Source organism: Papaver somniferum, chromosome 2, assembly GCF_003573695.1.
Source record: "Papaver somniferum cultivar HN1 chromosome 2, ASM357369v1, whole genome shotgun sequence".
NCBI classification, from domain to species: Eukaryota; Viridiplantae; Streptophyta; class Magnoliopsida; order Ranunculales; family Papaveraceae; genus Papaver; species Papaver somniferum.
In genome coordinates, this window is record NC_039359.1 from 119,668,587 (window position 1) to 119,740,675 (window position 72,089).

Consider the following 72,089-nt stretch of genomic DNA (forward strand, 5'->3'; position numbering starts at 1 on the left):
TGTTCGGTTGTTTAGGTTAGTTGGAAAATTTTGTCCCCTAACCGAACTCTTGTATATAACAATAAATGCTGAGTTCGGTTGGTTAGCAAACTAAATTTTTCTAACCGAACCTGTGACGGACCGGAAAATTACGCCTGGCGTGCAGGCCATAACTTCCACGATGCGCCTATTATCCTGCTTACCGGGCCTTAACACTATGCAAATGCACGTCCATTTTTCCTTACAAGCATGCTCTTGGAGCATGATGCCGCTAACTTAGCTTCCACACCGTTCAAATTTACCATAGGACAAGGGTATAAATCCTTGCCTCAACGTAGGAAATTCATCATTGAATTTCCTATCTAGTTGAATAACTACCATACCGCCTCATCAAGTTCGGCCACAATAATCACTTTCATCGAGCTACCAAGCCATATTGATATGAGAGGCCAGTATGCCGCAATGATCTAGAAATTAGATGATATGAACGACAAAGTATTGGACCAGGAATGCTGCAACTCATTGCGGCTGCCTACGTACCCTTCCCTACTCTAAAGGGATCAAGCATAGACCGTAGTTCATCCTCGAAGGGACAAACAACTTAGGAAAACTTATTTGCAAGGTCGTGGCCTAGCAATAATAGTAATGACTTAGTCCGTATAGGACGTTCCGTCAAAATGCACAAAGGTTGCGCATTATCAGGTCCACGACATGGCATAGTGATGCCTAAGCATAAAATGCTTTATTTGCAAGGTTATGTAGCTATAAATGAGGCTTACGCATTATTTATACACTTTCGGCTAAGCTATGAAGTTTACTTGGTGCATAGTTCACATATGCACCTTCAACCAACTACCCCTCCATATATATGTTAACTTAGCATTTCTACACTTTAGAAAAGAGAGCGGATTGACATGCCTGCTTCACTATTCATGTCCATTTCCATGTATTCCTGAATGGCCGTCAATGATTGTAGGGTTTACTTCAGTGTTGCACAATCACTCCTGTGTACTACATAATGATTGTGCAATATTCACTTGGACAGCCTGCTCTGGCCTGATGCACAATGATTGTGCAATATTGGCCCTAGGCCAATCGTCCGCATAATGCGTGATGTTTGCGCTGCATCGTCCAAGGCCATATACCCAACTAGCCTAATGCATCATGATGATGCAACATTGGCCCCTGGCCAAGTGCCAAACATAATGCGCCATTTTGGCACGATATTGGCCTTAAGCCAATCTACCTCTTACCAAGTAACAAAAGATTTGGATGAAGCTTCATCTCAGGCCATGGCGCATCCTTTAGCATGCACCATGCTAAAAACACGGGGTATTACATTGTTCAACCCTTTAAAGGATTTCGTCCCCGAAATTCAAAACAAAAACTATTGTGGACAAGCTCTTCGGTTTGGATTCTTGAGAAAAAATCTCATACCAGGTGCTCAGAAATCGCGCAAGGTTTCTTCAGTTCGTTATGGAACATCAATTAAGACTTGAGCAAACATCCCATACCTCATACTCATGAATCCAAAAAGAGTCCACAAAGTTACTAAGAATCTCAATTGGCCAGTTGCCAAAATGATATCTCAAGCAGGTATCCTAAGGGGTATCCCATACCACCAATCAGGAATCCCTAAAGTTCACAAGTTGAAAGATGTTATCCAAATGACCAGCAACATCTTAACGCAACACTTTAAGGACCCAACTCTAACGCCAGAGCAGTGAGATGCAAGCCACCATCCCAAACGGATTTCCATTCACCCATCGTCCCGGACGGGTGGGGGATGATCAATTCCTATGCCAGTGGTAGTAGGATACCAACCAACTGTCCTAAACGAATTTCCTGGAAAACTCACAACGGTTAAACAATCTCAACTTGATTCACAAAGTAACTCGCATAACACCTACAAACTCTTTCCGCGCAAAAGTTGGCTTACTCTCCAACTTTATTTCCTTTTGAAAGAAAATTATTTATTGACGTGTCTACTATGTACAGTCCCTAGAGTTATCTCGGAACTTGCTCTGATACCAACTGTGATAGACCGGAAAATTACGTCTGGCACGCAGGCCATAACTTCCCCGATGAGCCATTATATGCTGCTTACCGGGCCTTAACATTAGGCAAATGAACGGTTATTTTCCCTTGCAAGCATGCTCGTGGAGCATGATGCAGCTAACTTAGCTTCCACATCGTTCCAGTAACAAGGGTATAAAGCCTTGCCTCAACTGATCCTACCTAGCTGAGTAGCCATCATACCACGTCATCAAGTTCGGTCACAATCATATCTTGCATCGAGCTACCGAGCTAGATGATATGAGAGGCCAGTATGCCGCAATCATCTCACAATTAGATGACATGAGTGACAAAGTGCTGGACCGGCAATGTTGCAACTCATTGCGGCTGCCTACGTACCCTTTCCTACTCTAAAGGGATCAAGCATAGACCGTAGTTCATCCTCGAAGGGGAAAGAAAGTTAGGAAAACTCATTTTCAAGGCCGTGGCCTAGCAATAATAGTAATGGCCTAGTCCGTATAGGCCGTTCCGTCAAAATGTACAAAGGTTACGCATTGTCGGGTCCACGACATGGCATAGTGATGCCTAAGCATAAAATGCTTTATTTGCGAGGCTACGCAACTATAAATGAGGCATACACATCATTTATACTCTTTCGGCTACGCTATGAAGCTTACTTGGTACATAGTCCGCATATGCACCTTCAACCAACTACCTCTCCCTATATATGTTAACTTAGCATTTTTACACTTTAGAAAAAGGGAATGTATTGACATGCCTGCTTCACTATTCATGGTCGTTGCCATGTATTCCCGAATGACCGACAATGACTGTAGGGTTTACTTCATTTTGCAACATTCCCTCTGGCGTTCTACACAATTATTGCGCAACACTCGTTCTACCTATTGCAAAATGGTTGCGCAACATTTACTCCGGCGTATTGTACAATATTCACTTGGACAACTCAGCTACCCAACTGGCCTACTGCATCATGAAGATGCGAAATTGGCCCTTGACCAAATGCCAAACATAATGCGTCATTTTGGCGCGATATTGGTCTTAAGCCAATCTACCTCTTACCAAGAAACAAAAGCTTTGGATGAAGCTTCATCTAAGTCCATGACGCATCATTTAGCATGCACCATGCTAAAACACGGGGTGTTACAGAACCTTTCTCTGAAAATCAATATGTTGAGTTTGGTTGGTTAGGTTAGTTGGAAAATTTCCCCCCTTAACCGAACTCTACTTTGCAAACACATATGTTGAGTTCGGTTTATTCGAGATTTTTTTCTCCTAACCAAACTTCACTTTGAGAATTCTTGTGTGGAGCTTGGTTTGGTCGAAAATTTATGTTGGAAACCGAACACCACTTAGTATAATCTAAAATAAAAGTTCGGCTATTTGTCTCGAAATCCGATAGCCGAGCAAAGCAAAAACTCCATTAAAGCAATATTTTGCTACATGCGTCTTCGGAAACGTTAGTGGAACTGCATTTCCAGATAAGTTCGGCTACATGTTTTTCAAATATTGTAGCCGAACTTGTTTGACTAAGCCGAAATCTGGGTTGCACAGACGCGGACGCGTAGTCGCGGACACGACACGACGCGGACGCGGACATGTATATACATATTTTATTTATATATACAATTATGTATTTATACAGCAAAGTCAAAGTGTTTTGATCCTAAAAATTAGAAAATAATGCTACATGTGTATAAATTTCAAAAGAAAAGGAGAGATCGTTTGTTTATACACGCCGAAGGTCAAGCAATCAATCACTATTAAACACATGGCACAATCAAAATGCATTCTTAGAACAACACATGCCCAACCAAGGGTATATGGGATATCATTTCCAATTAGAAAACCCTAATAAAGACTTAAATTATTGATCTAAATGTTTGTCTTTGTTTATTTAGTTAATAATAGTAAAAATAAAGGAAGAAGTTTAAATGAAAATGAAAAAAAAACTTTAAACCCGAGTCATCGCTGCCTCCAAACAAGACGCGCATGGGACGCACATATTGGTGCGTCGGACACGCGTCGTGTCAGCGTCAAACGCGCGTCCTGTGTCCGACGTGAGTCGGACGCGGACACGACTCAAAAAACGAAGCGTCCGTGCAACCCAGTCCGAAATCTACTTAATTTCTTTTCAAATTTAGGAAAGTTTTGGCCAATCCAACCAATATTAAAGAATACTCTAGGTTTAGGAGAGATGAAGGTTCTGATTCAGAGGAGTTATCATCACTCGAAGTCTCGAATCACTCAACTCATTTTTACCCATCTCAGAAAAAAAGTCTTTTTTCCATCTTCTCATTCTTCTTATAAAAAACCAATTTATTAATTTAACCTCCCTAATCACTAATTAATTTAACTTAATCATTCAACTAATTATTATACAAAATTAATCAAAAAGGGTACGTAAATATTTGGATAAAGAGTGATTAAAATTTAAATCATAATGTCTTATCTAAAGTCGTGTGGAAGCTCAGCTTGTTGTTAGGATTCTGACCAATTTCTTACCAAAAAATCAAAAACAGTCTTTCCAAGTTGTAAACTTTTTAGTTAAAAATAAATAAAATAAAAATGTCAGCAGTTTTATGCAGGAAAAAAAAAATCCCAAAAAAAGCGTTCTTTTAAAAGATGGCACCCATAAAGACATGTAGTCCCGTTTAATGTGCAATAAGACGGTGAAGTGTTACATCAGCTAACTTTGCTGTCCAGTGAGTCTCTCTTTTTCTCTCTCCTGCCTTGTTTGAAGGTTCATCTCTGTTTCAATGACTTTTCAATCTTTTACTTTCCTCCTCAACTATGCTCCACCTGGTCAGCCGCCACTAACCGGGAAGAAATTTGCTATTCCCCTTCTTCTCATTAGGGTTCCATTTTTTTTTCTGTCTAATGGATTTTAGCCCCGAATTTTACACTGAGAAATGATTTGGTTCTGCTGTATGTGTGATTTATTGGGATAGAATAGAATTTAGTCAAGTTTGAGATGGAAATGGCCGGCTACTGTATTTCTTGTAATGATTGAAGCAGATAAACCTTAAAATTGGGATTTTTTTCAGATGGGTGTAGTTGTATTGGTCTTTCTCTGTGTTTTAGTTATTCAGTTATTATTGAATCCTTTTGTAAATGGGTGGACAAAAGATTGCATTGCTAGTAAATTTACATATTCGAGGTCTTCAGACCAAGAAGACGTGTTTTACATTAATGGGAACAAAGTAGGAAAGGAGTCTTTCTGCAAAGCTCTTGAATACTGCTATCAAACTGTGATTTTATTTGATAGCATCTCCGGGGAAGAACCGGGAGGAGGAGGAGCTGGAAGGAAGCATTGTGACTTCAAAATTCCATCAGGTATATATTTCTATTGGTTTTTTTGAGTATTTGAGTGTGATTGTTCTAAGGTTGCTATGAATATGAAGTACAATATTTTAGTGTTTTGTAATGTGTATTAGATGACTAGTTGAGTTAGAATTACAGTGTCGATTTCATTAATTCATTGTTTTGGATTTTATAGTTGCATCATTTTTTGAGGTGGTAATCTGGTTGATCATATAGTGAATGTATCTTTGTGTCTGTGTTGGCAGGAGGTCTGCCTCAAAAGGGTAGGAGAAAGTTCTTGTTGGAATCAACAAGAGACATAGCCGCAGCTAATCAGGCCGATCAAAAGAAAACATCAGCCGAAGAAAAGCATAGTGGAAATACTTTGTTGACCACCAAAACAGTAGGGATGGCAGTAGCTGGGATGTTCCTTCTGTGTTGCAGTTTTATTTGTCCATGCTTTCGCTCAAGAAAGAAGGACATATCTGAAGTCGGCCTAACCAAAGACCATAGTACCAGTGAGTCGAAATTGCTAATTTTCCCCCTTTACAGTATTGCTTTTGTGTTGTATGCAGTATTGGTTTTACTGTCCGATAGAACATAGGGAGTACGTAAGTTGTTATATAATACTGTTTGACTCTGGAGCTGATTCACCTTATAGTAGGACATTGTATAGGCACATTACTTTCATCAGGAAATGAGCTTTCTACCAGGATATGATAACAAAAATTAATGTCAGTAGTCTTATTTCTTATTTCTGTATTAGCCAAGAACGCATCTGATATTTTACTGGAGTGGCTTCTGAAGCTAATGGATATATTTTTAGTGTAAACACTGATGGCAAAACTTTCAGTGTTTGGGTTGGTTTTGTTTAGAAATTAATTGTGAAAATGTTTTTTTTGGAGTTTTTCTTTTGACTGTTTAAAAGACGTAAATCTATTTGGAACAAATCTCATTTTTGTGTCTCCCTCTTTATTATTGTCAGCTACACTCTCTGCATAAATCTCAGATGTTTTCATGTTCGAAATTCCATTGCATCTTTTTATATGATCTTTAACCACTACTAGGTTACACTTCTTTTGCATATTTTGGTTGGTTTCATGCGATTCAACTCAACTTACACCAATTCAGATTCTTCTGTTCTCTAATGTAATTCTTCTTTTTTATCTGATGTGGCACTAGATTCAACATCCTCACTGGAAGGAAGTACTTCTTCTGAAAAACTACCAGGAAGCCCAGTTCGCATGCCAGCCAGCCCATTTAAAGTGCCACCTAGTCCTTCTCGATTCTCAATGTCACCCAAATCGAGTGAAATTGGATCTGTACACCTAAGCATGAGTCAGATAATAAAAGCTACACAAAACTTTTCCCCATCTCTACTGGTAGGTGAAGGAGGATTTGGAACTGTCTATAGGGCTCAGTTACAAGATGGTCCAGTTGTTGCTGTTAAACGTGCAAAGAAGGTATTTACCTGTTACATGATAAGTGCTTGTTGTCTTCCTCTTTATTGCTAGATTTTGGTATTCTTAAGTTTTCTGTATCTAGTGGAAACCGCTGCTAGTTTAACATAAGATAATGTTTGATATGCTAGACCTTCAAATCTCCAACCGTTTTAAGAGTAGGTTTAACAAAATCAATATATGGATTGAAAGTTCTTTAAACCAGCAGTGCAGTCAATACACACATGTCAACTTGAAATGTGACATTTTTCATAACCATCTTTTCTGATGCCGAAAATGTTAAGAAACAATCACACTTCTTATTAATCCCCCTTGCATTAAAACTGGTAAAAGCTAAAAAGGCATCGTTAAGGATATCAAGGAAGAAGTACTACACGTAGTAGGAGGTTGGGACATGTGAAAAAATTTCGAAATATTGTGTGCTAGAGTAAGTTGGTAGAAGAGCTGTCATAGTTTTAATCCTTTTCCTTTTTTACTGGAAATAGAGATAGGATTCTTAGATGGTCAAGATTTGCCAAAACCTGGAGCAGGTGCCAGTTCCCCCCCTTTTTTTTTGGTAAATCCAAATTGCATTAAAAGATAACTATAGAAAACTTTCTCCCTCTTTCTAGTTTACGCTTCGGTTTTCTAGCTGGAAAATTTCTAGGGTGCAACTGCACTCGTAGTATAAAGGATGGAAGCGCCGACATTACGATGTATCTTAAGAATGCTTACCATGTTCCCTTATTAGCTTGAATTCATGTTATAGTATTGCATATCAGACTCCATACTTAGTGGCGTAGAGTAAAGGACACCTCCTTGAATTTGAATGCATCCTCAATAAATCACAGTACAGGATGGGTGCTGTGGCAGTGGTCAGTTTTTCTGTAAAACAGGAACGAAATTTCCTTTGGCATTTTCTTCTCTGATTGTTCAGAGATATTCTACTACAGGACTATAGAATCTAAGCAACTTCGGCTTGGTGACTGTCACACATTCAGCAAGCCACAAGTCTGGCCTTGTATTCTGTTGTACTTGCAGGTTATCAATTGACCTTATTATTCCCTTCTGATCCTACTGCATTAGTAAATAGCTGAAAGGATCTAAGTGATGAAAGTCCTGGTACCATTTTGGACAAGATTTTATGTTAACATTTGTTTATTAAGAAATCCTCAATACTTTAGCAACCAAAACATATTATTTCTTATTTCACAGTCATGATAGCATGGAAGGATTTGTTGTTTGGAATGGAGATGTGTCCTTGTAGAGAGGGCAAAATTGATAAATTTGAAGTGCCAGATGTAGGCGACTTACTCATTTGAGCTTCAGGGGTATTGATGGAGAAGTAGTATGATGCATCTTTCTCCTATTTATCTATGTTGAAGAAATTAATAATACCAAAATGAGGTCTTTTTTGCTAGATCAGAAAGACAATTTTAGTGGTAGGAACGTGGACCATAGTGGTAATTGGTACTTAGTGATGTCAGTAGTGGGCAGAAGAACAGACAGCCTAGTAGATGGATCATCTAAGAAAAAGGCCCGACTGTTCTCTGTTTATATCAGCTCCACTGTTGTAAATTTTTGAAGGAACCACTTGTTTCGATTTAAGTAGAGAATTTGTCCAAAGAATCAGGTTCCTTCTTAAATAGTAATACCTATATAATTGTGAACTGGAACTTACTGTAGGAAGAGTTAAATGTGAAGTTAAGCAGCTCATTCTTTCCTATACTTCGTAAAGTCAATGTATTTATATGCAACCATAGTGTGCTGAAGAATCATGGTTCTAATGTTCTCTTCTAAGTTAAGGGCTGAAATAGTATCTTATTGTTTTTTGACCTGATCTTTCTCAGAACTTCGATTTCAAGTTTCAACTAATATTATATGACCTGATTCATGTTGAAACAGGAAAACCTTAACAGTTTACAAGCTGAATTCAGCAGTGAAGTTGAATTGCTATCGAAAATTGAACATCGAAATTTAGTTAGGTTACTTGGCTACATAGACAAAGGGAATGAGCGCATTATAATTACTGAGTTTGTCCCTAACGGTACTCTTAGGGAGCATCTGGATGGTGAGTTCTGTTCATCTGTAGGAATAAATACATTTTGAATTTTGATAGTCATGATTCAACATAGTTTACCATCTATGCTTTGCAGGTCAGCGTGGGAAAATACTAGATTTTTATCAGCGCCTAGAAATATCCATAGATATTGCTCATGCACTGGCCTATCTTCATCTTTATGCAGGTAATTTTGTTATCATATCTAATGAAAATATCATGGTAATAATGAGTCCTGTTTCCGAAAACAGTCAACTCAAAAAGGTGTCAAATATGGTCTATAGGAACTCATGTAGAGAGACTCTAGAGGAATTATTTGATAGATGTTGAAAGTCACTGATTCTTATGATAATCTTTGATGGTGAACTCTACACTAAAACTTCTGATATGATCTATTGGGGATATAAATAGTTATATCTCTAAGTGAAAGTAGTTCATGTCGTGTCCATTATGTTCTTTCAATTACTATTGCTTTGATGGGAAGAGCAATGTTACGCCAGAAGGTCAAACTTCTTATTGTAAAATTTGTTGAATTTTTAATGGGTTAGCAGTAATGCACAGTTAAGTTAAGGTAAACAGCACTAATAAGAGTCCTAGCTTAAGTTTGATTGAAGTTTTAGGTCATGTATCATAAGTGGCTTATGCTACAGCAAGCCCAAATTAGCTTAAGAATACCATGAAAGGGCATAATAAGTCTAGTGCAGGGTGTCTGTCCAACTTCTGTTTGTAAGATTGAAGGACACAAATCTAGTGAAGCATGACTCAAATCTCTTCTAGCCTTTTTCTTAAATTTTTGTTCGTCTACCAATCAAGTTTGAGGACATAGAATTAGAAGTTTTAAGGTCACGCATATTGATAGAATTATCTTTCTATATCTATACACAATTATATCTATCTGTATGATCTAATTTGTACCATTATGCATGAAGTTTAAAGTGAAGTTGTAATACATGTTAGTTCAGTTTCTTATATAGTTCAACAAGATCACCATTTTGCACAATAAAACCATAATCATGTTGAAGTCTAAGGGAATCATGATAAATAGCTGAACTGCGTACAAGATTGACCTCCTTCAAGTAGATAAATTTGGGGTATTTCTTTTAATTTTATATTATTTTGATGGAATTTTTAATTTTAATATTAGGGAGCATTATCTAATTTTTTTTGCATAACTTTCTCTACAAAAAAATAAAAAGTAGATATCATTTTAACTGTTTAAGTATTTTTTATGTCGATGTTCTTCTCATTCAGCTCAGTTTTATTTTGTAAAAACTTAACATTGTACCTTATTGTGCTATCTCAACAGAAAAGGAAATAATCCATCGAGACGTGAAGTCATCCAACATCTTGCTGACAGAAAACTTGAAGGCTAAGGTGGCTGATTTTGGCTTTGCAAGAGCTGGGCCACAAGAGGTTGAGAAAACACATATATCAACAAAAGTGAAAGGGACAGCAGGCTACCTCGACCCTGAGTACCTGAGGACCTATCAACTCACCACCAAGAGCGATGTATTTTCATTTGGAGTTTTGCTCATAGAAATTCTTACTGGACGTAGACCAGTTGAGATGAGAAGGGCTGCTGATGAAAGGATCACAATTAGATGGGTAAGCATTTTCTTCCTTATGTTGCCTAAGTAAACTTTTGTAAAATGTTATGCTTCCCTTTGTCCTAGATAAGGGGATATCTGAAATCATCGACACAGTTAGGGGAGAGAATATGACTGTGGATTGGCGTATGTACTGCGTACAGTTCAGATGATATCTTTGCCTCTCCATAGAGCTAACTTGAAGATGATCACTGGCAGAAATTTCATGAGGAATATCATACTCAATTTGTTCGTTGAAGTTCACTAGAAGTTAGCTCATTCTAAAATTAAATTTGTAACCTTGTCGTCTAATGATTAGATGTGAAAGAACTCATTGATTCAAAGGATGGAGGGTTGGGTCTTTTAGGATGAATTATCTTTTTGGGGATCATCTACACTATGAGTAGAACATTTCCAAACAAAAATTAGCTCTTATTGCGGTTCCTAGAGGTCCAACGTCCTAAAACAACAACTCAGATATTCAGCCCTTATTGCGTATCTAGTCAAAGGTCAGATAGGTAAATGAAATCTAGCCAGATGATGATCATGAATAAGTTTCCAATGCACAAGTGTTTAGCTTGCTGGACCTTGTACCCTATCTTGCATTGTGTTCTCTGATTGCATGAACCTTCTCTATGCATGGTTACATCAGTGAATAATTTATACCCATACAAATTTAGTTGGAACTGCTCGTCTCCTGAAAGTACTAGTGTACTACCGACATAGCTGAGATGGTTCCATTTGTATTTTTATTTTTTAAAATGTGTATCCATACATAATGAAGTAGGTAGGTTATAGTCCAGTGATTGATGCCAAAGTGGCTAATATGTGCAGGCTTTCAAAAACTACAAAGCTGGAAAACTGGTGGAGATGTTGGATCCCTCAATGACTGAAGCTGTACACGTTGAGATTTTGTCGAAAATGTTTTCTCTGGCTTTCCAGTGTGCAGCACCTACACGGAGAGACCGGCCTAATATGAAAGAAGCTGGAGAGCAATTATGGGAAATCAGGATGAACTACCTGAAGAGTGGTAAGAGAGGAGGGTGATTTTGTACTTAAGGTGGTCAATTTGTCAGCTTGACCATTTTCAGTTCTACAACGGCTGAAACAAAATTATAGAAACCAACTAAAAAAGAAAGCAGAATTTTTGTTTAAACTTTGATTGTTTGTACCATGGTCATCTAACCTCTCTGGATGAGCTACATTGTAATATAGTACACCTTCACACCTCCTTTCTATGGGTCATGGCTTATAGGTGTTTTTTTTTTCTTTTCATTTTTTAACCCAACTGACTCGTCTAAATGCATTTGATTCAAAAATATCTAATAGTAAAGTTACGGAAAACTTTTGAATCCAGTTAGATATATGCCCAACTGGAATCCGCATGAGAATTTACTGTGCGAAAGATTGGCTGAAGTATTCAGTGGTCATTGTTAGAGGTTTACCACTCACGCACTAAGCAGCTGGTACAGCAAAATTAGCAGGGAAATGCAAAGGTGCCAAAACGTCTGCAGAACATATATTATACGAGTGACTCCCATAGTTGACACAACCCATAACTTGAAGATTGTTATAGGGCCTTGGATTTATGCCTATGCGGCCCATCTATATGTAACTAGGGATTACTTCCAAGCCTATAAATAGAGATTTAAATTTATGTGTGTTTTCTCTTTGCTAGGAAAAATAATCCAATGAAGGAATAGAAAATGGGGAAATTAGGGGGAGACCCCCACAAAAAAAATAATTTATTGTCAGGTCCACAATTAATTTTGGATACCATGACACCCATAAATATTTCTGTGACACCCATAATTATCCGAAATTATTCAAACCTGTCTGCATGACGGTTTATGCATCCACATGACGTGTTATGCATACTGTTTTTTCAGGGATAACTCGTTATGCATCCTAAATTTTCAGGGGTATAATTGGCAACGCAACTTGGATATAACATATCTAAAAATCCGCGCCTTGGAATTTTACAAATTTTATATCGTTGAAAATCTTTTAAAGAGAGCTACGCAACGAGTACAAACAACAATATCAAATTTTTGTTTTTCACGAAAAAATCGGAGGTGGTCATCGTTTTAGTGAAAATTTTCGAAAACTGACTGCATATTCATTATGCAGCCTCCAAAAAGATGCATAACGAATTATGCAACCATTTTTTCGACTGCATAACAAGTTATGTATCTGCATAACAAAGCTATGCATTTATAACAAGTTATGTAGCCATTGTTTTGGTTGATTTTAGTTCGTATAGAAAAAATTGATGCATAATGCGTTATGCATCCATATTTAAATGATGCATATCAGGTTATGCATCCATTTTCTCGATGCATAAAAGATTATGCAACAATTTTCTCGATGCATAATGCATTATGCAGTCATATTTCCGGATGCATAACAGGTTATGCATCCACTTTCATGACTGTATAACATGTTATGCAGATATTATTATAGGTGCATAACAAGTTATGCAACCTTGTTTTTTTTGTTGGTTTCAATACTAAGAAAAAGTTATCTGCATAACGTAGATATTATTTCCTTCATCAAACCACTCATCTCTACTCATTTAATAGTTTGTAAACATTCATCCTTAAAAGTGCGTGGCAACCATTTACAGTCCGTGCAAAATTTAACACCAAATTCAATAAACAAGTACTACACTGTAAAAAAAAGGGTCTCCTGCTGCTTACGTTTGATGATGAAATCGCGTTGCATATAGCGATAGATAATGAACGGTGGAGTTTTGCACAAGAGCTTGTGAAACTCATGACCCCTGAAACCCAGGAAATGAAGGATAACGCAAATTGTACAGAACTTCATGGAGCTGCCTTATATGGAAATGTCAAAACTGCCGAGGCAATAGTAAGAAAGAATCCAAAACTTATCCAGATGGGCGATGATAAAGACCTAATACCACTCCAAACTGCTATTATATATATTTCAACTGGACAAAAAGAGACGTTAAGTATCTTTAATATGTGACTAAGCCTGAACACCCAAGTCCATTATCTGATACATATGGTGTTGAGATGTTGTGAAAGTGCAATCGAATACGGATTCTACGGTGTGTTGGAAAAACTAATAGTCAAAAAAACCTGCAGACCAACAATCTCTCACTGCATCCATAACTAGCAGACTCCATTTGAGCACCACAATCAGTTCATTCTTCCCCTAACTCCAACAACATCTCAGCACAAACACTACCAAATCTACAATTTAAAATCAAAGAAAACCCATCTATTCATTTCTCAATTACCTGCAACAAAAACCCCATTCCTTGTTCAATTTCAGATTCTCCAAAACCTCCATCAATCTCTCGAATCTTCTCATATAACGTCGAATCAGAACTAAGCCATCTTTGTAACATATCCAATGATCTTTACAAGCTACAATTTGAACTCGTAGAGAAACCCACTCTTTCTGCAATATCAAATCCTCTTTCTTCCATCTCAAATTCAGTAGCAGCACCAGTTTCGTTATTCACTCATCATCAACAACTGATAATCATCTTCCTGTTCTTCTCGGAAAATTGCAAATCCAACCACTGATTTCTCGAATTGAACCATAACCCAACTTCCTGGATCTCTCTAGCCTCACAATAATCCTCTTAACCTCTTCCATCTTCTCCTTCATGGCATCAGATTACTCTCTCAATCGAGTTGAATCTTGTCCGATAAATTTAGACCTAGCTTTCAGAAATGGAGTACAAATATCGTCTAGGTTAAATTTCTTCCTAATCTTCTCTGATTTCACTCAATAATCCATGAAACGGACTCCATATTTGATCAACAAAAACCTTTCCTTGATTAAAAGAGAAGACGAAGGAGAGGAAGCCACGGGAAAAAAGAAAAAAAAAGAAGAAGGGGAGAAATAGTTTTCAAAAATATATGGTGTGAGAAAAAGTTAACCCCTGAAAATGGGTGCGCGCCTGAAGAATTCCTCCTATGGGTTTCACAGTGTCCAAAATCTGAAAATGGGTGTGGTAGTAGTTTTCACGTATAAAATTACATTCAAACATTAAGAAGGCTTGGTGGTACATTTAGCCATTCACCTAAGTTTTTAACAATTCTAATGTATTTAGCTGCAACATGAGATACAATAGTAAAATTCCTTTTAAGAAATTCAACCTTAGCTTAACTGAATCCATTAAATAAATGATGACATTCATCTAAAATGGTACCATTAAACCAACAAAGCTAGTTATTATTAAAGTTTAAATAATCTACTAGTGGCTTTGCATCACTGATGAGACAGACTCTATGTTTGTTCAGAGATTGCGCCCATTTTCCAGCTTCAAGTAAAGCATGACTCTTGGCCTCCTCAGCGTTCCTCGCTATTCCATGAATGAGTTTGCACCCAATAAAGGTACCTGAAAAGTCATACATCACAAGTCCAACACCAGACGGATTACGAAAATGTTGTACATCTCCTACTTCCTTCCCCCACTATTTTCCCCGCCTATGTGTCAAACATTTGTTGGTTAAATACAATAATAATGAGACCCCTTTCTAACCTCAATCCAGGGATCAAGGGTTAAGAATGAGGACATCTAATGGGGGAAGGGAGCGGGGGAAATGTAGCACTTCCGGAAAGATTAGTATCTTTGTCATGGGAAGCCATCACAATCGACTAAGACACATTTAGTAGGTAGTAGATCCCTTAAAATATCATTGAAGTTCCTATTCACAAGTTGATTATTCACATTATTAATAGATGAGATTATAGGATTAAGAAATTCAGCGGAGTTTACAACTAGCTTAAAAGCATTTTCTCCGTGCTAAGATATTTAAAGGACTCTATTGTTGGGACTTTAGGGGAGAGAGAATTTGGGGGCTTAAAATACTAAGTGAAACCCAAATGTTATAGGGGGAGATCAGATGTATGTAAAAGTTTAAAAATACCCTCTATAATTTTAATTTATCCCCATTCTACCCTCTCATTAACTTCCTAATCTAATTAAAAAAAAAAAACTGAAAAACGGAAAAATCATTAAAAGAAAAAACCGTAGCCCCCATTCCTTCTTATTCTCCCCCTCCTCCTTCTTCTTCTTCTTCTTCTCATATTCTTTTTTCATTTTTCTTCTTTTCTTCTTCCATTCTTCGTTTTCCAACGATTAATCGTCGATTCAAAAAAAATTCTTCGTCGATTAAACTCATTCTATAAAACCATGAAACCTAAGGAACATTTAGTCCAATCTTCGTCGAATCAACCACCCACTGAAGCAGAGAAACCAACTTCATCAAATGAAGTAGAAACTGAAGATCAAGAAGAAATGAATGAAGGAGATGCAGCAGCCGCCGCGAGTCCTGATATGACAGCAATAAGGTATGAATTTCAAAACCCACTCTTTATCTAAGCGTTTGACTGATTATTCTGTTGGTTTTGAGAATTTTAGGTCTGAAAAAAAAAGTTTCTGAAACTGATTACGGCTAGGAGCTCTTTTATTCCCATCCATTTATATGTTACACGGTTGGGATATGGTTAAACACCCAACCGTTTGTCTGATTTACGGTTGGGATATCTTTGAACTCCCAGCCGTAATACATGCGTTGCATACGAGATTCAGAAATCCTATCCGCAATAAGTTTTATACGGCTAGGTTATTCCTAGCCATATATTCTCATGTGTTCGAATTTTTTTAGCGGTAATAGTTACGTCTAGCTCCTTCTGTTCGAAACTGTGGTTCCTGACCGTCATATTAAGTTTCCCAGCCGTTTATAAATTACGACTTGGAATTTCCTAGCCGTATATAGTCATATGCTGAATATCAAACCAGTTGTATATACACGTATAGGTGTTCCCATCCGTTATTTGTATTTCGGATGGATCGCTAATTTAGTTTCTCAGCCGTTTTCGCTTTACGGATTAGAGTTTCCTAGACGTTTGTTTTACGGATAAATCGATTACTAATTTTCCCATTTGTTATGTTTGTTGCGTCTTGGTTTATCCAATTATCCTAGCCGTTTTAGTTGTTACGGTTTGGTTGTGTTAAAATATCCCAGCCGTTTTTGCTTATATACTTTGGGTTTTTGGCTTTGAATAGAGGAAAAGAAAAGAAGAAGAAAAGATCACAAGAAGTAACACCTCGTAGTGACCCGACTCCGCAACCTCGTCATGCAAAATCATTGGGTGCAAACGCAAGGAATGTAAGTGCAATTGTGGCTGCTGGAGATGGAGATGGTGGAGATGCAAGTGGATTTGTGGATGTTGGAGATGGAGATGGAGGTGTTGGAGATGGAGGTGTTGGAGATGAAAGTGTAATTGTGGATGTAGGTGGTGGAGATGCAAGTGTAGTTGTGGCTGCTGGAGATGGAAGTGAAGTTGGCAGTTCTAGTGGTGCTGCTCTTGATAAAGGTAAAGCAGTGGCTAAGAATGACAAGAAGGATGGAAAGAAGAAGTATCCACCAAAGGATAATGCAAGAGACATCATTGATGCCATGGAGTTTTTACCTAAAAAGAAGAATGGGAGACCTTGGGGTTCGCCAAGAGATCGTTCCGTCTTGATTGGTTAGGAGTCATCATAGGCTACTAGAGTCTGTGCCGCAAAGGTAATAAATCAAATTTAATATATGTTGTTTTCAGTTTATTGTGGATATTCAATCGTAACAACCAAAATTTTATATTATTTGTAGTTTCCTGATAAAGCGGTTCCTAAACTAAAGCACCAACAACCAAGGTTTTGGCCGTTGGAGGGTGAGCATCCAGAGCATCCAGATGTGGTAGCTTTGGTAAAAGCTTTGGGGTTATGGTCCGGAATCGAGGCGCTGTAGAAGTCGTATGATTTTGTGACAGTTTGTACTTTTAGAGAAAGATTCTGGCTCGAAACCATGAGTTTCCAACTCCTATTCGGAGAGATGACTATGACTCCAGATGATGTGAAGGAAATCAACGGTCTTTCTTTTGAAGTAAAGGTTGTGTATGAGGGTTTCAACAGTACTCTACCTTATGAAGAGCTTTATGTTTTGGCTAATCAATGTCTTGGATGGAGCAAAGATCAAGCGGAAGAAGAGTTTGGGATTGGTTATGGAGCCCCTCCCAGAGCTAAAAGGGAAATTAGAGAAGCGGGCGAAGATTATGAAACAATTAATAAGTCAAGGAAGATTAACCTGGTTCGTCTGAGGGAGCAGTTTGAAGATTCTGACCGTAAGACCAGGAATGGACAGATCGTGATGGACGAAGAAAGAGCTAGACATACGGCTATAGCTTACTTGTTGCACGCTCTTGGGACCGTCTTTTTTCCAGATTTCTCAGGAAATAAGGTCAATGCTTGTTCTTTGCAGTGGTTGAAGACTCTCAGTCGCGATCCGGAAAAAAAAGAGGTTCCTAGGTACTCGTGGGGCACCGCCCTCCTTTCTAGTGTGATGGATAATCTTTGCAAAGCTTCTAGGTGGAACATAACACAAATTACGGGTTGTGTTGCTCTTATCCAGGCATATTTTTGTGTTAATATAACAAATGTTGGTTTATTTTACTTTTATTTTACTTTTCTGTTAATTGATTAATTTTTGTTCCGTAGTCATGGGTTTACGACCATTTCAAATTCTTGAGGCCTACTCAGGATAAAAAATGGCCTCTAGAAAAACCTACAGGAGGAAGATACCCCTTTAACGGGACCCAACACAAGGATAAGGAGAACGAAATGGTCGAAATGAGGATAAAATTGGATGCTTTGACAACTGATGATGTGAACTTTGATCCATATTTGAAACTTGATGCGGATGGAGATGAGGAATTTGGTGATAGAGTATTTTCTAATGTGGCGACCTATACGGGACCTTTGTTTAATTCAATCGGGTTCGTCATTTTGGATCCTCGTAGAACGCTCCGCCAATTAGGTTTTGCCCAGAAAATTTTACCTTAAGAATCTCGTTTTCCACTGAGCGTAGCCAACTCCATATTTAAAGACAAAGATGTTAGATTGAAGTATGCAACTGCAATAGCTCTGTCGGTCGAAGATTGGAATGCTCGTTCCCAACCAGCAAACCAAATGAGTAGAAGAGCTCTTGAAGCTGCTCATGGGACATCCGAAGTGGATGCCAATTAAATGAAATGATATCAAGAATGGGCTCATCCTTATGTGGAAAATTTGGATCCCGAGGCGCAGAGATATTTGAAGAAAGCGGCGAAAGAGAGTTCAAAATCAGCGTACGAGATAAATGAACAAAATGAATGGGAGAAGATGGTGGTACGTATACTACTAATTATGTTTATAAATGTTTTTTTTTTGTTGATTACCTATGAATAAGTTTATTTGATATAAAAAATAGGTTGAACGAGTTAATTGGGTGTCCAAGGACATCACCTGTATGATTGATTCGAGTGAGTAGTTAACCGTCCCTGAACTGAGATTACGTCGAATCGAGTCCAAGGCATAATACTCCATGAGAAATGAGGTTTATATCCTCAAGAAGATGATCGATCAAGGATAAATAAGAGGTCTAGTTATCCTTCTTCTAGCGACGACTCGGATACTCCCTCCCGTGAGAAAGCTCCATCAAAGCAAGGAAAAGGCGGCAAAAAAGGAGGCCGTGCTGGAACAAGTGCTCAAGCTGGATCAAGTGCTCGAGGTGGAAAAAAAGAAGGCCGTGGTGGAACAAGTGCTGCTCGAGGTGGACGTGGTGGAGGTAAAAAGGCTCCCAATCAAGCTGGTAAGGGAAAAGGAGGTAAAAAGGCTAGAGTTGTAGAACCAGTTGTTGAACATGACGATTTGGATGACTTTTTACAAGAGTCTTCTGGGGAGGAATCAAGTGAATGACAATCTACTCGCTTTTTTCATGAATATTTTGTTATCTAAGCCTTTGACATTTTACTGTTTTCGTTCTTTGGTTAAGGATTGAGATGGATGGATTTTTATAACTTCGCATTTACGAATTAATGTTAGTCTTTCAACATCATTGTGTTTAATATTGTTTTTTTCAGGCATTTTCGGCTAGGTCGTAACTTCACAAAACCTAGCCGAAAATTCCTATAAATGTTGAAAAATAAGCTTTCATAGCCGTAAAACTGAAAACGGTTAGAAACTGCCAGCCGTAAGTTCCCTTATGGTCAGGAAACCTATCCGCATGCTGTTTACGGTTGGGAAAAACATAGCCGTTTTTTGGTCTATATTACCTGAACTACAATGACTCATGTTTTCGGATAGGTGTCCAAGCCGTGCCATAATGACGGTTAGGTTCTATATCCGTGAATGTGTTTACGTCTTGGTCGACCTAGACAGTTCCTAGCCGTTACACAGGTTACGGTTCGGAAACCCATCTGTAGCCGCTAACGGTTAGGACTTTCCCAGCTGTATAGTATTCTGGTAAACCACAAAAAAAGGCTCTTAGAAACGGCTACATATCCATGCCGTAATTCCCTCCACGGACAAGAATCCCATCCGTTTATCTGACTAAAGCAAAAAATCAGGTTTACGGCCAGGAACCCCAACCGTAACTCTGGCAGACCACCAACTCTGCAGGTCATATGGTATTACGGCTGGGTATGCCTTGAATTTCCCAGCCGTAAGTATCTAAAATTTCACTTGTACCACTTCAAATTGGCTAGTTTTTTGAATTTTGAAAAATATATCCGTTGGAAGACTGATCTATAGAAGGTACAAACTCATTTAAACTTGAAATAATTCAACTACCTCTATATAACCACCCATTCCAAATCAAAATCACACCTTCTACATCAATATTCTCTACCAGAACTCCAACAAACTCAATACAATGTACTCCCAACTTCACATTGGAAGAAGACTTATCTCTTTGCAAAAATTTTATATTATGCTATCCAAAGAAGGGAGATGAACGAAAGAAACGTGGTTTACCAAGTCAATCGTATTGGAGTAATATTTTCGAGAATTTTTGTAGTGAAACAGGTAACACTAACAATCGCGATGGGGTTGAATTGTATCTTCGATTTTCAGACATACACAAAAAAAGTGGAAGAATATATGGCTCTACGTCGTATGTGCAACCAACTTCGACTTAGAGGTGAGACTGAGAGAGAAGTCGCAGCTCAAGCTAAGAAATAATGGAGAAAATGGAAAGGTTATGATTTCAATTTGGAAGCTCAATTCGCCATCATCAAAGACTTCTTAATACATCGAAAGGGATGTTATTAAAACCATCTTTGTAATAGGGATATATCAAGCATTTAATGAGTCTTATTATGATATAGTTAGTGAATATATTAGTAATTTTCAGTCGTATTAAGAATTCATGTTGAATCACAAAAATCCTCAACTTTCAAATCTAATTACGGCCGGGAATGTTTTGTAAACCCATCCGTTTTGCAGACTCAGGTTATTCAGGGAAGAATAACGGCCAGAAGTTCATAAATTCCTGTCCGTTTTATGTAATTGCGGCTGGGAGTTCCTTATTTCCCAACCGTTTTCTGCTGTTATGTCTGGGAATTTATAATATCCCAACCGTTGTGTTTATTATCGGCCAGGTCGACAAGTTTATCCAGCCGTTATGGCAAAAAATACCAGATTTTTTTCCAAATTTTCGACGGATTTGAACTGATAAAATTGATGTGGGGAGTTGATTATAAGGTTATCTTGAGTTTTGTGATAAAGGATTTCGTTATTTGTCTTCAAAATTTGTCAAAAATTTTGTCAAATTTTTTCACCAAAATCACCATTTTCCCTTCTTTAAAACTTAAAAATATCATGTTTTGATTTGTATAGATTAATGTTTTCATTAGCCTAATCGATTCACTAAGAATGATTGTTAGCTTAATCAATTTAATTAAGGGTAGATTAGACATTAGAGAAAAATATAGATAAGGGGTCATATAGGTTGTTATTTCATGACCCCAAAAAACCCCTAAAAACCCACCCTTTTAAGCCTGAACAATAGGATTCTATTTAAAAGCTTTATTTTGAAAGATGTGAAAACATCTTTCTCTCCATATAGACGATTGTGAATACTGCCAGGGCCTTGTCCTTTAGATGAGTAACATATAGTCATTGGATAATCCAATCTCTAATATTGAGATTCCTGTTGCAGTCTTGTGTAATAAGATTACTATAAGGTGTTGCAGACCATACACATCTCGCAAAAGCACAATGCATAATAATATATTCAGCACACCAACCCCTAAATTACACATATAACAAGTAGAATCATGATTATTTTATCTACATTTTATCTATTAAGGAGCAACCTAGACGGCTGAGTATTTTCATGACACTTTCGTAAAAAAATTTAAACTTTAAGAAGAATATTTAACCTCCACAAATCTTTATAGATAAAAGTGTTAGGGTTAGCACTATGCATGAATGCAGCATAACCAGAAATGACCTTATAAGACGATTTAAACAAAAGCAAACCATTTTTACCATATGACCAAATAAGTCTATCATGACAAACATAGGAGGTTCTCAAACTAAGAATTTTCCGAGCATTATGACCATCTCAACTTTCCAGGTATTAGTGTCTTTGTCTATAAAATTAGAAACAAAGTAGTTTGGATTAGGTTCAGCTACATGAAGAGGTCGAGTGGCATTAGGAAACCAATTGTCTTGAAAGGCTAATATGTTATCACTATTTCTAAAGCTCCAAACCTCCTAGTGAGAGTTATTCCTAATAAAATATAGACATCTAGCTATACTTTTCCAAACATAAGAACCATCTTTTTTAGAAAAAAATAATTTTTTTGACACGATAAGCAGTGATTAAAGGGCTCCTAACCCAAAAAAAAAAAAATAAAGAAAGAAAGAAAGAAAAAAATAAAACAGCATGTTATTGAGCACTAGATTATAACCAATTACAACCGATAGTATATCTTCCCACTAATGTCATCAAGCAAGATCTGATTAAACTCCTCACCCAGACTCCTCCAATCAAGTTTCTCAAAAGTATATGGTGGGTAAAAACCAGCCAGCCAATCTGCAGCCCGATTAGTCTCTCTATAGATTTCAAACTTTATCCACTCAAATTGCTTCTTCAAATTGCAAATATGGCTATTAAGTAACATAATTGCAGCCATAAAATCCCTCCCCAAATGATCTCTCCTACATCCGATAGAAACAGCAGCCATTGAACCAATTTCAACCCACTGAAGTTCATGCCCCAACACAGAAATGGCCATACCAGACACTGAAATAGCCATCAGACAAACACCAGGCCTATCTACAATACAACTTCATTGAATTAATCCACGATAAATTAATAATTTCGCTAAAATAATATTTTTTGCCAATCCCAACTTGGTCTAGTGTGCTAAATTAATAACACCACTAAATTTATAAGGTAATAAAATTTTATGTTTCCAATAGGGTCCAGCTAATATATAAATTAATAATCAGAATAATAATGCTACACTATGGTGTCTCATTTGAATATGAATTCAAAGTTGTTTGTTTCCTGTTCACAATTGTATAACATTGGCAAACATAAAATGACATGAGACTATAGGGAAGGATGGTGGGTTGGCTCTTTTGTAGAAAGATGGATTAGGTGTCAAAATTTTGCATACATCCAGTGATATGATGCATTTAACCATTTGTTCTCAATTACAAGAAAAAAGATGGATGCTTTCTTGCTTGTATGGTTATCATCACAAAAAAGAAAGGGAAGAGCAATGGAAATTCATTCAGAAACTTGGAGAAAATCTTTCAACCCCTTGGGTCATTTTGAGAAATCTCAACATTACCCTACACACTTTTCAAAATCAAAGTTTCAGCACCAATTTCTTCTCCTTCTTATAGAATTTTTCATGACACCATAGATCACCATAGTCTAAGAGGTATTCCTTTCATTGTCTCTCCATTCACCTAGTCAAATCAAAGAAATTAAAGAAGAATGTCAGAACCAGAATTGACATAGCCCTGGCAAATAATAACTGGATCATTACCTATCCCAATTCAGTTATAAATATCCTCCCCTCACATGAATATGACCATGCCCCTATACTTCTACACACTCAATCAACACCCAAGCAAAACCAAAGAGTTCAAAGATTATATTAAGTCTGGATCTCACATTCCACCTGCAAAGAAGTGATTGAAGAAACTTGGAATAGTAATGAGAACAACAACATGAATGTTACAGAAAAACTATATGCAACAACAAAAGCTCTGGGAAATTGGAGTCACCATGTTTTTGGTCATGTCAACACAGAAATTAAAAAGATTCAGAACAAATTCAAGATAAAAATAAAGTAACCAAGATATTGATACAATCAAAGTTCTGGAAACAGAGTTAAATTCTTTGTATGATAAGAAAAGCAGCAATTCAATATCAACAAGAAAGAGAAAATCTAATAAAGAAAGAAGACAAAAATAATAAGTTCTTTCACTCTAAAGAAAATTACAGAAGGAAAAGGAATCATATAGATATTTTGATGAATGAAGATGGGAAATAGATGTCAACCAAGGAGGAAATTACTTCTTTGCTACAGAACACTTCAGCAATATCTATACTTCTTCAATTCACAATATAGATTTAGAGATCATTCAGCTCATAAGTCCTTGTGTAACTGAAGAAGAAAATCACAAGCTAACTCAAGTTCCAACTGAAGAAAAAGTCAAAGAAGCAATGTTCAGTATCAATGCTTGGGCTACACCAGGACCAGATGGATATCAAGCAGGATCTTATTGACACACTTGGAGCATAATGGGATTGGAGGTAACAAACATGATACAAGATTTTTCACTCATGGTCATTTTCCTAGCAAGATAAATGAAACCTTCCAAATTCTTATTCAAATAAAAAGAAAAAATTGTGATCAAACCAAATGAGCAGAGACCTATAAGCTTTTATGCAATATTACTTATAATATCATCACAAAGATTCTAGCAGTCAGACTAAAACCCATACTGCACAAGATCATATCCTCATGACAGGCAGCTTGCGTTCCAGGTAGAAATATATATGATAATGTTATTATTGCTCATAAGATGATGCACTATATGAAGACTACTAAGGCATATCAGGGAGTTGTGGGCATCCAGCTGGACATGGCCAAAGCTTTTGACTGAATAGATTGGGATTTCTTGCAAGAAATTATGAGTCATTTGGTTTCTCACAAAAGTGGTGTCATATAATTCATCATTGTATAAGCATAACTAGAATCTTTATTCTTGTTAATGGTTCACCGATGAAATTATTTTATCCATCAAGAGGGCTCATGCAAGGTGATTCAATATCTCCATATTTGTTTATTCTTTGGATGGAAGGATTCAGTAGATTGTTTACAAATACTGCTAATGAAAAAATTATTGAACAAGTCATTCCAGCAAAAATGGGACCAACAATATCTCAGTTGTTGTTTGCAGATGACTGTATTCTGTTCACTAAATCCACTGGAAGATCCATCAACAACTTAAAGGATATAATTCAAATATTACTTCTTCTTCTTCTGGCCAGATGGTGAATCTGGAAAAATCCGGTGTTTTCTTCAGCAAAAATCTAAGTAAAGAGGCTTGTGAGGAAATCATTGAAATACTTCAAATGAAAAAAATGGATGAAAAATAAAAGCACCTGGGAACTATTATGCAAGATCCTAGAAGTGAAGACAAGTTTTTTGATTCTGCGGTGGACAAAATGGGAAACAAATTACATACATGGAAAGGTAAACTTACTTCTCAAGCTGGCAGAACTACACAAATTCAATCCTCTCTCATCTCCACTGCAAACTATCAAATGAGACTATTTGAAGTTCCAGATAAACTATCACAAGAATGGAAAGAATACAAAGAAACTACTTTTGGAGTAAAAAAATGCAAAGGGAGGAAACATTATTTCTTGTAAGAAAGTTAACAGACCAAAAAGATATGGAGGAATGGGCATCAAGAACTTAAAAAGTGGTTAACCTCACTCTTTTAGCTAAACTGGCATAGAGACAGTTGCATGAACAACATGCTATGGTACAAAATTTTGGAGGCTAGATACTTCAAGGGAAACGGTTTATTGGTTGATGATACTTCTAAGAAAAGAGGCTCATGGATCTGGCAAAACATTAAAATATGTGGATATACATATGAGATTAGATATGATTCATCGGTTATTGCTCACAAACACAGGAGGTTTACAAAAGAAAAAGATACAAGATCGTCTCATATTCCTCAAGTCAATATAAATAAAAGTTTCAGAGCTCATTGAAGAGGACACAAAAAGTTGGAATATAAACAAGCTGCAAGAACAATTCACAAATGATCAGATGCAAAAAAAAAAAAAAACATCAGAATTCCTAACAATGAAAGAGATAAGTTACGATGACCATTAACTAATTGTGTAAAATTCACATCAAATTCTCTTTATAGAGAAATAATGAAGACTCATAATCAAAATCAACATCAACAAAATAATCCTCTGCAAGAATCTCAATGGCTAAAGTTGTGGCATCTGGAAGTTCCTTATAAATTCAACAATTCTTATGGAAATAATGTCATGATATTCTTCTAGTTAATATGAATGTTAGTAGATACAAGAAATAAGTGAATAACCTTTGTTTTTTTTGCGATGAAGAAGAAGAAACAAACACTCATCTCCTATGCAGATGCAACTTCTCACATACAATGTGATTTGGCATATCAACAACTCTTCATCATTCTAAGAACATGCAAACTTCTACCAAGGATTGGATTATTTCCTGGTTTGCTGACAACAACTCCCTAGAAGCTACTAACATCAATCTTGCTTATCTAGCAGCTTGCACTTTATGAAATTTATGAAAAGCTAGACGTGAAAAAGTGCATGAAAACAAGTCATACCATCCTAGGAACATAGTGCATAAAATAATTTCTTATATAAATAGCATGAACATAAACAATTCAGATGATCAAAATAGAAGCTAGGATGGAATCTGCATTAATCATCAAGAGGGATGAAAAACGCCCCTTGAAAATTGTATAAAAATAAGCATTGATGCTTCTTTCATATATAGATATATTTTGCTTCAACGATGCTTCTTTCATATCTCATAACACTAATGCTGGTTTTGCTCTAATTGCTCGTGATTCTACAGGGAGTTTCATGGCAGCAATGACCTACTCAACAAGAGCCAGATATGTGAACCAAGCAGGAGCTTTGGTGCTGCTTAGAGCTATCCACTGTATCAAAGAAATGCAGTTCCAGAAAGTCATCATAAAAGGGGATAATATGTCAGTTATTAGTAGTTGCAATGATAGCGTTGAAGGTTTTAAGTGGGAAGATCATAATATTATATTAGAATGTCAAGAAATCCTTCAAAATTTAGAGTTTGCTCAAGTCACTTTTCAAAAAAGGTTTTGTTATAATGCAGTCGATAAAGCTTGCAAAGCTGGCTAAGACTAGTAGTAGGTCTCAGATTTGGTTAAAAGACCCTCCAAATGTAATTGCTAGTATCCTAGTTTCAGAAAGCAAGAATTAGGTTTGTTTTCTAGTCTCTACCTTTATTAAGTTGAGTGTTCGTGCTTTGTAGTTTCTTATTTCAACAGAACATCCTCCTTCTTTGCTCAGAAATATATATGTACTTTTAGGGAAAGATATTGATATAAGTGTTACATAATAATAGACATAACTACTTGGACATTTTCAATTCACACAACAATCGAATGTACATGATAAAATAACAAGATAATCAAAAGATTAAGTAAAATAAACTTAGTCAAATCTAGAGATTTCAAAAAAAAAGTACTACAAGATAATCAAAATAAAGTAAAGTAAACTCAGCCAAATTAACGTATCTCGCAAAAATTTGAATTCCATTGGTAACATAAACTTCAAATGTGTCTTTTAAGATTTCAATAAAAATATCTAAACTCAAAATAAAAATTCAATTACTAGATTATTCCCAATTTTACGCTTATACATGATTTTTTTTTTTTCGATCAAAAACGGGAGAAAAACTTTAGAAACACTAAAAACGGGAGAAAAACTGAAACAAAAATGGATTGGATAAATACAAGACATGATGTCGCTTCCCGGGACTTCACCAAAAAATACATCTTTTATTTGATCATTTCCGATGGGAAAGGGGGCCACAACTAGTCCCACCCGTTTGTTCCGCATCTAGCCGGAACCGTAAAACCTACCCACGAACTTCCTAAAAACACAAGTCAACAAGAAACAAAATTTAAAATTTTGAGAAGAAGCGGAAAGTGAACTTCTTTTCCACTGGAATCCATTTCCCTACCCAGAAAGTAGTTCCCTTCCCATATCCATTCCCGGCCAAATTATAATTTTTCTACCGGGCATATAACTTTACGATCGGGACACTTCCGTAGGAAACTCTCCTAATTGCTCCCCACTCCTGTGTCATTTTAGAAAGTCAATGTATCGGCCAATTGAGCTGGTCCACGATTCAATTGACTTACGAGTAGTCAATGATTGAGACCTCTTTCCTCTCCCATTTTGACGACACTTCCAAGTTCCAAGTATTCTATGTTTTTCCTTCTGTCTTCACCCTGAAATCCGGCGATGGACACTTCGTTAGATTCCATAGCTCTTTATTAGTCTTAAGAACAAGAAGAAAAAGATCTGCAGCTAAATCACTGGAAATGCCTTCTTCTTTGGTCTGATAGTCGGGATTTCCGCGGGTATTGGTCTCATTGCAGCTTTTGTTCGTTATGAGAAATCCCGATCCAAGCATCGCTCTCATTTGGTAAAATCACGTATTATCTTCTATTTTTTGTTTGAATCCGTTCCGTTTTTATAGTAATCAAGGTTCTAAATAATCATCTCTTTTGTTGTGTTTATAAGCTACGATTGTGGCGTCTTTTGCAAGATTGACAGTAAATGATGCAAAGAAGATTCTTCCTGATGACTTTTATCCTTCATGGGTTGTCTTCTCACACAGGCAGAAGTTGAGTTCTTATTCCTTATTTTATATTTTTTTAACACTTAAGATTTCAAATGTCAACTTGATCAGATATGGTGTTTTTCTATATTCCATTCTGTAGAGATTTGGCACAAGACTGAGCCAAAACATAAAGTACCTGAGTTACCTTTTATGAAAAATGTATGAAAATTTGAGTTCTGAGGTTTTTTTTTTCCATATTGTGCAGTTGAATTGGCTTAACCTTCACCTTACAAAGATTTGGCCGTATGTTAATGAGGTAATTGAGGATTGTTTTCTTGAATGATATGTTTGAATGGATAGGAATTGTGACAAGAAGTAATTTTTGCTATTCTCTTTATGTTACAGGCCGCGTCCGAGCTCATAAGAAATAACGTTGAGCCGGTTCTCGAACAATATAGACCTGTCATCTTGTCCTCTCTGAAATTTTCCAGGTTTACTCTTGGTACTGTTGCTCCTCAGCTTACAGGTTTGTTTGACTTCTTCATATCTATCACACAACTAGTAAATATTTGCAGCTTTTCAGGAACTTTGAAGTTTATTTTCTGATTGGTTTCACTTAAAGAATTCCAATGCTCATTTATTTTTTGTGCAATGATTGAATCATAATTCAGTTTGCTTATCCAATTTTAACTTTTTTCTGGTCTAGTATGCACTAGTTGTGTTAAAAACAAACAAAGAAAAACATTTTTGCCTTTTCAGCATAGGGTATCTGTCTTTTGTTCCACCCGCAACTTATAAGGTCTCACTACTCCAATGGATTCACTACCATATCCATGTCACCACCACAGAGCCATTTTGTGGCAATTATTTTATAATTCTTGTTTAATGTGTATTACCACTAGTGCAATGCTGAAAATAGGTGATTGAATCTGATGGTTTTGTATCAGAATCAACCAAGCCCAGCCGATTTTTTCTTTTTTAGTGTCAATGCTACCAAAGCAGCTGACAGGGATTATATGTAACCTGTTGTGAAGATACCAAATTAGTTATCTTCATGAACCAGCAATGAGCTCAATAGCTTCTGTCAGTCCTTTTGGGATTTTGGCATCATCTGTATATGTGACAGGAACCCAGAATTGGCTCTCTTGGCAACTCTTTTGACAACTATGCAAGCAAATTGCTATATATTGCCAGTTAATCCTATTTAGTGCAGTCAATCAATGGCCACTGTGCCACCGGCCTTGATGTACCAAGCTGTCAGCTAACCCTGTAGAGGTGCATCTGCTGGTCACGGAATTGTAATACAAATTTAATTCGGTATACCTAGATTTCTTGAGGCCTAATGTACGGTTATAAGCATTATGTCACATTTCTTCGAGTGGCTATTGAATTTTAATTAGAAGTCTGATAACTTAAGTTAAAACCATATAACTGAGGTTATGAGCAGTAAGTTATCACTTGCATGATGCCTTCTGTACATATTTGTAAATGCCATACTGCTTAATAATCGAAGCATATCTCACTTTTTGTTCTTTTCTGATTCTAATTCAGATGGCCCACGTGTTCTTTTCAACAAAAAAAACATGTTGAGAATTGAGATAGTTGATGATTAATTTCCCTGGGTTAGTTTGGATCAAGCTTGGTTCTGAATCCAACCCTCTTGACATAGTTAATCTGGGTACTTGTAAACCACTAGTGTCAGTTTTACATAATTGCAAAAGTGGTTGCCAGGCCAGATAATGAGAATGAGATTGTTCCTAACTTCTTGTTGCGATCTTGTTACAATATTACTAATGGGAAACACTGTACTAGCTGATTTGAGGATTAATGTAGTTAGACCTCCAGCTCTTGGTATAGTTCTTGAGCTTGTCGTATAGCTCTGCTAGTTTTGCTTTGATTAGCTCCCTTTCTACCTTTTAGCTCTCAGCTGAACCTTCACTACTTCAGCTCTTCCAAGTGGATGGTGAGCTATTCCGCTCGTGACCTCCTGGTCGATATTTTGGTACCTACGACTATAATACTACGCGTTTATTCATGTAATTTCAAGGCTAATGTGACAATTCACCCCCCCCCCCCCCCCCCCCCCCCATGATGTGTTTGCAGTAAACCAGTTCGTCTGCCACTTATTCTGTAAACTTACTGCTACTGGTTTGATTTTTTTATTTGGTGAAATTGATCAAGAAACTGATGTGAGTTCATCATCGTTGTTAGGAGTTTCTATCGTTGAAGATGGATCAGAAAGCATCACTATGGATTTGGAGTTGCAGTGGGATGGAAATCCGAGCATCATTCTTGATATTAAGACTAAACTTGGTATTGCTCTGCCTGTGCAGGTAATATTTGGTAATCCATTTAGGTTATTTAGTATATTTTCAATCTTATAAACTGCATGTTCTTTTGTGAAATGAACAAGAGCACCTGCATGTATTACAAGTGCATATTGCCACTGAAGTAGTTCTGCTCACTTTCAGGATTGGTGAGTATCAACAGTGGCAATAAGTAAAAGGAAAACAATGGCCTGCTTAATCATTCTTGGTTGCTGTTTTCAATAACATTATATATCAACAATTTTTGCCCCAACAGAAATATATAGAGAAGTTGGAAGTTACCACACAGACCTCTCAAAGTCATGTTGTTAGGCAGAAATTGGAAAAACCGAAAAAGAAATTCAAAAACATCTGAATTTTCTTACTTCCTTTTTTCTTTTTGTTTCTAAGTGAACTTCTTGGTGTTATTGTTCAATCTAGGTCAAAGATATTGGTTTTACTGGGGTTTTTAGGTTGATGTTTAAGCCTCTAGTCGAGGAATTTCCCTGTTTTGGAGCTGTTTCTTATTCTTTAAGAGAAAAGGTGTGGTATTGTTCTCCATGAGCTACTACTTCAATTGAGATTCATTCTAAAGCTTTTGAACCTATTAAAAGCGGTAGTTCACAAACATCCCACATGATATGACTATATCCAGATTTTAATTGGCAGCAAAAGCTGGATTTTACACTTAAAGTTGTTGGAGGTGATATTATCAATTCCTGGAGTTTCTGATGCAATTGAGGTTTGTGCTTTCTTTTATTGCTTTTTCTTATTTATCTGGAAGTGTTCTTAATAATAAATCGTTCTTTGTATAGTAAATGCCTAAATATACATTTGTCCCTTTCTACTCCAGCACTCCTATTTCATCCCTAGTATAACTTTGATCAAAGTTATTAATTGAAAATGACATTTACTATACAAAGAAGCATGTTTATTGTGTAGAGCAAGGGAACCCTGGGTATCATACAGTAGAGGTGTGATGTGCTTTTCTATAACTCATGTCTATGCATGCTTAATCAGTGTTGTGGGAGGTTACAAATCATGAATTTGCATATTTTTGTAGGAAACAATTCGCGATGCCATCGAAGATTCTTTAACATGGCCAGTTAGAAAAGTTGTTCCAATTATACCTGGGGATTACAGGTGCGTTTTTTATAAGTACAAGAAGGCAAATGCAGATTCTCATTTGCTAGAACAAAAGATAGTTTTCATTCCACATGCAGATACAATTTACCGATATAAGACTTGGATTGTGGTCTAAAATCTTGTAATTCATCACATATCCAGCTTTTTGAAGTACCAGTAGGATACATTGACAACTATTTTATTGAATTCAGAAAAGTTGGATGGTTTCTGCTTGTAAAGCAGTTCAATCTGATGTATTCGGATATTTTGAAGTGTTTCGAACCTCGGTCTAACTACCTCTCCTGAGTTGTGATCAGATTACATAGACTTTGACATTTTTGAGTGGGACCACATTGCATATTGGAAGCTAGCGAAATAGGTCATATGCACATACGTTAGGCTTGTAAGAAGTTGTGTAGGCTTGCCAACTAGCTGTGTGGAGGTTACTATTTTAAAAACTCGAAAGCGTCATGTCTTCTGTTTGTCATGCCAGCTTCCCTTAACTGCAGTTGTGTTGTTCATTAGTGACCTTGAGTTGCAACCAGTTGGAACTTTAGAAGTGAAACTTATACAAGCCAAGGAACTCACAAATAAGGATGTCATTGGAAAATCTGATCCATTTGCTGTGTTATACATACGTCCATTACGTAACAGAATGAAAACAAGCAAAACAATTGTAGGTGAACATTTTCTTTTCTTTCTAGACTCTACTCATTCTTTCTACCGACTACTATTAATTTAGTATTTTTTCTTTCAGAAAAACCAGTTAAATCCTGTATGGAATGAACATTATGAGTTTATAGTTGAAGATGAAACTACTCAGAACTTAGTAGTAAAGGTTTTTGATGATGACGGAATTCGGGCAGCTGAGCTTATAGGATGCGTTTGCTTGAAGCTGAAGGACCTTGAGCCAGATAAAGTGAAGGATATATGGTTGAAATTGGTGAAGGATTTGGATGTCCAGAGAGATAAGAAGAATCGGGGTCAGGTAAGAACATAACCTGTACTGCAGTCATTTAATTGCGATTTTGTATTGAAAAGTATTTGCCGAGAAAACGTATTCGCTACCTCTGAGACCTCACACTCATCCTATAAGAGAATGTGTGTCCTCTCTTTTCTAAAAACATAAGTTAGAAGACAGTAACAGAGTCCATGAATACGAAGTTTCATTTTTGGTCAATTGATAAGCACTGCATCCCCTTATCTAAAAACACATGAGCAGGCACTTTATTGACCGTCTGACATCAAATTGCATCTTACAGCTAAATTTTTATGTCTATATTGATGTTTGTTGGACTACCCTCATTCTATTTTTTAAATCTTTATTGTAACTTATGCAAGGTCTTAGAATATAGTTTTGTTTGTAGTCTTCACTTATTATCACAAGTATGTTGCACTGGCAATATTCAGTACAGGAGTTCGCTTTTACAGAAACCCTTAGGGACAATTTACCCTGATGTCATTTGTTTAGGGTAGGCAACTTCCGAGGTCACCTGGTAAGTTTCCAGTAATCAGTGGAAAGAGAAAAGCCATCGGTTTTTAAAATTGGATATAGAGTCAATCTATATAATAACAATAACCTAACTAAACTTCTTGCACTAGGTGCACCTAGAGCTTCTGTACTGTTCGTTTGGCACAGGAAAAGAGTCTGTTAACCCTTTTGCCTCCAAATATTCCATGACCTCCTTGGAGAGGGCTCTCAGTAGTAGAGTGGATGGTAGGATGGATCTTGATACTGGGAAAACCGGAATAAAAAGAAGGGAAGTCATTGTTAGAGGAGTGTTATCTGTGACAGTGATATCTGCTGTTGATTTGCCGATTGCTGATTTAATGGGATTGGCTGACCCCTACGTTGTGCTACAAATGAAAAAATGTCAAACGAGAAGCAAAACGCGGGTAAGTTCTATTTTGTTATTTTGTTATTTTCTTCTTTACCTTTTCCTTCTCTTTCAGAATAGGACATCATGTATCTCATATTTGCAGTACTATCTCATGTTGCTACCTTATTTAGAGATCCTCTGGGACATTGTATTACCGTTCTAACTTCAAAACTGTGTGCATTCCCAGGTCATAAATAACTGCCTAAATCCAGTTTGGAATCAGACTTTCGACTTTGTCGTGGAGGATGGTTTGCATGATATGTTACAGATGGACATTTATGATCATGATTTATTTGGGAAGGTAAACATTTATTACGATTTTTTTTTTTTTTTTTGTTTCTCTATAGGTACATCAGGTATTACTAGTCATGTCCTCGGTTTAACCAGAAGTGAGATATCCTGAACCTGATTTACAGTTTTAGTAATGTGTCTGATTAATGGGAAATAATTCAATAAGATAAATGACAAACTCCCTTTAACATGTTAAAACACCATGACAGCAAAATGTTGGAATCTGCTATAAAGAATTGTACAATTATTAACTTTGAACACTCTTACCAAATCTTCAGACTTAATGATGTAGGAGTTCTCTAAGCCTTGGTTTTCTGGGTTCACAAACTAGCAGCTTTCTGAGATTATACCTCCTGTGGTGACAGTCTTCTTTGAATCTCTTCAGGATTATATGGGCAGATGCATCTTGACTCTCACCAGAGTCACCAGAGTCATCTTTTCATGTAGAAGGAACAAAATGTGGAAAGTTGAATTTGCATCTTAAGTGGACTGCACAACCTGTATACCGAAAAGCGCCATCATGCCCAACTCTATACAATATCAAAAGCAAGCCCAAATAGCAAAAAGGAATGAGAAAATTAGGGGAGACCCCCCCCCCCCCCACCCCCCCAAAAAAAAAAAAAAGTTCTCATCGTCAGCCCCCAATTAATTAGGTAACACCCATAATTATTTCCGTGACACTCATAATTATATGAAATTATTAAAAATGTATGCATGACGGATTATGCATCCGCATGACAGGTTATGCATCATGGGTATAATTGTCAATACAACTTGGATATAACATATCTAAAAATCCGCGCCTTGGAATTTTACAAATTTTATATCGTTTGGAAAAAATTTTAAGAGAGTTACGCAACTAGTAGAAACAAGAATATCAAATTTTTGTTTTTTTACGAAAAAAATCAGAGGTGATCATCATTTTAGGAAAAATTTTCGAAAACTTGATGCATAACCATTATGCAGCCACCAAAAAAGATGCATAACACATTCTGCAGACGCATAACCAATTATGCAACCATTTTCTCCACTGCATAACAAATTATCCATTTGGATAACAAAGTTATGCATCTATAACAAGTTATGTAACCATTGTTTTGGTTGATTTTAGTGCGTACATAAAAAAAAATGATGCATGATGCAGTATGCATCCATATTTACGGGCATATCAGGTTATGCATCTATTTTCTCGATGCATAATGCATTATGTAGCCATATTTTCGGACGCATAATAGGTTATGCATCCATTTTCACGACTGCATAACATGTTATGCAAATATTATTGTAGGTGCATGACAAGTTATGCAGTCTTTGTTTTTGTTGGTTTCAATAGTAACAAAAAAATTACTGCATAACGTGTTATGCAACCGTTTTCTGGACTACATAACAAGTTATGCAACGAATTTTGTAGACGCATAACAGGTTATGCATCCATTTTCACGACTACATAACATGTCATGCAGACATTTTATCGACTGCATGACATGTTATGCAATCATAACCACATCATCGTCTTCTTTCATGTTTCAATAACTCCAACGCAAACCATTATCCTCCATCCGTAGCTCCCAATCCACCACTACCAGCTCCCAGCTACTTGCAGTTCCAATACCACTTCACTGCAACACTTCTTTATCACTTCCCTGTAGATCCATCTCTTCATTCTGCGACATTTCTTCTTGCAATCATCTCAGACCCATTCAATTACAGCAGCTCATTCCCTGTGACATCTCAATTCACTACATCCTGCCACTCCAAGCACTGCACCTGCATTTGAGTCATCACATATTCACCATTGCATTCTCAGTACCACCTCAGTTGCATCTCTAACTGCACTGAACTCTTAGATGTAACACAGTTTCTTCATTTCTACTCAAGCTTCTGTGTTGACGAATCCTGACTGCAACACACTGTCTATCAGCTGCAATTCATCTTCACCACCAACAAAGTGACCCTAGATTACAGTCCCTCACTGGTTCAACAGCGGCACAACATCATCTCCATTCTTGCTTCTGAAACATCATCAATTCAAACTCCAACTGCAGCTTCAAACTTAACTGCCACTCATGGCTCAACCTCAGCAGCAACCATTTCAAGCCAGGTGCATAAACCTCAGCAAACCTCTTTCCCTGACTGCAATCTCAGCCACAATCCACCAGAACTACAGCTGAAACTGCAGCTACATTGCCAGCTCCATAAGCCATACTTCCCAGTTGTAACCACCATAAACAACACCAACATCTCTCAATGATTCAGCTGCTCAGCTGCAACTCATTTCTGCAATTTCAGTTCTCCAATACAGCAGCAACACGCAATCTGCTTCATTACAAACCATCTCAGTACCTTGCTTTCTCTATAGATACCACCTTCTATTTCAGACCCAATACCTCCTGCAATTTCAGCTCAGCTACACAACAAGACCCATCTCTTAACTTCAAACACCAGATTCATTTGCAACACACTGCCATTCTCAAATACCAGCAGCTTCAATTCCAGAAAAACCCTAACTTCAGCTTCAAATCCTCAACCACAATAAAACCCTAATTTCTCTCAAAACCTACTATGTGATTTCATTACATAACTTCAATTTGTCTTCAAATGCACCATCTTAGCTCGAATGTTGTTGTATTGGTTCTCAGTTGAAAACTTTCGTTTAAACCCAATCTCGGATTCCAATTAAACCACTCAGTCTCAACTGTTGTTGCTGGATTGAAAAGATTAGAAATCCATTCAACCCCCTGTGTTCACAGCCGAGAATCAATGGATTTACCTAATTTTACTCAAAGAACAACGAATTTCAGTTTGCACCAGAAATCCCAAATTCATACCATATTGTTGCTATCAAATTCCATCTGCAACTGAGTTTCAATCTTGAAACTTCGCCCAATTCCTCATGATTCGCTCTTCCATAACTACCGAAACAGCCTCCATGAACACCTCAGCAATCACCTAGCGAAGAATTCAACCCTGCCTTCACACGAATACCTAGAGATAATTTCAATTGATTCGATAAGAAATCGAACTCTCAGCTCATCCGACCGAGAAAATCAAATGATTGTGATCGAAAACTAAAAAAAGCAACAACCACAAATCTAAAAACGAAAGCGTAATTTTAGAAAATATGGGCCTGCGCCTAATTTTTCTTCCAGAAAAGGGTGCGAGCTAGGAGTGTGCAACGGACGGACGGTTGCGGATTAGGGGTCACCCGCAACCAAATCGTCAAAGTTGGGAATTTCAAAAATTGAACCGTGACTGGCTCAATCACCCTCGAATTTAACATCCGCGGATCAGCGCGTGATACGGACCGGATACGGATTAACCGTGGGTGATATGCTCAGAAGAATTAGGTTTATCTCCTCCTCGTTTTCCTGACATAATCAATACCTAAACGTTGGTGTCCCTGGTTCGACCCTTGATTTCTTCAAAGAAGGTGGTGATAATCTCAATGATGCATCACTGTTATTCAACTGACCGTTAACCAAATCTAGACGAGAAGATGAGGGACCATTAGTGGTTGCCGGATTTATTGCAGAAAAGGATGACTGGCTTGCAAGCATGAGTGCTTCTCCCACTTTCTTCTGTTCCTCCAACAACTTTTGCAGCTGCCGTGCATTCTCTTTAGCTCGTTGCTGCAACTCCCTTTGAAACTGCTCAAATGGACGCAAGACAGATGGCAAGTTTCATCATTACACATACATCTTTAGGTTAAAAATAAAATAAAAATGAAAACACTACGGATAATGGAGGCAGGCATATGAGGAGGGAGTAATACGCCTCAAGTTGCTCGTGAAGGCTTTTTTGAAGCGGAAAATGGGTCATTTGTCCAAATATTTTTAAATCACGGTTTAAATGGACGAGTAAAAAATAGTTTGGGTGAAATGGCCAAAAAAGAAAACATCCTAGCTTAAATTTAAAAAATAGCAAGGATGAAACTGGATACATCTTGTGTAAATTAAAAATAAGAAAAAATATTTGAAAATGGGCACGATGAAACTGGTTACATCCTGCCTAATTTTACATTTTTGTCCATTTAAACAGTATCAAAATCTAACTGTCCATTTCACCTAGGAATTGTTGATTTTGGTCTTTTTAACTAATTTTGTGTTCTCGAAGCTCCCACTGCACTCTAAGTGCTTCTAATTCAGGTGCGGACCTTTAAACAGAGAGTATTAACATTAATTACACTTGTAAACATATACAGATTATGTAGAGTAAGATGGCGCCAAGAGCAGAAGCTTTAGAGTTGTCAGTTTGACATACGACTTTACCTCTTCAGAGAAACACCATAATAATTTCATGATAGTGTGTGAGAGAGAGGGGTGCAGATGCGGGTAAATTCGCGGATTGCAAAGTCCAACCGCAACCAAATCGTGTAAACGTGCGGATTTGAGAATCCTACCCATGTCTGGCCCGTAGCTCTTGCGGATTTGGTGTTATCCGCAATTTTACGGACGGATACGGATGAAATCCGCGGTTCCATTTTTTTTGCACAGCCTTAGTGAGAGCGTGAAGTTTTTTAGACGCGGGTTTGACAGTGAAAAAAACTGAGGAATGGGTTTCACAGTAGCTTTCACAAAAAGAATACCAGCTTGAAGGCCAATGATTATGGGCTAATATTAAACAACATCAGCAAGCCCAATATAATGAGCAAATGATTGTGCGTCTTTCATAGTGTGTAGTTTGTCTTCTCGATTCAATTAATTCATGTTGTTAAGAAGTAGAAAATTAAGAATTCAATCACCGTCTTACTGTAAAGTAAATTTGGTAAATATTATTCATTCTTTGACGAAATAAAGAAGATACAAAAGTATGGAGAAAGAAGAACATAGAACTTTATTTACGTGTGTGTAATTACATAGTTTTAAGCTTTCCTATTTATATGTATATATATGACTTAGTACCCCATGTATATGGATACCCTAATCTTAGACGCGACGACATCTAAGTTAATAAATTTATGTTTATAACGCTCCCCCTGATGACCACTGTGTCTAAACCATTATGATATAGCAGGAAAATTCAAAAGAGAAAAACTTGAAATTACGTAAGCATGTAAAGACTTAAAATAGTTTTGGATACGAAAATGTTGTCTCGTTAAACCCAAGGAAAACACATTGGGAAAAACCTTGCCAAAGAAAAAAAAAGTACAACACGGTAAGTCCAGTAAGTGCACATTTGATGATGGTGCTTTCCCTAATGAGTATTTTAATTAAATCTTGGCTAGCAAATCTTTGAGTTGAGACTTTTTAATTTTGATGAACAAATTTCTTGAGTGTCGGAGATAGTAATGCTTTAGGGAAAAAGTCTGCTAGTTGATGTAGTCTTCTTTAGTGTTTCACAAGAGATATTTTCTTCGAATAATAGTGTTCTCGAGTCTTCGTGCTTCTTTAAAGACATTGAGAAACTATGTCATGGATTCCTAACTTCTCAGAGATAATTCGTCGAAGTAGTTGATGAAGTTTCTTTAACAAAGTGGCAAGATACGTATACATTACTATATGTGAATAAAAAACATATTTTTTTAATAAAATCTTGTGTGTTGTGTGATTTATTTTACTTCCACATTATATTGTTTATTTTTAATTAAAGTAAATACACTTGTTTGTTAATCCACTTGGTAAGATTCCATAGTTAGCTCGGTCACGAACGTAGAATATATATCAAGTTGCATCTCATCGAAGTAACTCTTTGGCCATTATTGTTTGGGTAGAATTACACAAGGTGTGTACGTATAGGTTGATACGAAAAGATTATAGTGTACTTGGTACCCTCGTCATTTCAGTATTTTTTTGTCATTAGGTCATGTATACCATTAAGAAAAAAGTTAAGTCAAACTAGGAAATATAAATAAAATAATAGATGTTCAACAAAGAGGGGGGGTCCGTGGACACTCTTATATGTACACTATCATATATGATTTCCGTTATTTTTTCCACAAACTCAAACGACAATGAATTTACATCTAATATTTTTATGGTATGTTCCTTTTATAAGATTCTACATTCTTACAAAAAATGAGCACGTTCCAAGATACCAAACCTCACCATCTACCGATCTTAATTTCAAATGTTAACTTTTAACGGCTAGCTTTCAAATGGGTAGATGGTAGTATTATAAGTCTCAAATTACGCTCATTTTTGGTAGGAGTATAGAGTTTTTTAAGAGGAATGTGTCATTAAAATATATATTTATATTTATTGTCGTTTAAGTTTTGTGGAGAAAATGGTGGAAATCATGTACGATAATATGCATATAAGAGTATCCACGAATCATGCCCTCAAAAACTTATAATTGTTTAGATGATTTTTAAACGAGCTATTATTCACATCTTAGTATTAACCAATCGGATATAATTTTGAAACGTGCAACATGAACAAAAACCTTCTTTAGCCAATAAGGATAATATATTATCAATATGGTAAATGTTGTCAAATTTTTTTTTTATGAACGATACACTGATGTAAAGATGTAGAAGTGATTATATCAACACGTAAGAAAAGGATCGTTGTGATTATAATGAATCAAGATACGATAGAAAAGTCATAAGAATTGTTTTCATATACATCATATGATACGATTTATTAGACAAACTAAAACTTAGATTTAAATTTCGATGTAAAGAAGAAAAAAAGCTAAACCTATATCAAAAGAAAAGGATTTGGTTTTTACAAAAACAAATAAAAAGATTGAATATATTCTAAATATAATAAAAGAAATAGATAAATCGACCGTAAGCTTAGTTATTGGATATCACTAATTGACGATCAATATAGATCACAAAAGAGAAACGATAATTACTTAGATTTAAATTTCGATGTAAAGAAGAAAAAAAATCTAAACCTATATCAAAAGAAAAGGATTTGGTTTTTACAAAAACAAATAAAAAGATTGATCATATTCTAAATATAATAAAAGAAATAGATAAGTCGACCGTAATCTTAGTTATTGGATATCACTAATTGACGATCAATATAAACCACACAAGAGAGACGATAATTACTTAGAAATACCACTACGATGATTACTTAAAAAGATACCACTTATTGACGACAAGATCACATAAGAGAAGTAACCTTACCTGAGATGGCGGCAGACAAGCTTCACAAAACTAGGGGAGGGAGACAATATTACGAGTCTCACTTCACTTCTTAAATACTAATGCCTCGGAAAAAATGATAGTTTCACTTAGGGTTTCTGTACTAACTGTTGGATTTTGTGACGGTTTATTAATAAATAACAAGCGTTTATTTCGGCCTCATCTAGGATGGTGCTCGGGCGCATTCTCCATATATGGGCCCCCTTGTATCCAAATTACATGTATCCTTAATAACTGTGTTTCCATTTATAAACTAAAATAAGAGACAAAAGTAGAGAGAAAAAGGAAGAGAAAATTATATTCTTGTGTGTGTAATAATTACTACATAGTTTAAACCTCTGTATGGGTAGAAGACTTAATACCCAAGTATATGAAAACCTTAATGTTAGATACAAGGGCATCTTAGTCACTAAAATTAGATCTATGACACATTTTCTTATTTAGTTTTCTAATTTTTCTATTTTTTTCCGATTGCTTTGTGTCATATTAGAAACTTCACACATAAATGATTTTCAAAAATTGATTGATGAGTTTGCTAACAAGAATTTAGGAGACCGCAATTTAAATAATGATGTTAGTGCTTCCTACACAATCACTTTTGAAAGTTCTTTTTCAGTATCAGAAGTCATATCTTAGCAAGTTGATAACCTCAATTTTTACGTAGGGATACAAGTAGCTTTATAATTTCTAAAGAGGCAAACTATATAATTGATATCTCTTCTTATTTTAGTATTATAAATAAACATTATCAAGAAAACATATAGTGTATCTGTGTAGGCAAAAAATTATGTCAAAAAGGCGTTCTAAACATTCTTCGCCCACGATCATCTAAATGTCAGAGATGACCTTGATAAAAAATCCTCAAGTTAGCAATATCACAAATTAATACTCATTTGTTTATTCATGTACATTTCAATGAAATTTAAAGGTTTGGCTCATCTGATTTGGCAGGGGATCTACAACTGGAATAAGATAATAGTTAAGGTGGCTAATTAGATAGTGGTGGTTATGATGTAATAGTTTCTTAGTCCCGTTGTTTGAGCCCAACCATCTGTAATTGAATCCAATGAATCTTTTAACTGTTTAGCTGGTTCGGAGGGCCAGTGCATGTTACATCACTTGGTTTCTATGATTTTATGGGAAGTTGTTTTTTTCATGAGGTGCTCCTCTAGGATTCTAGTATCTAAATGTGACTAAGGGGTATCCTAATATATGATCAGTATCTAAGTTTCCTCTAGGATTCTAGTATCTAAATGTGACTAAGGGGTATCCTAATATATGATCAGTATCTAAGTTTCCCATGAATAATCTGTATTATCTTATGTTAAAATGAAAAAGCCTATGTTATCACTTTTCCATAAAAGAAAATATGTTTTATATATTTTATTACTTTTAACTCTTTTAATTTATTTTTGTTTATCTATTTTTTTATTTTTTAAGCTTGTATTGTTTTTTGTTTTATTTTGTCTATTTGAACGTTCAAATTGGTCTAACACTAGATCATATTTGAATTTAAAATCGTAAATATCTCTACAGCTAGAAAATTGTGAACTTCTAGGCGTAATTCTATTTTTAAAATATAACTTTTCTTACAAAAACATAATTGTAAAAGTTTTTATTGTCAAGAATCTGTATCGTCAAACTGTCTGTAAGTAGCTCTGCAATCTAGGAAAAATTGTAAATATTTTTAGGACTACGTCTTAATATCCAAAATCTAGTCGTAGGGGTGTTATTTTTTAACTTACATCTAGGATTTTTGTGATAAAATATTGGATTTTGGAAATGTAATTATGGTTAGGAGTTCATCTTTCCTAACCACGAAGATTAAAAAATACTAACCTATAGTTACAAATTCACCATTTTTTGCCCGTAGAGGTAGTCACGGCTAGGAAATTTAAAACACATCCTACCCGCATTTGGGTACAAAAGGAAAAAAAAAACAATAAGAAGAAAAAAAAGAACTATCACTAACATTTAATTAGAGTTAATTAAGTTCATCAATACAAATTAATCGAGAATAGTCCAGCCATTATCAAAAATATATAGATAAGGGGTTTCACTTTACTACTCAATGATCCTATTTGGTCATCTTGTCCCATTCATTTTTCAAAGCTATGGTATGAATATCGAAGAAAATTCTTGTTGCCACTCAGAAATTTGTCTTCCTTAATTTGTAACTTCAAAATAGTCATGTTCAAGAGGAATTCAAATGGTACCTCATTGTACAGTTCATTCCTGCTAGAAACTCATTTGCCTTGTTGGACGCCTTGGAAGTTGTTTCAGTACTGGTGGGCTAGTACAGTAATTTTGAAACACAAAAAAAATACCATTTCAGTCATTTCAATATCTCCAGATTCTCTGCATGGCAGAACCCCCCTCCCCCTCCCCCACTCCCACCCCCTCGGCAAAAAATGCAGCAGTCTCCACTCCTCAACTTTCCGTTATAAGTAGTGTTCCATTTTTGATGCCGCACAAATAAAATCTAAGATATTTGCAAAGCAAAAGAAACCCTTAAACAAATAACGACTTTTGAGATTCAAAGGAAACTGTAAGTGATAACTGATCATCTCTTTTGGCATAATCATTTCTTTTATTATAGTTTTATCATTCGTATTTTGATTTTGATTGTATTCTTTTTTCTTTGTTTGTTCAGTCCATCCAGATCCGGATTCTTAGCTCTCTAAGTTGAAAGTTTTGGTGCAATATGGGGGTTATGGGTATGAATGATCTTCCATCAAAAAATTTTGCCGAATATATTCTTTTGTTTACATGCTGATTTAGTTTTACCATGGAGAAATGTCATTAGGTATCTCATTAAGGCCCTTCATAAAAAATCTCAAACCCCTGAAATAGCTTTCCTTTTAAATCTAAAAGGAAAAAAGATTTTATTGATTTCGGTGGGTAAAAAAATCTAACAAAAAATTCAAATGAGGTTGGAAAGATTTCATTAAATTTTATTGGATTGTCTCCTAGAAAATATTCTCTGCTATGTATAAACGAATTTTACAATGTTATTTTTGTTTCTATTTTATCTGCTGGGCACCTTTATTTACTATCAGAAAATTAGAAATCGGTGAATGTTCTTATTAACCATTAAACATCCTGAAGCAATACTTTATTTTAGCTACTCGAGATCAACTCATCCACTCGGCAACGTACTGGATATACATGGGGAGGAAAAAATGATATATTTTATGGGAACCCCTATCACTGATACGGGGTTTTTCAAAAAAGATGTGAAAAATTCAATGCCTTCAAAAGGTTATTGTTGTCGTAGGCGCATGATCTGCAGATTTCAATGATGAAGTTTTACGTTTGATGGAAGTCGATGAGGTCAAAGATCAGATAAAAATTAAACATGGATGAAGTTTAACGCAAATTAAATAGCTAATATGGTATATCTCTTTGATTTGCGCTATACTCTCCCTCTCGTTACTCTCGTAATAATATTTTAATGTCATGTTTTAAAAACCTTTAAACAGTGTAAAAGACTTTTTTTACTCCAATGTTCAGACTTATGTTGCTCTCTTCCAAAGTCTACTTTTGATTGCTTAAAAAAACATTCCTAAGATAATAAAGTTTTCTTTACTCAACCAGTTGGTGGGTTCTGACAATGGGCTCATGGGTACACGAGTTAGAAATATGTGAGTAAGAAAGATAAAAAAAAAAACGTGATACTTTGATAGAATTATGCAGGTGTTCTACGTCATAATGAAAATAAAATACCAAAAATAACTTTGTCCATAACAGAGTAAGTACGGAAGTTTCTGACAACATACGTAAAAGCTAACACAAATCTAGGGCATCTATCTCTATAAAGCATTTCTTTGCAAATTATGGGATATCTCACTTCTGTTTGTTTTATTATCTTTTTTCTTTTTCTTAAATGGTAAGGTTGTTTGATTTATTATCGATCAAATAAAATGAAACAAACATAAGTGGAATACCCTATAATTTGAAAGAAAAACTTCATATAGATAGATACTCTATATTTCCGATGGATTTGATGTATGTGGTTAGAAAACTATCTTACCTTACTAATATAAATAAAAGAGGTCTTTTTAGTAGGAGACCCCCCAAATTACTATGTTTTCCTCATTTTTTTACATATTTACATAAATGTCATTATTTTAAAAATTGATCAAAATTTTTAAAAACTTAATATCTTTCAAAATATACATCGGATTTTTGTAAAATTTATACATTTGAAAAGCTCTTTCAGTTATCTATGTAACGAGTACAAATAAGAATAGTAAATTTTTGTTTTACACAAAAAAAATTCATTGCTTTCAAATTTAATATTGTTGGATTAGCAAAATTCAAGCATGTGCATCACACATGTGTTCTTACTAGTATGTATAAAGTTATTTTGGTGTTTTGTTTTAATAATGAGATAGAACACCTACATAATTCTATCAAAGTCTCACGTTATTGATTTTTTTTTTCATGCTCACATATACCTAACTCGTTTATCGGCGAAGTATTGTCAGAACCCCATCAAGTGGTCGAATAAAACAAACTTCATTCCTTGGGTAAGTTTTCTCAAGCAATCAAAAGTAGACTCTAAAGAGAGAGCAACAAAGTTTGAACGCTGAGATAAAAACAAGTCCTTTACACTGTTAAAGGTTTTTAAAACATAAAATTAAAATTATTATGAGAGTAGTGGGAAGAGGGTCCATCTACCGCAAATCAAATGGATAATACAAGGGTGCTCAACGAATTAATTAAGAGACAATAATGATGTTATAAAATAAAAAATCATATAAAAAGAATATGTTTTTGGAAGACAACTCAATAAAGTTTAATGAAATCTTTCTTAAGCTCATGTCAGTTTTTGATTGCGTTTTTTTACTGAACTAAATCCAGGAATTCTTTTTTTAGATTTTCACAAAATCGTGTAATCACATCTACAAGCTTTTAACTATAGCTTAGTGTTTTTCGATCTTTAAGGTATAGGATTTCCAAAATCTAACATCTCGTCACAAAACTCCCGGTCGTAAATGGTTATTCCTAGCCGTAAGTTAACAAATAACACCTTTACGACTAGGTTTTGAATATTCAGACTTAGCCGTAAAGATATTCCAATTGTTTTAAAACTACAGTTAGGTTGATGATACAGATTCCTAACCATAAACACTTATATAGCTAAGAATAACTACCTATGGCTATATGCCTAGGTTTTTTGTGAGTTAAATTAAATTTTGAAAATCGAATTACGGCTAGAAGTTTATCATTTCCTTTCTAATCATATGCAATCATAATGATATAAATAAATATATGATCATGGATGATTATGCACCTCGAAGTTAATGACAGATGAACAACTCCAGCGGTTTTTTTTTCTCATGGGAACATAATCGTGTTATTGCTAAAGTCCCAGTATAAGGACTTTTTCTATTTTTTTCTTTTCCAGTGTATGATTTTCATTTCCAGAGCACTTTATTATCTAAGTTTTCTTCTGTACCATATAAAATTTTGGATTCACAATCGCTATAATATTTCATGATTTCTCTCACTTAATTAGTAGATTTTAGAATCGAATTCTATTATACCCTGAGAGATCCACGCGATAATACAGGCATTCATAAACTGAATGAAATGAAATTTAATTAACTCTTTGAAGTTAACTCTCGCCAAATAACGCACGAAATAATCTTATTATACTGCATAAAATCGTCTATGTTGAGTGATCATTCTTATAATTGATGGTAACACTCATTCAAATTAACTCACTATACAGTTTAAGGATTATCTTATATTGCATGAACATCCATAAATTTACTCAATGGAAACCAAGTTTATCACCTCAAGGACAAATCTTAGCCGATAATATATGAGATATAATTCGAAGAAGGAGACTGTTGATGATGCTCTAATCATGTCTTTATGGTGTAATTCTAATTGCAACTACATTTATCTTCCCTCTATTGGAGCATCAGGCGGAATTATTTTAATTTGGAAAAGAGGTGTTGTTATAATGGAAGACCATCTTCTTGGAACTTTTTATGTTACAATCAAGTTCAGAAATACACTGGATGGTTTTGTATAGTTATTTACTTCTGTCTATGGTGCATCTGACTCTGGATACTACTCTCAATTTTGGAAGGAGCTACATTATATCCATGCTATCTTTGATGAGATAGCCATGGATTATAGGCGGAGATTTCAATGTTATCTTTGCTCAAGAGGAGAGAAATTCACCTGGAGGTTGATTAGCTAGTAGAAGGTTTTTTAGGAGATTCATTAATCGAAATTCTCTTATTGATCTTCCCATGGCTGGAGGTAAGGTCACTTGGAAAAACTCTCAACAGCTACCTTTGTTAATCCGACTAGATAGATTTGTTGTCACTAGTGATTGGAAAGCTCAATGCCCTGCTTTATTACATTCTAGACTAAAAATACCAACATCTGATCATGCTTCTGTTACGATAGTTTGGAATTGTGGTCTAAAATACAAAGCTCCTTTTAGGATTGATAACTACTTACTACAACATCCATCTTTTATTAATAACTTTAAGATTTGGTGGGCAAATTTATCTTTCAATGGGAAGCCTAGTTTTGTTTTCTCCAAGAAGCTTCAAGGATTAAAATTCTTTATAAAAGCTTGGAAAAAGTTGCTTGGTAACATTCAGAATCAGATTGATAATTTAGGAAATTCTATTGATGTAATTTATAGTATGGAAGAATTTTGTTTTCACTACAGATGACATCGTTGATAGAGAGGAAGCCAAAGTTAAACATGTTGTTTTGTCTTCGGATTTGGCAAGAAAATGGGGGAAAGGGGTATAGACATATGGATAAAAGATGGTGAAATGAATTTCAGGTATTTGCATCAGATTGCTTCTTACAAGTATAAATCGTTTAAATATTGATGGCTCTATTACTTATGATAAGGAGAAAATTTGCAAGTCTGCTAAAGAATTTTATTCTAATTTGTTCGCTGAGCAAATTCCTATCAGACCATCTTTTAAATATTTGGAATTACCTTCTATTTCGGTTTCTGATGCGATTGCTTTGGAAATGCCATTTCCGAAATACGGAGTCAGGAATGTGGTGATGCATTTTGGAACTAATAAGTCCCCGGGGAATGATGGGTTTACCATGGAATTTTTCAAGGTATCTTGAGAAGTAATCAAGAATGATTTAATGTTATCCAAAAAAGAATTTGAATGTTTTTCTTCTCTGGAATAGAGACTGAATTGTACCAACCTAAAATTGATTCTAAAATGCAACGGAGTTGTTTCTCTCAATAAATTTTGACCAATAAGCTTAATTGGCGGGTTTATAAAATTATGTTAGAGCATATCTCGGTTGACTCATAGTTTTGATCACTAACATTGACAAACATGCTTGATATGGCAACGCATGCGAGGTTGACCGAGCTATGCTCTAACAATCTCCCCCTTTGTCAATTTTAGTGACAAAACTATTAATACATATGGAATACAAAAAAGATAAACTTTAGTGGCTCCTATTCCATAGTCTAATCTTCAACGTTCCTTGAAATCTTCGTCCTTCCAAGTACTCCAATGATCCCAAAGGTTGTAAGTTTAGCACCATCGTTGTCGAAGATCCATAGCTACAAAAATGAGAGAGCTCGAGATTCTCAATCATTATTATACAGTGGCATAGTATTATTATGAACATCAAAGTCCAATTGCATCACGACTTCAACAATAATACTACGGTGATATGTATCACTCCCCCTTAGTTAATACTCCATCTCGATCATGGAAACCACTCCCCCTCACACAATGATCCGAAAACCATATGTATTTGTAGTGTGAACTACAATATTTCTCCCCCTTTTTGTCAATAAAATTAGTAAAGGTACAAGAACGGGTTCATAATGAAATTTCCACAAGAGACATTTCATAAACTAAAAGAGAAAAATACATACCAACTTAATTTAGATGCAATCATAAAGCCGAAGCTAAATGCATTCATCAAGGAGTTTTAAAATACAAGATAACCCCTTTAAAATTCCACAACCGCATACCTCGCAAAATATTACCATTAAGCACAAGTTCAAAAGAAATCTCTCCCATTTGATGTCATTCCCAAAGGAACAACAAGAGCGACCTTAATTTCGAAAGAAAAGAAGGATTTTTAATTGGACACCAAAAACCATGAGAATGATTTTCTATATCCAAAACTCAACCAAATTAATCACAAGTAAACCCATGATTAATTCAATTGGAATACGCAACTAAATCAAAACCACAAAAGTGATCAATTTAATTGAAAGTGATCAACATAAGTAAACCTACGGAGCTACGACTAAGTTAATCATATGGAGGTGACTAACTTAACCGTTCAAATACTCAACATAAGGAAAACCTTACGGAATATATATGACTACATTAACCAATAGAACATGATTAGTATAGCCGTTCATATACTCAACACAAGAACTTGTGGAATATATGAAAACTCAACTAGATTAATTACAAGAGAACCTATAATTAATCTAATTGGAATACAAACAACCAAACTAATCACCGAAGTAATCAATTTAATTGTCAAAGGATTTGCTCAACAAAAGAAGACTTTCGGAGCAAATAACTAAATAACCAAACAAGATGATTAATTTAGTTCATAATGCTCAACATATAGCATCTCATGGAACAACCAACCAAATCAATAAGAATAATCGACTTAGTCGTATCGTGCTCAACATAAGACATACAATGGAGCCATCACGGTAATACATAATAAACTGGATCAATGAAGATCTATACCGTGGATAACATACAAGGATCTATTCTATTTTCCATCATTATATGCATAACAACATAATAGACTTTATCCTTGTCTTAGAAAAGATTTAATCCTATTTTCCATCAAATAAATGACTGCATAGGCATAACTTTTGTATTTGTCAAAAGTCCATTCGTTCTTTCATCAATACGACTACCAATTCATGAACGACTTTACTTTTGACAACCATATGGGACCTTCAAGTTCACAGACGCAAACAATACATATCCCATAAAAATATTGCAATATAACAAACCACAAAATTAAATATTGCAAACCATCATCCTCCAAATATTTTTAGAATTTAAACGAGTAAACCTAAAAAATAACAATAAGAAGATGAAATAATAGCTATGTGCAGTCACAATCATTGCTATTCAAAGCACTAGTTATTCTTCCAACTAATCCAAAAAGAAGACATCCTAGGCGACTAAACCTCTTGAAAATCATCTCACTTACCTTGAATATTCTTCTCATATTCTCTATATTCTTCAAGCTCATCTTCGATTAGATAAATCCTTGATTCAAGACTATCTATTTTCTCTTCAAGTCTTTCGGAAGAAACTTCGAGTTCATTTTTCAGAGCACGAACTTGTTCCAAGACGAGATTCATGGTTAAAGAGAGCTTATCAAACTGAGAGACAGTAGGATTCTCATCAGAAGAAGATACAGGTTTATCATAGCACATCTCATTGTCAGAAGAATCGAATTGAATCTTCTTTGAAGGAAACATAACCGTCTATACATCACTTTCTTTACTTGAAAGACTAGAGGAGGACATGGTAGAGAAGATGAAATGAGACTGCTGAAGAGGTAGAACATTAAAAAGGAATAAAGATGTAGAAATCCCAGAAACACCTTTTTACCAACCCTAACATAAGTTAGTTATGAAAAAGCTGGATCCGTTCACGAACAAGACCTGGTAAAAGCACAAACAGAAAATAACAAGATTATATCATAGTCCTCTTGTATATCATGATTCTTGTATAAGAGGAAAACACAAGAACCATTTTACAACAAGATTACTGAGCACAAGGCCTCCAATCCAAGGTTGGGCTGGGATAATCTTTGCAAAGAGAGAAACCACCCATAGTATTAGGTTTCTGCTTATTTACACGGATATCTTTCCTATCCATTGTAATCACAGTTTTAACGAATTTGACTGATGATCTTTGCAAATTCTGCACCGTTTTTGAAAACACCTTTTGACGAAAGGTAGACTTCCTTTTTGTTTTCAGCATACTACAGTTAGCCAGGAAGAACTGTTTTTGATTTGACGTGTTAAGATGATCATGAGATGAACCCAACTGAACAAGGCTATTTGGTAGAATCTTTTCTGAGGGACTCCTGGAGTTCAACACAAAATCATGAGAGGTTTTCTGACCCAACTTATGATACACATACGAACATGTCATGAAGGAATCATGAGAATGGTTTTCAACAAAAAGACTGAGAGAGCAATCATAAAAATAAAACAATTCTCACTTTTCTCTTTCGTCAAATTTGGATGACAAGGTTTATGTTCAGGAGACGTGATACGGTGGCCAAGCAAATAATGATCGTCTCTTGCCATATATTCCCGATCAAAAATTCTAATTTTTCCGACAAGTGTGTTTCGCGAAAGAGTATTGAGGTTGTTTCCTTCAACGATGGCATGTCTTTTAGATTCGTATCTGGATGGCAGCGATCAGAGGATTTTCATCACAATTTCCTTTTCAGGGATGGTCCTACCCAATGCACATGATGCGTTAACAATTTCAGACAGTTTGTGATAAAAATCATCGAACGAATCTTCTTCTGCCATATAAAGGTCTTCCCATTCGGAATTAAGGTTTTGAATCCTAGCTTCCTTTTCACTGGGGTTACCTTCGAATACGCTTTCTAAAGTATCCCAAGATTCTTTAGACGTAGTGCATGAGGCCACATGATGTCTAAGGTTTGGGGTAATAGCATGCAGAATGGCGTTTAGCCCGTCGGAGTTTTTCCTTGCAGCAACTAACTCGACAGTATTGTACATACACAAATCTTTTGGTACAACAACATATCTTTCCATAACAACGGGAGTCTCATAGCCATTCACAACACATATCCATGATTGGAAGTCACGCGACTGAAGAAATGTGCGCATAACAACTTTCCACCATAGATAGTTTGAGCCATCGAGGTCTGGTAGTACGTTTACAGAGATAACACTTCTGTCCATAGAGTCAGATCGCCACAAACACAGACTGATGAGGTCTTAAACGTGTTTGCCTGCTCTGATACCAATTGAAAAAACGGGGGTCTGACAACACCACCCAATATTTCTCTCAACAATCTGTATGGAATAACTCCGAAATACTTTGCTAGAGAATCAACTAGACAATCAGACTCAATCTAGATAAAAAGTATGTCAAGGAGTTATTATCTCAATCTCTCGATTTGATCTTTACTCAAGCAAATAGAAATCTGCGAGTATTTATCAAAGAGAGATAACTTGGACGGTACCAAAGACCAATGTCCAAGGATCAATCAATATCAATCAACAACCAAAGGTTGGATTTCCAATTGATGATCTTAACACACAACCTGTATTATTTATATTATATAAAAAATATAATGCGGAAAAGAAATAACACAGACACCAGAAGTTTTGTTAACGAGGAAACCGCAAATGCAGAAAAACCCTGGGACCTAGTCCAGATTGAATACACACTGTATTAAGCCGCTACAGACACTAGCCTACTACAAGCTAACTTCAGACTGGACTATAGTTGAACCCCAATCAGTCTCCCACCGATCCAAGGTACAGTTGTACTCATACGCCTCTGATCCCAGCAGGACACTGCGTACTTGATTCCCTTAGCTGATCTCAGCCACAACTAAGAGTTGCTGCAACCCAAAATCACATACTTGACAATAAACAAATATGTATCACACAGAAAAGTCTATCAAGGATAAATCTGTCTCCCACAGATAAACCCTAGGTTTTGTTCCGTCTTTTGATAGAAATCAAGGTGAACAGGAACCAATTGATAATCCGGTCTTATATTCCCGTAGAACAACCTAGATTAATCAATCACTTCTCAACAATCCTTCCTGACTACACAGGCGGTTTGTCAAGGAATCACAAACAGTGAGACGAAGATGTTTGTGACTTCTTTATCTTGCCTATCGGATATCTCTCACGATCTTAAGCCAATTATGCGATTGTACTCGTACGATAGAAGATGCAAGATCAGATCACACAACTACGATAAAAGTAGTATCGTCTGGCTTCACAATCTCAATGAAGTCTTTCAGTCGTTAACCTGATTTTAGAGAAGAAAATCAAAGGTTAATGGAGATCGACTCTAGCGAGCGTACTAGTATCACACAAGACGTGTGGGGATTAGTTTTGCTCAAAGCTAGAAGTCTCCTATATATAGTCTTCAAATCATGGTTTTGCCTTAGTTATACAACAATCCATATTCACCGTTATATGAAAACCTGATTTAGATTCAAGCTAATATTTCTCAACCGTTAGATCAAAAACTTAGCTTGTCACACACACTTGGGTATACGTTTACTGGGTTCGTGAAAACCATGCCCAAACATGTACGTGTATGTTGGTTCAACATAGTAACCCAAAAGGTTAACCATATGAGCATTTCATGTTAACCTTGTTCTTCTTCACCATAACTAGTTCAATTGACTCAAATGAACTAGTTAGAGAGTTGTTCAATTGCTATGAGATCTTATGTAGTACACAAGACACAATTGAAACAAAGATCATTCGATTCGATTGAATCGGCTCATGAACATTATAGCCACGGTTTGCATAAAGCATTCTTTAGTAATTTAATATTTCATGTTGAGAGCACATGTTTAGATCATAACCACTTAAGCTCACAAACACGTCGCGGACTTAAGTCAACCAGTTCAGTTTTCCAAACTCAGCAGAAATTCTCGGAAAGAGAACTTCCGCCAGTTCGCGGACTTAGCACACAAATGAGTTTTGGAAAAACCAGCAAAAATTCTCGGTCGAGAACTTGCGACAGTTCGCGGACTGACTACGTTCGCGGACTTGGCAAGCCAATTCCACAATTCTTCCGATTTCTCTCGATCAACAAAGTTCGAAAATTTCGGTTCAAGGAATACATGGTTATGTAATCTAAAATCATTGAGACATTCTCAGAGGACGCTATGTAGCCGTTATTCACAGACCGATTCATGTTAAAGCAATTCTCAAAGTAATTGAAACGTTTCATGACTTTCTTCACTAGGTGAAGATAAACTTGATCAAAGCGAAACGCTTACCAACACACGATTTCGAGAAAAAGATAACTATTGAATACTCAGCTCGAAATATCAAATGTGTATGATCCAGTCTATATAGCATATGACTTTTGTCTCATAAGAAGTAGGAGATAGAATAGATAGACTTTTGAGTGATAGATAAGTTCAAGTCTCCACATACCTTTTTGTTGATGAAGTCCCACGGTTCCTTGTGTAGATCTTCGTCGTTGTATGATGAATCTCCATGAAGTCCTTGAGCTTACTACATTTTCCTATCCTAGTCCGAGACTTAGCTATAATAAGCTAGAAATCAAGACTCATAGTTTTGATCACTAACATTGACAAACATGCTTGATATAGCAACGCATGCGAGGTTGACCAAGCTATGCTCTAACAGTTTGATTGTCATATTTTAGTGAATCAAAACTCGATTAAAGAGTCGCTTGATTATGTAACTAGAGACAACTTCGTACAGGTTAGAATAGAAAGATTAGGATTATGAGACATACAAGTATTACTCAAAGACTTGAAGAATGTGAAGAAGTAACAAGCTACAACGAAGACATCATCCTTCCTCTTGAGGTTAGTAATATTTTGACTTGAACTGTTTCATTCCTAACGTATCTTTCAAGTCATATTATATTGAAAACATAACTGTGAAGATGTGAATAATTATACTATAGTAGTGAGACATGATCATAGTGTTAAGGAATTAGAATACGAAGTATAACGCTTATCTTTTGAACTTCGTATATAAGATATCGACATAATCGTATGAATGCTATTGTGATTATGTGTATGGGTAAAGGTGAAGATTTCATCCTAGGAAACAATGTTTATATTTGTTTAAGGAAAGTACATTAATGAACTTGTTTTATGAATCGAAAGAAAAATCTCTAGGCTTATTGGTATTGTTATTCATTGCATATCTTTGGATTACCAACATGTGTGAGTTAGTAGAACCGATCATAACTTGTTATGTATCTTGGTAAAATTAGTCACGGTGTCTGATTCATGTATTGGTACGACTTTTATTAGTGTAACCGATCCTAAGTAATCACCTAAGATGGTATGATCGGTATTTATAATTGGTGTAACCGATCCTAGTAATTGGTATGACCAATCACAAAAGATTTGTGTAATCGATCCTTGTAATTGGCGTAACTGGCCCTGGTAATTGGTGTAACCGATCCTAGTGACTTGTGTAACCGGTTACAAGTAATACCATGAGAATATGGTAACCGGTCCTGGTAATTGACGTAACTGATCCTGGTAACTGATGTAACTGGTCCCATAAAACATATAAGGTAGAACCGATTCTTGTGTTTGGTAGAACCGTAAACCCATGATTAGTGATTTGATATTTTATCAATCACAGAGTTGTTCTTGAAATACAGATGAACCAATCCTAAACTTGTTTGGATGTGTGGTATAATCGATTCCAAGATTGTAAATATGAAAGAGGATTACAAAGAAAAATATGTCGACATACTTTGAACATGTTCAGTAACTCTTATCTTTTATTGTTCATTCCTTAGTTACTCAAGAAGATCCCAGACCGAAATAAATTAAGATTTTTTTAATTAAGGTTGTTAGTTTTATACGCTTTTAATTACCAGCAATTAAATGCATATTTCTGGAAAATAAAATTGGTAATGTACATTTACTAATTGGAGATTTTCTAATGATATTTCAAAAATATTGGACAAAGCATTTCCAGTAATTATAAAAACCGATTTGGGCATTTATTGCATATTTTAAGAATAATTTGGTTTTGTAAAATCCATGGTGTCCAAACATCCTTGGTCTATAAATACCAAGTTTGCATTTCTAGCAAACTATCCTAAGAACCAGGCAAACTTCATCTTTTTGTTGTTTCTGGTGGAGCTGTCTATTAGGAGAGAAAAGTACCCTAATTAGGCGAAATCTATTACGACCTCTCGTTTAAAGACTTTTGTGGGATCAAGAAGCGTCTACGAGTACCGTTGGTGGGAAACTGGATGATTACAGTTTATTTTAGTTTTCGATTGATTTGATTGACTAACGGTTGTTGAACTTTGATTGCTCCTAGTTTGCTTATTCTTGAGAATATTCTCTTTTGATATAAGATTCACTTAGACTAGATCGAAGTTTCGACGTGATCGTTAGAACTGTTTGTAGATCTAAAGACGTCTTGTGATAATCCATTATTTACAGACTTCGTTCTGCGCGTGATTGATCACAAGAGATTTAAGTGGTGTTGTGCAGGTGTTTATTGAAGCTTAAAGAAGATTTGAAGACAAAGAAGATTTCTGATTTGGTTTTTATATCTTTGGGTGTGCAAAAATCTTGATCGGATGGGATCCAACTAGCATCGAATTTATTCGATTGATTAGTTGTGTAAAGATCGGCATCACCTTATAGTTTTTTGTTTGATTCTATATTGATTGATTGCAAATCTAAACTCTGCTACTTCGGTAGTTGTTGGATAGATTGATCTAACCAGGAAAAGGAGTTTATTGGTTACACAGAAGAGACTTTTGCTTATGGATTGAGATATCTTCATCTGAAAGAATAAAGAGAGTTGTTACCAAACAGATTTGTTGTTTCATTACTGTTTGGAATAAGATCCAAAGGAATTGTTCCAGTGCGTGCACTTATTGAATGTCGGAAGCGTAGGGATGCTGAAGAAACTAGGTGAAATATAGGTTTAGTTGCTTGGTCTCAACTATACGAAGTTTGTTACATTTTGTATAGCGGCTTAATTCTGAGAGTATTCAACTCTGGACTAGGTCCCAGGGTTTTCTGCATTTTCGATTTCCTCGTTAACAAAATCTTAATGTGTCATTTACTTTTATTTTCCATAATTATAATTGTTTCTATTATAATTCAAAGTAAATTATACAAACGTTAACTCCGTATTAATTGATAGTGACCCTATGGAGTTTGGTTAAGTCCAAACCTATTATCAAGTAATCACACTTTGATTGTTGTATTGTCTCGATCTCGTATCCATAGACGATCACACAAAGTGTGAATATCGATTTGTAGTATTGTATCGACTTTGTCCATAGACAATCACTTTCGGTAAGAGGACTTATAGGTGTATAATTTAAACATTGCATTTGGGTACCCTCGTCTTTTCAATTGGTATCAGAGCAGCCAAACACGAAAAGATCTAACAATCTGTGTTTGGTGCGACACATCTACTGATGATCAAGAGAAATATTTTCCAAAGAAATCTTTGAACCGATTTCATGAAAGAGATCTTAAGGAATTCCATTTTCAGTCACTTGACAAGAAAATTATACTTCTTCAAAATACAGTGTTAAAAGTATTAAAAGAAGTTTCTTGTCATAAAAAACTGAAAGATCATTCCTCAGTAGAAATACAGTATATACCCAAATCCGATAACATCAACTCAAAAAATCAGGAGTAAGAGTTGATAATCGGTTCTGGAAAAAGGTTCATCCTCGCGCATGTCGAAGTAGTCCTCGCTCACATGAAGAACGATTCCAAAAAAAAAAGAGAAATTCTCTGCCAAAAGAAACAATCACGAATTTCTGATAGTTGTTTCAAATAATCATACTGATGTACATCATAAGGAAATCATTAGAATAAGAAAATCTTATGAAAATCTCATCGTCAGAATTAAGAGAGAGTTATCTATATCTTAAAATTCTCACATCAGTACTATTTCTCCAAATGATCATACCAAAGGATCAAGGAAAGATCATCTTCTTGGGAGAAAATACTTTGGTCTGAAATTTCCAAAGAGGAACATGAACTATGTTTCTGGTACTCACTGTAAGCAAGAAAAGGCTTACTCCGATGCAACCTTGTTGTTTGGAGATTGTGCATTCTCATCCTAGTTCGTGCTCATAACTTTTGGGATGAGAAGCACATAAAACAAGAGCACAATTTATTTATTTTTTAATTTGTGTTTGTATCAGAAAATTATGTGACAATCTCTGGATAACTGCGAATCCATTTTTGTCTAAAAAATTGTTCATGTTTACCATGATCTTCCAAAAATAGGTTTTATTTGAAATTTTAGAATTTTAATAAACCTTCCAGCATGAGAAGTTCGGACAAAGGAAACAAAATATATTTTGTATATATTTTCGAAATTTCCCAAGTATTTTCGGTCCGAAAATTGTCTCTTCTTAAGAGAAACAATCTCTTGATTGTATTAAGAAACCCTGATCGATCCTTATTTAAATACCTATCATGCCTCCAATAACTCGTAGTATTACAAAAGTCAATAAGGAGGAAGCTCAAAGGTTAAGGATTGTCAAGGAATCAATACAAAAAGGAAGAAGAAAATCATATTAAGTTATATGCTGTAATACTTAATCCAACAAAATAGACATCAGTTTTTGAATATTACAATTATTGTATAAGATCTATTGCTGAATAAAACTATTTATTTATGAATAAAATTATTATTTTATAATTTTTCTTGTGATAGTTTTTCCCATTACATAGCCTGTGCTTAAATGCTTTATATTGTTGCTATGTGTTTATGTGATGTTTGATTTCGGTTCTCTTAAACTTAATATTTAATCTCATATGATGTAAACCCTTATGGTTTGTGTGGCTTTTTGATTTAGCGGGATTAAGTTCTATCCCATGTTGGTAGAATTTATCAAAGGATCATAAGGTGTTCCGATTGAGACTCATATGTAAAAAGTCACAATATGTATTGAATCAGTTTGTGTTACATGAGTTGTGTTTAGCAAAAACATATGTGTTTCGGGTTTTCAACTTTTTCTATTGGCATGCATTAGTTAAAACCGATTCAACCTTTCTCTGGAAAAGGTTTTTCTTTGTTGTTGTTCTTTTGTTCTTGCGATAGGATGGAAACACAATGAGGGAGAGTTCTAACTTGAACTTGCGCTTAATGCTATATCTTTCTGGGGAGAAGAGGATGCGGAATCCGAGGTAATGAATTTTTTAGTTAATCGTTTTCCTGTTTAAGAATAGCCTGATTTTATTGCACATATTTTGCTTAACAAAATTCGGTACAATTGATGTTTATTCCATTATGTGTGTATGGACGTGTGTGTGTGATTAAATCATTTCCGGTTAATAAAAACTGGTTTGATATCTTTCTTTATTGTTTGGTATCAAATTTTTTTTTGGCTTAACGAAGTTTCGGTGCAATGGTTTTGCTTTAATGTCTATGTTTGTTTCAATTGCTTCCGGTTAAGAGAAATAATTGTGCAAGTCAATTTATTTGGTTTGTATGTATTTTTTATGGCTTAACAAAATACATGATCATTTTTTTAGTTCAATTCGATTCTGGATAAGAGAAACTAAGTTAATTCTGATCTTAGTTAGACTTATAAAAGTAAAGGATTTGGTTATTCAAGTCTAATCGAATGCCTTGACAAGAAATACTAGTTAACTAACTTATTACTTGTCTTGTCTAAAGTGTAAGGTCTAAGTTATTGTCTGAATAATTAGAGCATGATAAGAAAAATAAATTTATTTCTGATATTTATTTTGGTCTTATCGAAATAAGCTATTGTATTTGTGCAATCGGTTTAGAAAGGGAACTAAGTTTCTTAGTCAATATGTTAAAATATTAAGTAAAATTTCTTCGGGCAATTGTTTCCTCGATAACATATTAAAACCAAATTACTTGTAGTTTAGGTTTAGATATTGGTTATCTAAAATAGTATGTGAAACCTTCGTGCTTAACTCTTATAGGTTGTACAATTCTTTTAGATTTGTAAGATCCTTTCGGTTTGACCTTTATTTGCTCGAACCTTTGTTATTTTGTGACAAAAAGGGGTGACATATATGGAGTAAACAAGTGATTTGTAATCACTAAGGAAAAGACAATTGTGCTTAAACATTATATCTAACGAAAGAGTAAAGCATTGACTAAGGGGGAGCAACATATCATATTGCTATTATAGTTATCTTGAATACAAAAGGGGAATAACAAAGACGTTCGGATTGAAAATCTACCAATTTTTCCTTTAGGGGGGATATTAGCTTTGTTATTCAAATGTCAACAACGACATTTATGGATTGAATATATGTAGAGTATTGTGTTGTTGAACTTAGAATCAAGCGTATGTGTAATGAATTCTTGTAATTTGTTTATCCATATGTATTACGAGTTTTGTCACTGATATTGACAAATGGGGAGATTGTTAGAGCATAGATGGGTTGAACCCACCAAGTGTTGGTATGTCAAGTTTGGTTGTCATATTTTAGTGAATCAAAACTCAATTAAAGAGTCGATTGATTATGTAACTAGAGACAACTTCGTATAGGTTAGACTAGAAAGATTAGGATTATGAGTCATACAAGTATTACCCGAATACTTGAAGAATGTGAAGAAGTAACAAGCTACAATGACGACATCATCCTTCCTCTTGAAGTTAGTAATATTTTGACTTGAACTGTTTCATTCCTAACGTGTCTTTCAAGTCGTGCTATATTGAAAACATAACTGCGAAGCTGTGAATGATTATACTCTAGTAGTGAGACATGATCACATGACCATAGAGTTAAGGAATTAGAATACGAAGTATAACACTTATCTTTTGAAATTCGTATATAAGACATCGACATAATCGTATGAACGGTATTGTGATTATGTGTATGGGTAAAGGTGAAGATTTCATCCTAGGAAACAATATTTACATTTGTATAAAGGAATTACATTCATGAACTTGTTTTATGAATCGAAAGGAAAATTGCTAGGCTTATTGGTATTGTTATTCATTGCATATATTTGGATTACCAATATGTGTGAGTTAGTATAACCGATCATAGCTTGTTATGTATCTTGGTAAAACTAGTCACAGTGCCTGACTTGTGTATTGGTATGAATTTTATTAGTGTAACCGATCCTAAGTAATCACCTAAGATGGTATGATCGATATTTGTAACTAGTGTAACCGATCCTAGTAGTTGGTATGACCAATCACAAAAGAGTTGTGTAATCGATCCTTGTAATTGGCGTAACCGGTCCTGGTAGTTGGTGTAACCAATCCTAGTGACTTGTGTAACCGATCACAAGTAATACCATGAGAATATGGTAACCGGTCCTGGTAATTGATGTAACCGTCCTGGTAACTGATGTAACCGGTCCCAATAACCATATAAAGGAAAACCGTAAACCCATGATTAGTGATTTGATATTTGATCAATCACATAGTTGTTCTTGGAATACAGATGAACCAATTCTAAACTTGTTTGGAAGTGTGGTATAATCGATCCCAAGATTGTAAATATGAAAGAGAATTTACAAAGAAAAAGATGTCGACATACTTTGAACATGTTTAGTAACTCTTATCTTTTATTTTTCAAAGATATTCCTTAATTACTCAAGGAGATCCCGGACCGAAATAAATCAAGAATCTTTTTATTAAGGTTGTTAGTTTTATATGCTTTTAATTACTAGCAATTAAATGCATATCTCTGGAAAATAAAAATTGGTAATGTGCATTTACTAATTGGAAATTTTCTAGTGAGATTTCAGAAATATTGGACAAAGCATTTCCAGGAATTATGAAAACGATTTGGGAATTTATTGCATATCTTAAGAATAATTCGGTTTTGGAAATTCCTTGGTGTCCAAACATCCTTGGTCTATAAATTCCGAAGTTTACATTTGAGCAAACTATCCTAAGAGCCAGGCAAACTTCATCTATTTTTTGTTTCTGGTGGAGCCACCTATTCGGAGAGGAAAGTATCATAATTAGGCGAAATCTCTTACGACTGCTCGTTTAAACACTTTTGTGGGATCAAGAAGCGTCTACGAGTACCGTTGGTAAGAAACTGGATAATTGAACTTTATTTAGTTTTCGGTTGATTTGATTGGCTAACGGTTGTTGAACTTTGTATTTTAGATTTTTCTAAATCTGTAATGTTTTTATTTTAGTCTTTTCTTTTGGCTTTGTTCTTTTGTAACTCTTTTCAGTTGTTTTTTATTGTTGGTTGTTGGTTTTAGTTTAAACCAGACCAAAGAGAACAAAAAAAAGTTTGTTTATTCTTGAGAATCTTCTGATATAATATTCACTCAAACTAGATCGAAGTGTCGACGGGATCTTTAGAACTGTTTGTAGATATAAAGACGTCTTGTGAAAATCCATTGTTAATAGACTCTGTTATGTGCGTGATTGATCACAAGAGATTCAAGTTGTGTTGTGCAGGTGTTTATTGAAGATTAAAGAATATTTGAAGACAAAGAAGATTTCTGATTTGGTTTTTATATTTTTCGGTGTGCACAAACCTTGATCGGTTGGGATCCAACTAAAATCGGATTTATTCGATTGATTAGTTGTGTAAGATCGGCATCACCTTATAATTTCTTGTTTGACTCTATATTGATTGATTGCAAATCTAAAATCTGCTACTTCGGTAGTTGTTGGATAGATTGATCTAACCAGGAAAATGAGTTTATTGGTTACACAGAAGATACTTTGCTTATGAATTGAGATATCTTCATCTGAAAGAATCAAGAGAGTTTTTACCAAACAGATTTGTTGTTCCTTTACTGTTTGGAATAAGATCCAAAGGAATTGTTCCAGTGTGTGCACTCATTGAATGTCGAAAGCGCAGGGATACTGAAGAAACTAGGTGAATTATATGTTTAGTTGCTTGGTCTCAACTATATGAAGCTTGTTAGATTTTGTATAGCGGCTTAATTATGAGAGTATTCAATTCCGGACTAGGTCCCGAGGTTTTTCTGCATTTGCGGTTTCCTCGTTAACAAAATCTTGCTGTGTCATTTACTTTTATTTTCCGCAATTACAATTGTTGTTATTATAATTTAAAGTAAATTACACAAACGTTAACTCTGTATTACTTGATAGTGATCCTATAGAGTTTGGTTAAGTCTGAACCTATTATCAAGTAATCACACTTTGATTGTTGTATTGTCTCGATCTCGTATCTATAGACGATCACACAAAGTGTGAATATCGATTTGTAGTATTGTCTCGACTTTGTCCATAGGTGGATAATTTAAAGATTGTGGTGTATTTGGGTACCCTCGTCTTTTCAAATTATTTCTAAACTCCTAGCTGAAAGGTTAAAGTTAGTTCTTCCCTCTATTATTTCTAATTTCCAGGGTACATTTGTACATGAGATGCAGATGAATGATGGCATTCTAATTTCTTCAATGTTAATTGACTCTAGGAAAAGAGAATAGAAATATGGCATTGTGTGCAAGGTTGAATTTGAGAAGGCTTTTGACAACATAAACTAGAACTGCGTTGATTTGGTGCCTGAAAGGTTTGGTTTTGGCAATGTTTGGAGAAGTTGGATGCGGTGGTGTATTTCATATGCAAGATTCTAATAAATGGTGAGGCCACTGACATGTTCAGAAGTCAAAAGCAATCCAACAGGGTGACCCTATTTCTCCAATTATGTTTATCACATGATTGCTGAAATTCTCTCATTATGATTAAAAGAGTTGTTGCTAATAAATTACTTGTTGGATTTAAACTTTCACCTACTGGTACTGTTTGTTAATCACTTTCAGTTTTCAGACAATTTAATAGTTTTCTTAGATGACTCTGAAGAACAAGTAAGTAACCTTAAAAATATCTACTTTGCGTTTAATTTAATCTTTGGATTGAGGGTGAATTTTAGGAAGAGCGCAATTGTTGGAATCAGAGACAATCATAATGGTGAAACCGTGTTACTGTCTTTGGTTGTGAGCTTATTACTTTCCCAATTAATTAATTGGGGATCCCTTTGGGGAGTAAATCAAAGTGCAAGGCTGTGTGGGATATTATTATTCAGAAAATTCAACAAAAACTTAGCACTTACAAGAGAAGGTCAAAGATTGATAGTGGTAAATAGTGTTATTGCAAGTTTTCCTATCTATTACTTAACCATGTTTCAAATGCCTGTGACAGTTATGAAAGAAATTGAAAGAAACGTACGCAACTTCTTATGGGGTTCCTCTAGTACAACTAAAAGAGAAGTTGGGTAGCTTGGGCGAATACTGTTTTGCCTAAGAAAATAGGTGGCATTGTGTAGATGGTGGATTTTCGACAAGGGCTAAAATCGTAAACTCATAATTATACGAAGCTCTGATCCAGCATTCAGACGTGAGTATTGAGACACGGGTCTCTCATCGAATTCTCAACGGAGAGTACGTTCTCTCAGAGTACAAGTAGATATGTAGTCTCACGACTGGACAACGACATATCTCATGAATACTGAAAAGTTTCAGTGATTATTTCTATATAGTATCACGAGATGGACGTCTCCTAGACAACTTGCTCTGCTAGTATAGAGCGATAACGTCTTCAGGAACAAACAACGAGTTTAACCTGACTATATAAAGGATATGACTTACCGACAAGCTCATATCGGGATAATTAATGCTCCTAGACAGGTTGCTTTGCTAGTATAGAGCCACAAAGTTAATTATTCCTAATTACAATTGCTCCTATTCCATGGTCGAATCCACGACTGGTCCCACGAAATGGCAATAACAATTGTTCTGATTCTATGATCGAATCCACGGCTTGATCTCATAGAATAACAATAACTATATTATCTCATTACTCCGATTTCATGATCGAATCCACAACTGGTCTCATAAATGGTAATAGATAAATCTTAATTACTCTGATTTTATGGTCGAATCTACGATCCCATGGAATGGTAATGCTCACTTTATTATTCTGAATTCGTAGTCGAATCCTCAGCTGATCCTATGAATTAATAATAAACATCTTATTACTCAGTTTTGTGAATTATTCTCTACTGAATTCCATAATTAGTAATAAATAATCAACAACCGGGCGTCTGAGCTACCTCTAAGTAAGCCCCGATTCAAATGGTGAAAGTGTATTTAACGACGATACACTAACAGTCACCGCACGAACGAGTATTTCAAAATACAACGAAACGATGAACCTATGCAAAATAGGGAAGAAAATAATAAATAATTAAAAATATTGACCAAGGTGATGGGAACACGGACACACGACCTACCCACCGTGTCGTGGTCAGTTCCACGCCAATTTTATATTTTTAATACATTTTTATTATTTTCCATGATTTGATGAAAATTCTCTCATCTGCTCAAATCTCCTTCGTCTCGAGGAAGCTCCTCGGTTTCATGGTACTTCCATTAATCCATAACAAATAATATAAAATTAAGAAAAGGAGTGTGGGGCGTGACCATTAGCTAACCGGCCATTCCTTGGTCCCAGCCGGCCCCACACCCCACGGTTCCTTATTATTTTATTATTATTTCTCTAATTTCATGAAAAACTCCTTGATTTCATGGTATTTTTTGCACAAATCATCATATAATAATTTAAAAAAAAATTATGAAAACTTGTGGAACCGTGCCACTAGCCGGCCGGCCATGCCCTAGCCGGTCCCACACGCCCTTTGCTTTATTATTTTATTATTATTTATCCTATTTTTCCTTGAATTCATCAAATTCCTTGATTTTATGGTATTTCTCTCAAATTAGGAAAAATTTCCTCAAATCATCAAAAATACCTAAAAATATTAAAAAAAATATGAAAAACTCGTGGGACCGGTTCATAGCCGGCCGGCCATGCCTCCATGGTCCCACACGCACGTGTTTTTATTATTTTAATATTTTGCTTCCATGAACTCATGAAAACTCCTTCAATTCATGGAAACTCCCTAAATTCATCAAATTTATCAAAATTCATGAATTTTTCATAAAATCATCAAAATATTATAAAATTAAGGAAAAGGCACCACGGGACCGTGGTCACGACCGGCCGACCATGTCTTGACAACGGTGGTGCCACGCCTCCTCATTCCTTATTTTATAATTATTTTTCATCATCTCATGATGTTTTCCTCAGTTTCGTCGAAACCCTAATTTTGGCATATTTTCTCGAATGGATGCTCAATTGCACGCCAGAAAATATCAAAATTCTCAGGACCGATACGCGGACGCCTTGGGGACACGAGCATGCTATCTTGACCGACCAAGATTGGCTCTTTGGCTCACAGAAGCCGGTCCCATCAATTTTCACAGTTTTGACTTAATTTTCACAATTGCTCGTATTAGGTCCAAAACTCTTCCAAACACTTTGGATTTTCATGAAGTGATCGTCAGGCGGTCACGTGACAACCCAGGGACGGTTTCATGACTCCAAGGTCGGTCCCTCGTCTCGTCATAATTAATTAGGTTTTCTCACCTAAGGCTCAGAGGAGCATTTTCGAATAAATGATTAAACCAGCATTTAATCATTCTTTCACCAACAAATCGTCAACTCTTCAGAAGTTCTTTGTATTTGCTCATGTGAGCATATGGAAACTATATGGTTGATCCACGGTCCCATGTAGTCGCTCCCTCCTTCGTCCCATGGTTAAAATTCTGACGAACCATGAATTGATCAAATTAGGGTTTCTGAATCCAAGGATCATCATTCCAGATTCCAACCTTAATAATTTTACGACGGCCTCATGGTCATTAATTTTATTAATTATGCTCGGTTCAACGACCAGTATTCTAATTAATATTTTTGGTACGCTGCCAATAATCCATCAGATGAGCAACACATGCTCAGACGATCAAATATTCAACAATTCATCACATGAGCAACACTTGCTCAGATGATAAATATTTGCTCAAACCAAGGAATATTGGTTCAACAATCAGTATTCAATGATCCATCGAATGAGCAATACTTGCTCACTTCATCGTAAGAATTATACCTCTGTCTCATGACATGTTCAATTCATGAGTTTCAGAACATCATGTTCGACACTCAGCAACTACATGGACTCATCGTCCCATCAAAACACGAAGTCATCAATTGACTAACAAACCACGAGACTTCAATCGTGTCACTTGGGGGGATATCACTTAGGGTTTTGGTCTGCCGGTCTACGACACGTGTGTTCAAACACACGATGGAATGTGAGTCAGTCGTGCAATCAGTTGAAGGAATTCACGAGGTAGTGGGTGGAAAATCGACCAAGTCTCCACATGTTGAGCAACTGGTTTCAAACACGATCTCCATTTTCCCACTCCTTGATTCCATCAACTGTCACACTTTATGGGATCATGGTGTCTAAAATTCCAGCAATATAAATAAGTCTCTGAATCATGATTGAATCATCAGCATCAAAAGTATCATCAATCTCACGTCTCATCGACAACACGAGATCATTAACTCATCAATTGAGCAACTACTCTCAATTGAGAAATTTCAATCATTCAGAGCTTATAATCTTCAGAATTCACACACCCACAATCTTTGATTACCATTGATTCCACACATTTCCCAGCTTCCCTCCTACAGATCAACCCATCCTCTCTTGTGACCGAATTTACTCTGGAACGGTCATTGTCTTGATTTAGTCCGGAGTACTACAGATTGATCTCTCGAATCTAAAGCACCCCCTTTGCAGTGGTGCATCTATGTGAGGTTTAACATTTTGATCGGTTCGAGGAGTCTCCTCCGTATGGTCGTCTCCTCGATTCCTTAAAAACCAGCAAATCGTTTTTCCCCATCTATAGATTGGCGACCACAGTAGGAGATTAATCTCTCGGTTGCAATCTAACAATCTCACAAGATGGTTGGTCTTAGGACTAATTCAACTAATTCAGATCAGAATATTTCAATCGGCAACATTCCTCATGTTACACCTGGCGGCATGGAAGGCATAGGGATCCCGACTTTGGCAGAGTTGGCTCAAATCCTAGAGGTCCATACCAGGAACATGGACATGATGAAGGAGACGATAAACCACATCCTCGACTTTCTCATCAGATTAACATCCGAGTTAGGCGGTATCTCCGCTCCGGAAGCCTCAACACAGGGGACTGAAGCGTCATCTGACCCTCAAATCAACAGCTTCACCACATACGAGAAGCCGGTGGAACAAGAGGTCACACATTTGATTGAAAATCTATGTGAACTCCTGCACTTCTCCATGGATCAGCGCACAGACACATTTTCAGCACTCAACCAGATATCATCCAGCGCGCAAATAACGCCACCAACACCATCAGTTGAAGAAGTATCCCTAGTGCCCGGGCACTCGATCGACAACATCTCTTTTGGAGAAAAAGATCGCATGACGGATGAAGGACACAGTCGAGCATTGTATGTCACTGGTTTCATCTAAGGCACCGAATTTAGAAGAGCTCTTGTTGACACTGGTGCTTCCACCAACATTGTCACTATGAAAACTCTCAGGATGGTCAGATTCCCACAAGGAAAAATCGTTCGCTATCCCATCCTAATGACAGGATTTGAAGGAAGTCAAAGCCATACATATGGATATGCATACATAGATTTGAGGGTGGGGCCGATTCGATCGAAAGCAAAGTTTCATGTGATCGAGCAAGAACCTGACTACCACATAATACTGGGACGCCCATGGCTCCATGATAACAAGGTTTTTCCTTAAACATACCATCAATGCATGAAGGCTCTGCTCGACAACAAGATCGTTCGCATTCCGTCTTCATCATCTCCTTATGCTCCCATCTATGACACTGAGTTCCTTGAATCTCAAAAAGCGTCCCGGAACCTCCAAGAAGGATTCGCAGTACTCCACTTCCAAGCTGGAAGACTATCGAGAAGGCTGATAACGATCCGTCATCCTCAGCTAAAATGATCAAGTCACCTACTACACGACTAAACGCCATAATGATCAAGTCTCAACTCCAGGGTCAAACTTCACGACCGATCGAGACGTAGAAGGAGAGTCATTTATCGCCGACGGAAAGATTAGCAATTAATCGGGGAGAACGATGAAAAGTCTCCCCACCATGAAGAATCGTGTCAGAGTGAGCTATCACTTGAAAAGAAGTCCAGATGCCCCACGACAACTACAGGACGGCACTGACTCTACCACTGACGATCTTGAAACAATCAACATTGGGACTGAAGACGATCCAAGGCCAATCCTGATCAGTTCAGCACTCACCAGAGGAGCGGACCGAGCTGATAAATTATTGAAAGAATATCAAGATGTCTTCGCCTGGACGTACGAAGAAATGCCGGGTCTGGATGACAAACTCGTCACCCATCACCTGCACATCGTCCCTGGTTCCAAAGCTGTCAAACAACCGCCCAGACAATTTAGACACGAAGTCGAGGAGCAAATCAAGGTCGAAATCCAGAAACTTTGGCAGCAGGGTTCATCAAGCCTATTCTTCATCCAACGTGGCTAGCAAATGTGGTACCTGTTAAGAAGAAAAATGGTCAAATCAGATGTTGTGTCGACTTCAGGAACTTGAATAAATGTTGTCCAAAGGATGATTTTCCTCTACCCAACATTGACATGCTCGTCGATGCAACCAGTGGTCACGGTATGTTCTCATTCATGGACGGCTATAGTGGGTACAACCAGATCAAGATGTATGAACATGACGCCAACAAGACTGCGTTCCGTACTCCCATTGGGAATTTTCACTACACTGTGATGCCCTTTGGATTAAAGAATGCTGGTGCCACCTATCAACGAGCCATGACTGCCATATTCCACGACATGATGCACAAGCAAGTAGAAGACTATGTTGATGATGTGGTGGTAAAATCGAAGACTCGAGCATCTCATCTCGAAGTTCTAAGGCAGGTGTTTGAAAGATGCAGGAATACAAATTAAAAATGAATCCTTTAAAGTGCGCATTCGGAGTTTCTTCCGGAAAATTCTTAGGATTCCTGGTCACGGCTGAAGGGATCAAAGTCGACCCAGACAAGGCAAAAGCTATTACCACCATGCCTCCTCCACGTACCGTGAAGGAACTACAGAGCTTTATGGGCAAGGTAAATTATATTCGACGCTTCATTCCTGGATTAGCTCAACTCATTGCTTCGTTCACACCTCTGCTGAAGAAAGGAGCAAGCTTCACCTGGACAGCTGTTCAACAAGAAGCTTTCCATAAAATACAACAAATATTGTCACCGGCCGTCATGAGGTCTCCAGTGCAGGGACGACCTCTGATTCTTTACACAGCCTCCAGTGACGTCATCGGCGCACTCCTCGCTCAGGAAGACGACGAAGGCGTCGAACGACCGATTTACTACTTCAGCCGCACAATGAGAGATGCTCAACTCCGATATCCAAAGGCCGAAAGGGCATGCCTGGCATTGGTACATGCAATCCAGAAGTTCAGACATTACTTACTATCTAACAGGGTCGTACTCATCTCCAAAGCTGATCCCATAAAGTTCTTGCTATCAAAGCCAGCCTTGATAGGGAGACCAGCGAAGTGGCTACTCCAGATGTCAGAATTTGACATAGCTTGCACGCCACCTAAAGCCATCAAATCAAGCGGTCGCAGACTTGCTCGTGCTTTTCCAGGGGAAGACACAACAACACTACATGAAGAAGTGCCCGGCGAATTCCCAGACATCTTGGTCATCAAGGAAGAAACATGGCTTCTATACTTTGATGGATCTGCCACCCCTAGTAGTGACACCGGAGGAGCGGGCATAGTGCTGGTGTCTCCATCTGGTGAAGTTTTCTCACATTCGTTCAAGTTGGATTTCCACTGCACCAACAACTCAGCGGAATATGAAGCCTTCCTATTAGGATTATCCTTGGCCAAGCAAGCAGGAGAAACACACCTCGAGATAAGGGGAGATTCAAAATTATTGGTCAACCAGATGAATGGAACGTATTCTCTCAAAGAAATCACACTTGCTCCATTCAGAACCGAAGCTCAGCGACTGTTGACCTATTTTGCTGACGCAACGATCGTCCATACTGGACGGACTAACAATAGGCATGTTGATTGCCTAGAAACTCTCGACTCCAAGCTGAAATTAGAAGGAGCACAAAAAACGATCACTGTACAGAGGCGTACAATATCTTCAACTTGGCTCACTCAGATCGAAGACATTCCAGCGAACGATTGGCGAGCACCCATCATTCATGAATTGAGCAGCTCTATTTCAGAAGGCCAAGTCAGCCTCAAGGAATTGAAGAACTACTTCTTGCTTCATGGAGGGCTATACTATCGAAACCCTGATGGATCTCTATCACGATGTCTTGGGAGCGACGAAGCGGAAGAACAACTCAAGGGCATACATGAAGAAGTCTGCGGGCAAACGTTAGTGGTAACACTTTACAGAAAGCTTCAAAGAATGGGGTACTACTGGCCATCCATGGAGACTCAGTCAAGAGATTTACAAGGATCTTGTCCTGATTGCCAAACACCTCCTCATCACTTGGAGGTTTTGACGGTCCACCACACTGGGGACTGGAGTGAGCCTTACATCAAATACCTCCGGGACAACGAACTACCACTGGAAAAAAGCAAGCAGTCAAACTCATTCAGAAAGCTAAGAGATTCGTCTATCTCGATGGGATCTTATACCGCAAAAGCTTTGGTGGAAATTTACTGAGGTGCTTAGCCGAACATGAAATCCCTACAATCCTGAAGGAAGTACATGATGGAGAACATCAAGGAAAGAGGAAACTATTTCTTCAAATTCATGAGAAATTATTGGCCACCATGGAAGATGATGCAGCCGCACACGTTCAGAGGTGTCACCAATGCCAAACCCATGGTAATCTCATCCACACTCCTTGTCTCCCGTTGAATTCAGTGAATAGTCCGTGGCCTTTCTACAGCTGGGGACTAGATATCATTGGGAAGATCAATCCAGCATCTTCAAAACAACATGAATACATCATCACTGCAACAGAGTACTTCACCAAGTGGGTCGAAGCTATTCCTCTTCGAAGCACCACTGGAGTTACGATTGCCGCCTTCATCAAAGAGCACATAATATGCAGATTCGGAGTTCCTAAGCAACATCATCAGATAACGGAACTCCTTTTGCCAATCAAGATGTTGAGAAGCTGCTCAATAAATATGGGATCAAACAAATCTTCTCTACACCCACTATCCAAGGAAATGGTCAAGCAGAAAGTACCAAAACTTTGATCAGGATTATCAGTCGGACATTCATGACCATCCTCGATCGTGGATGAGAAATTACCCATGGCTCTGTGGGCTTATAGAACTGCACCAAGGAGCTCGATCGGTACTTCACCATATTCCCTCGTCTATGGAGCTGACGCCATACTTCCAGCAGAAATCAAAATTCCCTCAGCCAGGATTGCAGCATCCAGTGGCGTACAATGGGATGAGGCTAAATTCCAATCAAGATCGTTAATGGATATGCTTGAATCAAGGAGAACCAAGGTGGAAAAATATGTGGAAGCTTACAAACAGAGGATCTCCAGAGCCTACAACAAAATGGTAAGACCTCGAACATTTCAAGTAGGAGATTTGGTATTAAACAAGACATGTCTGCTCCTA

At 36.3% G+C, this 72,089-nt stretch overlaps 1 protein-coding gene and 1 pseudogene across 1 annotated transcript; both read left to right on the forward strand.

Annotated features, from left to right (window-relative positions):
- Positions 1-4,688: 4,688 nt before the first annotated feature.
- Positions 4,689-11,683, forward strand: LOC113348955 (calmodulin-binding receptor-like cytoplasmic kinase 3). The gene is made up of 7 exons (XM_026592869.1): positions 4,689-5,349; positions 5,583-5,834; positions 6,499-6,779; positions 8,661-8,826; positions 8,912-9,001; positions 10,121-10,419; positions 11,235-11,683. The coding sequence occupies exons 1-7, from the start codon at positions 5,061-5,063 to the stop codon at positions 11,445-11,447; spliced, it is 1,590 nt and encodes a 529-aa protein (XP_026448654.1). The 5' UTR covers positions 4,689-5,060; the 3' UTR covers positions 11,448-11,683.
- A 13,212-nt stretch (positions 11,684-24,895) lies between these two features.
- LOC113351845 lies at positions 24,896-34,286 on the forward strand (annotated as a pseudogene).
- Positions 34,287-72,089: the final 37,803 nt, after the last annotated feature.

What these genes read in the sequence shown, in the direction of transcription:
- LOC113348955 (XM_026592869.1), top strand. Translation starts at nt 5,061, where the DNA reads ATGGGTGTAGTTGTATTGGTCTTTCTCTGTGTTTTAGTTATTCAGTTA. An exon ending in AACCAAAGACCATAGTACCA is followed by an intron (nt 5,835 to 6,498) that starts GTGAGTCGAAAT and finishes ATGTGGCACTAG; the next exon opens with ATTCAACATCCTCACTGGAA. An exon ending in AAAGGATCACAATTAGATGG is followed by an intron (nt 10,420 to 11,234) that starts GTAAGCATTTTC and finishes TAATATGTGCAG; the next exon opens with GCTTTCAAAAACTACAAAGC.